Source organism: Cucurbita pepo, chromosome LG10 (assembly GCF_002806865.2).
Source record: "Cucurbita pepo subsp. pepo cultivar mu-cu-16 chromosome LG10, ASM280686v2, whole genome shotgun sequence".
Taxonomy (NCBI): Eukaryota; Viridiplantae; Streptophyta; class Magnoliopsida; order Cucurbitales; family Cucurbitaceae; genus Cucurbita; species Cucurbita pepo.
This window is the reverse complement of record NC_036647.1, coordinates 8,406,453-8,478,541: the sequence shown is the minus strand read 5'-3', so window position 1 is coordinate 8,478,541 and position 72,089 is coordinate 8,406,453. Positions and strand designations below refer to the sequence as shown.

At 35.7% G+C, this 72,089-nt stretch overlaps 3 protein-coding genes across 5 annotated transcripts; 1 reads left to right on the top strand and 2 right to left on the bottom strand.

Moving 5' to 3' along the window:
• The first annotated feature begins 13,987 nt into the window (after window positions 1–13,987).
• On the top strand, window positions 13,988–17,476 carry LOC111803407 (adenylosuccinate synthetase 2, chloroplastic-like). The gene is made up of 4 exons (XM_023687789.1): window positions 13,988–14,331; window positions 14,758–15,450; window positions 15,557–15,868; window positions 17,014–17,476. Exons 1-4 carry the CDS (start codon window positions 14,029–14,031, stop codon window positions 17,182–17,184), a joined length of 1,479 nt encoding a protein of 492 aa, XP_023543557.1. The 5' UTR covers window positions 13,988–14,028; the 3' UTR covers window positions 17,185–17,476.
• Window positions 17,477–28,971: 11,495 nt separating this feature from the next.
• LOC111803391 lies at window positions 28,972–61,677 on the bottom strand. 3 transcript variants are annotated; one of them, XM_023687765.1, is made up of 24 exons: window positions 61,435–61,677; window positions 61,247–61,347; window positions 60,947–61,163; window positions 60,755–60,836; window positions 59,962–60,247; window positions 59,500–59,602; window positions 59,269–59,414; window positions 58,301–58,471; window positions 52,860–53,062; window positions 52,612–52,758; window positions 52,433–52,521; window positions 45,754–45,901; window positions 40,157–40,206; window positions 39,409–39,464; window positions 37,269–37,432; window positions 35,358–35,542; window positions 32,097–32,160; window positions 31,924–31,996; window positions 31,440–31,541; window positions 31,213–31,309; window positions 31,006–31,125; window positions 30,682–30,926; window positions 30,453–30,596; window positions 28,972–29,288 (listed from the first exon to the last, which is right to left on the bottom strand). In XM_023687765.1, the coding sequence occupies exons 1-24, from the start codon at window positions 61,604–61,606 to the stop codon at window positions 29,106–29,108; spliced, it is 3,348 nt and encodes a 1,115-aa protein (XP_023543533.1). In that variant the 5' UTR covers window positions 61,607–61,677; the 3' UTR covers window positions 28,972–29,105. The 3 variants fall into 3 exon arrangements, with proteins under 3 accessions (XP_023543533.1, XP_023543535.1, XP_023543534.1); XM_023687767.1 differs by having other exon boundaries at window positions 32,097–32,145; XM_023687766.1 differs by having other exon boundaries at window positions 52,612–52,752.
• Window positions 61,678–65,779: 4,102 nt separating this feature from the next.
• Window positions 65,780–68,937, bottom strand: LOC111803397 (FT-interacting protein 1-like). The gene is made up of 3 exons (XM_023687775.1): window positions 68,767–68,937; window positions 68,512–68,593; window positions 65,780–68,347 (listed from the first exon to the last, which is right to left on the bottom strand). The coding sequence occupies exon 3, from the start codon at window positions 68,317–68,319 to the stop codon at window positions 65,986–65,988; it is 2,334 nt and encodes a 777-aa protein (XP_023543543.1). The 5' UTR covers window positions 68,320–68,347; window positions 68,512–68,593; window positions 68,767–68,937; the 3' UTR covers window positions 65,780–65,985.
• Window positions 68,938–72,089: the final 3,152 nt, after the last annotated feature.

Here is a 72,089-nt window from a genome sequence, read left to right as displayed (position 1 = left end):
CAAATAGAGTTTACTTTCCACTCTTCTTCATATATTTCGCCTCAAGCTTGTCCCATAGTTCTTTCGCCATGGTAATCTTCATAAATGGATATTTTTGATCCTTGCCAAGACAGGATCGAATAATTCTACAAGCTTGTCAATTTAATTTCGTCCATTCGGCGTCTGTCATGTCTTCAGGGAGGAGATGCATCAAGATCTTGCATGACCAGCAAATAGCTAACTTCGCCTCGCCAAACACCAAAATTATTGGTTCCATCAAATTTCTCTACTTCGTGATTGGAAGTCAACAATCTCGATCCTCGCCGTGATTTAATTTCAAATGATTCTGCCATTTGCAATAATTAATCTGGATGTAACTAAAAAAACACAATTCTTTGAAAATTTATTTTCAAGAAAATAGGCACGATTGTGAGCACGTCTAGTGGTCGATGAGGCCAAAACTTTCACAATACCCCAAATACCACAATCAGGCTCTGATACCACTTGTAGTGCGCCGAAAGCGAAACAAATGTACTCACAACAATAATGAGCGGAATTACACAAAGAGACACCAAGATATTTACGTGGTTCGGANTGCACCTCATTATTCATTAAGACATTTGAAACATCTTCAAAAACAAGATCAGTGAGTCCATGTAGTAGGGTGGTTACTAAAACCTCGTAGGATTCCGGCAAAGAATTCAACAACAACAACGCCTTGTCTTCGTGATTAATTGTAACATCTAGATTGAGCAAATCAGTGATGATTTTGTTAAAATCATCCAAATGCTCAGCGATTGAGATACCTTTCTTGTAGTCAAAACCGAAGAGTTTCTTCTTCAAATAGAGTTTACTTTCCACTCTTCTTCATATATTTCGCCTCAAGCTTGTCCCATAGTTCTTTCGCCATGGTAATCTTCATAAATGGATATTTTTGATCCTTGCCAAGACAGGATCGAATAATTCTACAAGCTTGTCAATTTAATTTCGTCCATTCGGCGTCTGTCATGTCTTCAGGGAGGAGATGCATCAAGATCTTGCATGACCAGCAAATAGCTAACTTCGCCTCGCCAAACACCAAAATTATTGGTTCCATCAAATTTCTCTACTTCGTGATTGGAAGTCAACAATCTCGATCCTCGCCGTGATTTAATTTCAAATGATTCTGCCATTTGCAATAATTAATCTGGATGTAACTAAAAAAACACAATTCTTTGAAAATTTATTTTCAAGAAAATAGGCACGATTGTGAGCACGTCTAGTGGTCGATGAGGCCAAAACTTTCACAATACCCCAAATACCACAATCAGGCTCTGATACCACTTGTAGTGCGCCGAAAGCGAAACAAATGTACTCACAACAATAATGAGCGGAATTACACAAAGAGACACCAAGATATTTACGTGGTTCGGAGAGAAGAAGTTCCTCACTATCACACTACAAAGACTCTCACCAATATGTCACTCGAGAAATACAATGTGACGTACAAAACTTGATAAGTTCAGCAGTAGATTGTTAGAGTAGAGAACATAAACAATTGGATCTCGATTGCTATTTTATTAATTCTAAGCATGACATTATATAGCCTTTACCATCATGGTTGAACCTAAAAATATCAGCATAAAGAAACTTAAANTTGATCCTTGCCAAGACAGGATCGAATAATTCTACAAGCTTGTCAATTTAATTTCGTCCATTCGGCGTCTGTCATGTCTTCAGGGAGGAGATGCATCAAGATCTTGCATGACCAGCAAATAGCTAACTTCGCCTCGCCAAACACCAAAATTATTGGTTCCATCAAATTTCTCTACTTCGTGATTGGAAGTCAACAATCTCGATCCTCGCCGTGATTTAATTTCAAATGATTCTGCCATTTGCAATAATTAATCTGGATGTAACTAAAAAAACACAATTCTTTGAAAATTTATTTTCAAGAAAATAGGCACGATTGTGAGCACGTCTAGTGGTCGATGAGGCCAAAACTTTCACAATACCCCAAATACCACAATCAGGCTCTGATACCACTTGTAGTGCGCCGAAAGCGAAACAAATGTACTCACAACAATAATGAGCGGAATTACACAAAGAGACACCAAGATATTTACGTGGTTCGGAGAGAAGAAGTTCCTCACTATCACACTACAAAGACTCTCACCAATATGTCACTCGAGAAATACAATGTGACGTACAAAACTTGATAAGTTCAGCAGTAGATTGTTAGAGTAGAGAACATAAACAATTGGATCTCGATTGCTATTTTATTAATTCTAAGCATGACATTATATAGCCTTTACCATCATGGTTGAACCTAAAAATATCAGCATAAAGAAACTTAAAGTCCCAAAGAATAGGACTAATCAGTCCTAAATAATAGGACCTTATGACAATTTACTTTTTTCTCATTAATCTAATTTCCTCAACTGCACAATATTTTTTAAACTCTCACTTATCGTACTCTTCTCCTTTGTTAGACATCAAGCATTTGATCTTCATGTTGGACTATTTTCAACTTTAGCTTTCTACTTCTTAAAGGTGGCAAACATATCTGACTTTTGTTTCAGGAAATAAACTCATACTTTCCTGCTAAAATCATCGATGAAGATGACGTAGAACTTTGATCCACCAAGTGATGAAACTAGAGATGGTCCCCAAACGTCTGTATGGTGCATTTTCAGTCGCAATTTCTTCGGTTCTTTAGCAGCCTTTATGAAGCTAACTCGTTTTTGTTTGCCCATAACGCAGCTCTCACAAAGACCCGTATCAATAGATTTTGGGCCTTCTAAAACTTCTATCGTAGCCAGTATCTTCATTCCTTTGACGCTCATGTGTCCAAGTCTATTGTGTCATAAACTTGAATTGGAAGCACTCTCAGCAACAACAACCATGTTTATACACCTTGCAGTGATGTATAAGGTTCCAGATTTTGTGCCACATTCAACAACAATGAAAAACAATTTTATGGTAATTATATGTTGTGTGTCGAGTAGTAAACAAACATGGACACTGAAAGGGTATGATCAAAGTTATTCTACAAGCTAAACCTCAATTTTATTGCTTGGTTTCTTAAGAAAAATCATAGCATTGTGTTAGGCCATTATAAATGGTCAAAGATTTTTGGGAACTGATCACTAGTTGTAACACACTAGTTGTAACACTGGGCCCTTACGAGAATTTTTTTTCTTGATTTTTCCTTGAAATTTTAAATTTTTAGTATTTTATTAAGGGTCTTAAAAGCCAAATTACAAGATGGTGCAGTGGACCTATTGACTCTGGCAATTGGGAGGAAAAACGTCGACGAAAAAACTGGCCGAAGGAAAATTTCTTCGAAGGAAAAACGTCGTCCAAAAAACTGGCCGAAGGAAAAACGTCGTCCAAATTCCAATACTGATCTTAATTTCACTTGAATTAGGACCTTCCAAGCATAATGTGAACAGTGTCAATTTAAGGAGTCACTATTTGTGTAGAATAGACCCACATTGAGAGGCGATAAAAGATTACATAAGTAGATAACATGAGACACTACTACTAGAATAAACCCAGCCTTAAAAGGTGACTAGGGACTACATAAGTAGATAGAATAAGAAACTATTGTTGTATAGAATAAACGTGCATTGAGAAGGGATAAATGTAACAATCGAACTCCAACGAAAAATAATTTTCTCAATTTTTCTTTTTATGTTTGAACTTCTGAAATTTTTTCAAGAACTTTAGAAATTAAGTTTGAGGGAGGCGTAGAAGAAAAAAATGCTAGATACATTATGATTTATGTTAAGTTATTTAATATCACGAATAATTTTGTATATAAATTAACAAAAATTTACCTCAATATTATATTTTATACTATTTTTTAATACATGGTTTATAATAAGAATAATCGAACCAATTTAAAAATATGATTTATGATAGGTTATTTAATATGATTTGGAAGGTATTTTTATTTTTTATAAATATGATTTTGAAGGTATTTTTATTTTTTATAGGTAATGTATTAACAAATATATTTTTTTTTTATATTATTTTTAAATACATTGTTTATAATAGGAATAAACAAACCAATCACACTTCATAAGTTTTATTTTAATTTAAAAATATGATTTATGATAGGCGGCTGTTAGGGAAAAACCTCTTACGAACTTTTACAGTCATATAGGATAGAATCAATTTCTTTATTTCTGGTCTTTACAGGTAAAGGTGAAGGCAATGGAATTGTGAGACCGAGTTTACGAGGTGAATAAGCGAAGCTGCGAGACCGACAGGGGAGGTTCAGAAGTGAAGACGCTCGAACATCCTTATGCACTTGGTACACTACACAACAATCCCTTAGAGCAAGGGCCAAGCAAGGCAGACAACTCATTTATTTACAGAAGGAGTGAAAGAAAGGCTAAGATAGAGAGGAGGTAGCCTTTTTTTAAGGAGTTAAATTAGAGAGACAGTAAATGAATTATTTAATATGATTTTGAAGGTATTTTTATTATATATATATATATACAGTTTCTTTAAATTAATCATTTATATTATTTTTTAATTTTATAATATATATTTACATTTTCTTTTTGTTAGGTATAGTTTATTTAAACTATTCCTTCTATCCTTTTTTTTTATTTCATAATCTATGTATTTTTGTTAAATAATAGTATCTATGTATTTTACTTACGATTAGATTAACTAATTTTTGTTAAATAATGGTGAGATATTATTTATTTTTTTGTCCATGAATTTGTTTTTTTTTAATAATTATAAATTGATTTGTGTTTATTTATGAACTTTTAATTTTTTATCTAAGATTATATGGAATAAGTATGAATTGTGAATAAAAAAATTAAAAATTAAAAAAACTTAAAAAAAGTTAACAACCGGAGAACCCAACCCGAACCCAACCCGAAAATAGAGGGTTGGGTTGGGTTGGGTTGTGAAAATTTTTGGGTCCGAACTTTTGGGTTGGGTCAAAAAAATCTCCCAACTCGGACCATGTACACCCCTAGTTTTATAGGAGAAGTTATGAAAATCTAAAGAAATTAGAAATAAAACAAGGAATTGATTAGAATATCGAAGTACTCTTGTGCAGGTGAATGGACAGACATGTGTAAGATACAGGGGTGAGCGTGTCAGGCGTCGATTGGGAAACATGTCGAGAGGAGAGTGGAAAAATGCATTTGATGTTCATTAGAGACACGTCGATCCAAAGAACCCAACCCAACCCAACTCTGTGTGCGTTATGTGTCAACATAGAAAAAATTGAAGGAAAACCAGTGTGCGCCTCTAGAATCGAATGCACGTCCTTGGACCCGAAACAACCAATTGATGTGCAACACGTGGCATGACAAAGACGCGACTAGCCACCTAGACACGCATTTGTACTTGTACGTGGTTACGTGCATGCGAGTCCTTCCAAGCGCACGTGGTGAGCCTCTTTTTATCCCGTTCTATTTTTCGTCCAAATTCCAATACTAATCTTAATTTCACTTGAATTAGGACCCTCCAAGCGCAACGTGAACTGTGTCAATTTAAGGAGTCACTATTTGTGTAGAATAGACTCACCTTGAGAAGCGACAAAATATTACATAAGTAGATAACATGAGGAACTACTACTAGAATAAACCCGCCTTGAAAGGTGACGAGGGACTACATAAGTAGATAGAATAAGAAACTATTGTTGTGTATAGAATAAACCCGCATTAAGAGGGGACAAATGTAACACTCGAACTCCAACGAAAAATAATTTTCTCAATTTTTCTTTTTATGTTTGGACTTCTAAAATTTTTTCAAAAACTTTAGAAATAAAATTTTAGGGAGGTGTAGAAGAAAAAAATGTTCAATACTTTATGGTACAAATATTGAAAAATTAAAAATTTTGGGTCAAAACAACAAGGAAAAATTGGTAATTTTGTCACCTTTTCCTAATTTTTAGATCTAAAAGACTTTTAATTAACTTTCTAGAAAAGAAAAGAATAATTTTGTCCCATTTTCCTAATTTTTGGGTCTAAATTGAATGATTTTCCAAAACAAGAAAAGAAAAACAAAAAAAAAAAACAAAAAAAAAAAGGAAAGGAAAAAGAGGAACTAGGGTTGGAGGATGGAACCGGAGAAAGAAGAGTCAGGTGTTGCAATCATCCTTTTCGGTCAAGAAAGGAAAGAGTTTTCGGAATGTAAAATCTATGGGTTTTCGTTCATGGTTTCTTCATAGATCTGTGGGCAATCCATTGTAATCAACTTTGAAATTTGAATATGGTAATCTAGGAGAAGATCCTCACAGATTTCGTGTTAGAAACTTGACCAAGAATTGAGACAAAAATTGATGATTTGGGACAGCTCAAGTTTGGATAAGAAAGAAATAAGTCCCAAAGTTTATATGTAATCATTAAGGGACGTAGTTGTTTAAAAATTGTAGTAAAATTATATTTGGATAGTTGGATAAGAGATTATAACTCTTATGAAGAAATCAAATTGTTTCGAATAACCGAAAGTTATAAAATTGAAAAGAAAATAGGTCGGAATCTGGAAAAATACGAAATGCTAGTGCAATCTAGAGTGGACACAAGGTGACCAAAGAAGGGAAGAATACGTTTGGCTTGATGATCGACGTGGGTTGGACATTGGGTAGAGAGGTGCATCTGGTTACAAGCGGCGACACACGTCACTAGTTATCCCAACCCGAACCAAATATGGTCCAAGATTCGCGTACGACCCGACTCAATACCCATGGACCAATCAAACTTGGAGTGCCTATCAATGGTTGTCATGTGTCACCTCCAAATAAATCAGGTTAAAACTTTGACTGAGCTGCTGGCGCGTGTGAGAGTCTTATTTTTTGCCCGTTCTATGTTACTTTGTTATGAATGAGAAACAAAACTGGGATTGAAAGTGCGATTTTCATGTTCACAAATAGGATACAAACTACCAATTAACTTCTAAAAATATGATAAAATATACTACAAACAAAATCCTAAAAAATGAGATAAAATATACTACCAACCCACTCCTAAAAATAAGATAAAATATATTAACAACGAACACCTAAAATTAGGTAAAAATGTTAAGGATATCAGATATATTTCATAACTAATTACAGCTATACCATAAAATATATTCTCCAAATATCTTTATATCTTAATACTCCCCAAGTTGGAGAGTGGATGTCAATTGCACTCACCTTGTCTGAAAATCAAATTATTGTTTTCCCAAACCTTTAGCGAAAACATCTGCCTATTCCATTTTAGTCGAAACATAACACAGTTTGATAATTCCAGCTTGTAACTTTTCTCGAGCTATATGGCAATCTATATCAATGTGCTTCATAAGCTCGTGAAAAACTGGATTGGCTACTATATGTAATGGTGCTTGATTATCACAATACAAAAATATTGGTTCGGATAGCAGAACTTTCTAATCTTGAAAAATGTATCTCAGCCAAGTTAACTCTAAACAAGTATTTGTCATAGCTCTATACTCAGCTTATGTTGATGATCTGGAACATTGGTTTGCTTTTTAGACTTCCAAGAAATAATTGAATTTTCCAGAAAAAATGCAGAACCCAGAAATAGACTAGAAGTTCGACACGCACCCTAGTCAGAATCGCAATATACTTGTAATCTCATGTTATTTTTAGATGGTAGTAGAAGTCCTTGACTAGGAGTACGTTTGATGTATCTCAAAACTCGAAGAGCTGCCTCCCAATGTGGTTTTCTTGGTTGATGCATAAATTGACCAAGCATACGAACTGAATACACTGTATCAGGCCTAGTAACAGTTAAATATACTAATTTGTCACTCAATCGTCTGTATTTACTTGGATCATTCAAATTCTCTCCTTCTGTTAAGGAAAGTTTCAGATTTTGCTCAATATGAAGTTTTTCTAGACCTGCTCTTGCACGACCTGTGTTTTGAAGAATACTTAGAGCATACTTCCTTTGAGACATAAAAATTCATTTCTAGATCGAGAAAATTCAATGTCTATGAAATATTTCCAATTACCTAAATATTTTGTTAGGATCGCACAACAACGGACACACTCGATCAAGATAAACACAAAAACAGGACAGAGAAAATTTAAGGAAGAATATCGGGTGAAGGTTTTATGGATGGCTCTAGAGAGAATAAAAATAAATAAATAAAATAAAAAATAAAAATAAAGAGTACATTTAGGAAGGATGGCCTAATAAGGTATATAGGATTTCGATTTACTAAATATAGATTTTTACCAAATTTATATAAAATATCTATACTATGCATTTGTAACGTATCTTTACCAAATATCTACCAAATATATCTCTAGATCTTTACGAAATATTTACCGTATATATTTCTACTAGATCTGTAAGAAATATCTACCGTATATATTTCTACTGGATCTTTACTGTAAATAGGCATCAAGTTTCGTATCCCAACATATTTGATAACGAATTTCTTGAGATCATTGTCTATCAACAAAATATCATAACATAGATAAGAACTGCAGTGAAAGAAACCTCTACTCTTATTAAATAAAGAGTAATCTGCTTTGGGGTGAGTGTATCCTGCATTTTTTTTTATAGTGGTAGAGAATATGGAGAACCAACTGCGAGAAGCCTGTTTTAACCCATAAAGAGATTTATGTAGCCGACATACTGTATTCTCCCTTTGTCAACGAAAACATGGAAGTAAAGATATGTAGAATTTCTCGTCTAGATTACCATGGAGAAAGACATTTTGAACATCCAACTGATGAGTGAACAATTTTCGAGTAACAACAATAGTGAGTAAGCAATGAAGTGTAGTAAGTTTCGGTGTAGGAGAAAATGTCTCATTGTATTCAATACCTTCAACTTGAGTGTATCCCTTTACTACCAATCGAGCTTTATAACGTTCAACAGAACCATCAGAGTTGTATTTAATCTTGTACACCCAACGACAGCCAATAGTTTTATGGCCAAGTAGTAAAGGAACGCGAGACCAAGTATGATTACGTTCTGAAGCTGCAATTTCAGTATTCATAGTCTACTGCCATAATGGGTCGCCAACTGCTTCATCATAGGTTTTAGGTTCTGTTTGGGCTGTAATAAAAGCTAGAAAAGCACGTTGAGTAGGAGAAAAATGAGAGAATGAAAGATAATGATGAAGGGGATACCTAATGCCAGTGTTGGGACTTGAGCTAGAGGTTAAATGATTGGTTGCAGAAGACATCTCATAATCATTATGCCAAGTTGGAGGTCGTTTGATATGAGTAGAACGTTGGAGTAGAACTGATGTATTAGGTGGAATAGGATTAGAATTAGTGGGTGAATCTGGAGAATGAATAGAAGGTGGAGGAGATGACGAAATAGAAGGTGAAGGAATCGAAGGTGGGATAAGATTAGAATAGATGTTTGAGTAGGATGAATCATGAAGTGGTAAAATGGGTGTCGAAGGAGCTAACATCAAAGTTTGTGAAGTTGATGAAAAACAAAAATCATCTTCACAAAATTTAACATCACGGCTGATAAAGAATTTATGAGATTGCATGTCATACAACTTGTAACCTTTGTGACCACAAGGCTATCCTACGAAAACACAAGAAATTGCCCGATGCTCAAATTTTTGCTTAGGATGTACTACGGTTACATAACATTTACAGCAAAAAACTTTAAATGATGAAATGTAGACGGTCGTTTGTAGAGTGCTTCAAAGGATGTCTTGTTACATAACAATAGTGATGATGTTCTATTTATAAGATAAACAATAGTTAAAATGCACTCTCCCAAAAATTAAGTGAAACTTGTAACTGAAGGAGAAGAGACCTAGCTACATTTAGGATATGACGATGCTTACGTTCTACGACTCAATTTTGTTGTGGAGTATAGACACAAGTGCGCTGAAATTCAATACCACAAGAAGTAAAAAATGGTTGCAAAGATAGGAACTTAGTCCCATTGTCTGATCGTACTATCTATGAAATTGAGTTTGAACGAACTTAACAAAGTTCATTATCAAATGATGTACTTCTGATTTATGTTGCATAAGAAAAACTCAAGTACATCGAGTAAAATCATCAACAATAGTAAGAAAAAACACAAACCAGAATGTGTGGGAATTTTATGAGGTTCTCAAATATCACAATGTAACATATCAAAAGCAGCATATGTTGTTATTGAGCTTCTTGGAAAAGACAACCTAGTTTGTTTTAAAACGAGAAAATGAAGAATGACCTAGCCGTAACTGCCACAGATCAGATGACTGAGATACTTGATGAGCTGAAGCTTTGATTGGAGATGAAGAAATATGATAGAGACCTTCGAATTGTTTACCCGGGCCAATCATCTTCCCCGTAGCCAAATTTTGCATAACACAAGAATCAGGATAGAAGGTGACACAACATTTCAAGTCATTGGAAAATTTGCTGATGGACATCAAGTTTAAATTGAATGAAGGCACACATAAAACCTTGTTTAATATAAGGTTAGGATTAAAGGAAACATTGCCAGTATGTGACACATGTGTTGTCCTTCCATTAGGCAAATTTATTGTAAAAATGATTGTCGTCTTTGGTTCATTCATAACAGAAGCTTTGGATAATATATGATCCGTAGCTCCACTATTGATAATCTATGAATTAGAACTAGCAGAATTAATGGGTAATGCAGATACTAGACACAAACCTAGAACATTGATGTAACTGTTAGAATTACCAGAAGGACGATGATTGAGTACAGATAAGGTTTGTGCTATATGTTGTAAGTTCTTAAAAGAAAAAAATTGAATGGAATTAGGTGACTGTTCTTCTGTTCTTCTGTACTCAATTGAGAAAAATATCAGCCATATTTTCATATGATCGATACCAACGATTGCTGCGTTGATTGACTTGTAGTGTCCTTCCATAATTATTTTTCTACCGACATCGATCTTCTATATGTCCCCTTTTATCACAAAATTTATAAAGAAACTTAGAATTCGACACTCATCAATTGTATGACAACTTCTATTACAGTGTTCACATGATTTGTCCTTGGTGAATTTTCAATATGTTGTCTTCTTCTCCACTGCTGCTACAATTGAGAAATTCTCAGTAGGTTCAAAAGTTACCTGCCGCTGCATCGCTTCTTGTACAAATAATAAATTGGCTTGCCTCACATTAGGTAATCGATCATCATCAATATGTTAGATCTCACCATTTTATAAGACTTATTGAGCTCCATGAGTAGTTGTATCAACTTGTCTTCTTCATGTTGATCAACATGTACTTGGCGTTGATTATAGGTAAATGGTGTGCGGTGCGGTTTCAATTCATCCCACCTATACACAAGACAAGACAAATAGAATAATTCATTCTTTTTAGGCTAGCTTATTCCCCGATCGAAGAAAGATGGTTTCAGTCTCATTCAACAAATGAGCAAATTTTTGTGCAGCTGCCTCTCACCAGTGTAAGAAAGAAGAAGAGATTTGTGAGTCGATCAAGAATGGAAGTCGAGTAAGGGGAATTCTCTCTAAAGAGTTTTTTATCGAAGAGAAGAACAAGAAGCGTAGAGGAAACAGTTTCGCGGGAATTGTTTTGAGGCCAGCCCGTGACGTGAGTGATCGTTGACCCTGCTCTTATTTCTACATCATGAGAATAAATAAATCCTACTAAAATCCCCATAAATCTGATGTCTTTCATANTGAGTCGATCAAGAATGGAAGTCGAGTAAGGGGAATTCTCTCCAAAGAGTTTTTTATCGAAGAGAAGAACAAGAAGCGTAGAGGAAACAGTTTCGCGGGAATTGTTTTGAGGCCAGCCCGTGACGTGAGTGATCGTTGACCCTGCTCTTATTTCTACATCATGAGAATAAATAAATCCTACTAAAATCCCCATAAATTTGATGTCTTTCATAGATTTCGGTGAAATATGATGAAAATGGCATGATTCCCTGTGACATCATTGCTATCGACTTTTGTATCTGAAAAATTGCTAGAGCATTCTTCATCCCATAGTGCTTTGAGCTCGGTGAAATATGATGAAAATGGCATGATTCCCTATGACATCATTGCTATCGACTTTTGTATCTGAAAAATTGCTAGAGCATTCTTTTGTGAGAATTGATCGTAAAAATCAACCTACACTTGACGAGTTAACCAAGATCAACAATGATATTGTCTTGGCGTGAATAATACCTTCGTCGATATCTGCTTCAATTGAATGAGTTGACCAAGATAATATCATATTGTTGCATGGATTCTAGAGTTCAAATTCCTTTGAATTTGCATCTTATGATGGTTCTTCAATTGTGCTATCAATGAAGCCAATACTGATTTACTCTAGAATTGATAATTTGACTCATTTAATTTGATTGCAACAAGTGAATATTGTGGTTGATCAGAGATCAGAGGGATGAATATAATAAGGATGTGTTAAATCAACATCGGAAGTTTCGAAGCTGGATTTGGCTTATTCCGCCAGAAAGAAAATTTTGATATTTAAGAACAAGATCGGTGTCGTGATACCATGTTAAGAATGAGGAACAAAAGTGGGATCGAAAATGTTATCTGCAGTTATACCACAAAATATATTCCCCAAATACAAAGGGAAAGAGGAAGTTACCATAGGCTTTTCTTTAGGCTTCAAAAAGTTCGGGCCTAGTCTAGGAATTCCTGTGACTGTTACCACATATGATAATGACACCTATCATGAGCTAAATAGAGAGTTTATTTTATACTCGGTAGTAGTAGTCTCTCGTCCCCTTTCAAGGTGAGTTTATTTTACATAGGGTAGTGGTTCCTCGGCTTATCTACTTATGTAGCCTCTCATCCCCTCTACAGGTGGTTCCCTTGTTGTCATGACTTGATTATCGTGGCTTTGAAAAATTGGACTGCGACGAAAAGACAAAATCGAAAACAAATAAAATAAAAGTAAATTAAAACAAACAATTAAAACTACGAAAAACACCATAAAATTTCGTGCAAATTAAAAACATACAACATTATTATCAAAGTCCAAAAACAGTGCAAATTAGTGTTGATCAAGAAATTTACGAATGGGGAATATGAGCGGGATACAAAAAGAATACAATTGACAACCCTAAAAAAATACAGATTAACTGACTTCTCGGGTCGACACACATTTGTGATAGTGCAGCTCCGTAGTACCTCCCCACCTTAACTAGTACCTGAAAAAGAAGGGAAAAGGATGAGTATAAAACTACTCAATAAGCAGCCTACCTACAGGCACTCATCGCATCCATTTCCTAGTAAGTTTTATAGATTTTTCTCCAGGGTTTAGGATGTTCGGGCCTATTTTGACAACAATTTGACCCTCTATGTAGGCCTCGAAGTCCCATACGATTCATCATGTGCCAACTATCCGTGTAGTCCTAAGTCTCTTCCAAAAACAGTTTACGGAATCATGACGTCAGCGTTGCCCCGCTTCTACACTCAATAGAGATATTCTCTTTAAGCCACCTACCCGTGTTGTCCCGAGTTGCAGCGTCAGTCTTGACTTGTTTCTACCCTCAATATGAGTTCTCATCTCATCTTGACAACTACCCGTGTAGTCCAAGTCTCTTCCAAGACTGGTTTATAGGGTTGCCTATTTCTACGTTCAATAGTCACTCAAGTAGTATCTGGGTCCTGTTAAGCTTCCTTAGTCTGAGATATCATGAAAGTTTATTAGGCTCTTAGGGTATCTAAGTGGTTTAGACTACATCTCATGTTTTTAGGATGCTCGAGGTTAGCTCTTCAGGCTAATCCAATCTCTGGGTGTACTCGTGTTTAGAACTTTGATCGCCGCTCATGATCCTAAGGTGCTAGAGATACTCGAAACATTCTAAACTACGTCAACATGTAAACCGCTCTATGAAAAAAATTTAAGTCCCTTTTCAAAACATATATTATTTTCTTTCCATAAAAAAAATAAAAAAAATGTGGGAGGAGAATTGGTAAATTAAGTGTTTAATAATGATGCAGGCAGTTACATGCAGGAGCAGAAGGATTGGGCGTAATAAAGGCAATAACAGGCCACGCGCCTTCTCTAACACAAAGGGCAATTACAGGCCACGCGCCTTCTCTGATACTAGATACTTCAATCCCCCTCTCCAAACCCTCACTCTCTCTCCTCACACCTTCACCATGAGCATCTCTTCTCTTGCTTTCCAGCCCACTCTTTTCTCCGCCGCCAAATTGCCGTCGCCGGCCTGCCGGAGACCCTTTTCCGGACGTCATCATACACTCGTCGTTTGCTCCTCTGCTAAACCCCCGGTGGCGGTTAGTTCGTCTGTCAATGTGCCGCAGTCAGCGGGGAAGGATGAACTGAAACGAATTGGGGAACTTAGTCAAGTATCGGGAGTGTTGGGCTGCCAGTGGGGTGATGAAGGTAAAGGTAAACTCGTTGATATCTTGGCCCAGCACTTTGAAATCGTCGCTCGTTGTCAGGTAGTCTTCAAGATTTGATTTCATTTTTCTTTTGGGATAATTTTTTCTGTTCAGGTTTTTGTTGTGTTTCTTATGCTTTTTCTATTGGATTTGGATTTGTTTATTGATTTGCTCTATTTCTACTTGCCTCCATGCGAACCTCGTTTTATTTTGTTTGCAATTTCAGAATCTCTTTGTTCTTTTTGTTCTTTCTTTCCTGAGACACTTTGACGTTATCGAAGCATATAAGAATCTTCTAACCTTGTGTTGTTATATTTGCAATGGTGAAGGCCAAAGGGCGGCTATGATTTATCTCTGTATTTGCACATCCGCTTTTAGAATAGTCGATGAGCCATTTTGATTCTATGTTGCGTTTTTATGTGGTATCCTGATGTGTATGACACCTTTGGTTTCTGGAACTATCTGAGAGTTCAAACTGATTTGCAGGGTGGGGCTAATGCTGGGCACACAATCTATAATGCAGAAGGGAAGAAGTTTGCTCTTCATCTCATCCCTTCAGGGATCCTTAATGAAGGTACTTTATGTGTTGTTGGAAACGGAGTTGTGGTGCATGTGCCCGGTTTCTTCGAAGAAATTGATCGTCTAGAAGCGAGTGGAGTGTCATGCAAGGGAAGGATCTTGGTGTCTGACCGAGCCCATCTGTTATTTGATTTTCATCAGGAGGTGGATGGCTTAAGAGAAGCTGAGTTAGCTAAATCTTTCATTGGAACAACCAGGAGAGGGATTGGACCTTGTTACTCTAGCAAAGTTATTAGAAATGGTATTAGAGTGGGTGATTTGAGGCACTTGGATACACTTCCTCAGAAGCTCGACCTTCTACTCTCCGATGCTGCATCGAGATTCAAGGATTTTGTCTATACCCCAGAAATTCTGAAGGAAGAAGTCGAGAAGTACAAACGATATGCCGAGAGATTGGAACCATTTATCACTGACACTGTGCATTTCATTAATGAAGCCATCTCTGATAATAAGAAGATTTTGGTTGAAGGTGGTCAAGCAACTATGCTTGATATCGACTTTGGTACTTATCCTTTCGTAACTTCTTCCAGCCCGTCCGCAGGTGGAATTTGCACCGGTCTTGGAATTGCTCCAAAAGTTGTGGGTGATCTTATAGGAGTGGTGAGTTTCTTTTGATTCACTGTTTCTTTATTTCCTTCTTGATGGAAAGCTGATTTATATATTGGATGTTGTGCATATCCATAAGGTTCTCTGTTGATCTTTGCAGGTGAAGGCATACACTACTAGAGTTGGTTCTGGCCCTTTTCCTACTGAGATCTTGGGAAAGGGGGGTGACCTCCTTAGGTTTGCTGGTCAAGAATTTGGTACCACAACTGGTCGCCCTCGTCGTTGTGGATGGCTCGATATAGTTGCTCTAAAATATTGCTGTAAAATTAATGGCTTCTCTTCTCTGAATCTTACGAAACTCGACGTTCTCTCAGAACTGTCTGAGATACAACTGGGGGTTTCTTATCGAACACCTGATGGAACGCCCGTCGAATCCTTTCCCGCAGATCTTAGTCTTCTTGAACAAATAAAGGCAAGCATTATGCATCCTTTTTCTTACTTATATCCTTTTTCCTTGCTTTTATTTTAACTTCGATGCTATGGGTTTAGTTAATGGTTTAAGAATTGTGACTTTTAGGGGTTCTTAAGAAGAAGAAATAAAAGAAAGTAGGAGAATAAAAGATAAATAAAAGGCTGGAGAAGACCTTTCACACGTGCTCTTTCATTAATACTTCAGTTGAAAGTTTGGGGAGTATTGTGCTGCAAGATTTTGAATGCTCTTTGGTAGTTGTTTATGCTTGGTGCATATGGCTTTAGAAGACAAGCCAAAAACTTTATAGGTTGACGTCATTTATTCTTGTGTTAACCTTTCAAAAATCAGCAAAAAGTTGTGTTTCAAAAAGGATGATGTGCATTTAGTTGTGTTTGAATATGCTCTCATGTGTTCTTTCGTTGTTACTTCATTAAAGTGTTGGGAATGGTCGTGTAACAGCCCAAGCTCACCATTACACCGGGCGGTGTTTCAGCGGGAATGCTGGGCTCCAAAGGGGGTGGTGTGAGATCGCACATCTGTTGGGAGGAGAACGAAACATTCTTTATAAGGGTGTGGAAACCTCTCCCTAGCAGACGTGTTTTAAAAACCTTGAGGGAAAGCCCAAAAGGATAAACCCAAAGAGGACAATATCTACTAGCAATGGACTTGGGTTGTTATAGGTTGGGATTATGTTCTACCAAGATTTTGGATGTTTTCGGGTTTTTGATTGTCTTGATAGGAATAAGATTGTATTATGTTGCATATCCTTGAACGTGTGGTCTTTTAGGTAAGTACATTAGAAAACCATAATATTTCTAAAAGGAAAATGAAATGCTTTAAACTTGAAGTAAAAAATTGTCAACTAGGTTGATATAACATTGATAAAGGTCAGAAGTTTGAATCTCACGCCACATGTTATTGAACTAAAAAAAAGGTTCTTAATATTGTCTAAAGTTCTTTGATGTTGTCCATGGTTCTTAGCATTTTCTTTGTTTGCAACTGTATCATGTTATATTGCTCTTTTGTTTCCAAGTCATAAACTAAGATTAGGTGTTCAAATTTTCTTAAATTTCAAGGTGTTCAACTCCTGAATCCAGAATCTTACAACAGTCTCTACTTTTTCCCGTTTGTTTTCCTGTGTATAGGTGGAATATGAAACAATGCCTGGATGGATGTGTGATATCTCTTCAATAAGAGATTATTCTGACCTTCCTAAGGCTGCAAAAGAATATGTATCAAGGATCGAAGAACTCGTGGGCATACCTGTGCATTACATCGGTGTCGGTCCAGGCCGTGATGCACTATTATACAAATGATTCGAGTTATCAGTTGATCAATCATTGGAGCTCCAGGTATGGTTCAAGATTACATTGGTAGAATATTTATCATCATCTTGAGCTGTTTTTTTTGGAGTAAATTCAACAATACAGCATAACCATTTGAATGTGATACCTGTTTCTGAGGCTGTTTTCACATTTCCCATATGACTAGTAGAGCTCAATGTAGGCGTTTTTGAGAGGCTCTATTGGCTCAGGAAATGGTATTAGCTGAATAATTATCATATCCAGGAAATAATAATGAGTTCAGATGGTCATTCTTGGCAATCAATCATCTTTCCAGTCTGTTTCATCTTCTGGGGATACTCGACTTTTTTTGCCAAAATTTACTTCAAATTGATCCATATCAAACTGGTCGATAAATGTTTTAAGTTGTGAAACTCATTGTGATTGTAAAGGCTCAAGCCCACTACTAGTCGATATTGTCCTCTTTGGACTTTCCCTTTCGGACTTCGCTTCAAGGTTTTTAAAACGCGTCTACTAGGGAGAGGTTTCCACACTCATATAAAGAATGTTTTGTTCTCCTCCCTTACCGAGATGGGATCTCATATTCCACCCCCTTTGAGGCCTAGTGCCTTTGTTGGCACTCGCTCCATTCTCCAATCGATATGGGACCTCCCAAATCCACCCCCTTTGGGGTCCAACGTCCTTATTGGTACATTGCCTCATGTCCACCTCCTTCGGGGCTCAGCTTCCTCGCTAGCACATCGTTCGGTATCTAGCTTTGATACCATTTGTAACGGTCTAAGTCCATCGCTAGCAAATGTTGTCTTTTTTGGGCTTTTCCTTCAGGCTTCCCCTCAAGGTTTTTAAAACGTGTCTACTAGGGAGAAGTTTCCACACCCTTATAAAGAATGCTTCGTTCTCCTCTCTAACCGAGGTGGGATCTTACAGTGATCCTTAAACTTTGAATATGTTTCATTTGAATGTCGAGTGTTCGTTTGAAAAGGGCGAGAGACGGTAAGAGGTATACATCCCCATCAAGGTTTCTAGCATACATCCCCGTCAAGGTTTCTAGCATACATCCCCGTCAAGGTTTCTAGCATGGGGCATTTTAATGGAATTTATACTCATAAATAAGCCTATTCTATAGCTTTCTAAAACAGTTCATGCTTTGACTGTGTTTATACTAAGATAAGATAAGAATCCAATTGGCATAAAGCAAGAAATTTTGAAAGTTTAAGCCACAAATTTAGCACCTACTTTAGTTATTCTTATCAACGATTCTGATTTTAATATTCTTAAAGTTCTGTCTTAGTGAGTTGTATAATCAAGGAGATTTTTAGAGAGAAGTGAGATAGAAAAGAGACATAATCCCGTCCTTTCGAAAATGGTAAGATCTTTGGCATAAGAAGGGGTTGATCTGTATCATCTTGATTGAGTTCTGATTTTTCTACTCTTTAATGATATTGAGTTAGATTTTTTTCCATTTGTATCGAATAGAGCATGAATTTTTTTCCATCTGTATCGAACAGAGCATGGATTTTTTTTCCATCTGTACCGAACACAGCATGCTGAGTCAAATCTGTCTTGTTTAAAGTCAAATCTTCTTTTGAGTCATATATTCTTCAGACATGGTTGAGTCAAATCTTCTTCGAGTAAAACCTACTTTTGTTTTTGTTTTTTGTTTTTTCATTATTGTATTAGTAGTTTAAAAATAGTGGGGTGAGTTTCTTTCTCTTTACCTTAGGTTAATCATTTCTATTCGAAACAAAAAATAAAAGGTAAAAAATGAAACATATGTTTTCCTCAAACTGGCATGAAATTAAAATTTTGAACTTTAATTACTATACATATCAAGAAAAAGAAAGAAAAATAATAATAAGCAACAATAACTTTCAATATATTAAAAGTAAAATTTTAAATTTTAAATTATAAATGAAATTTAAAATTACCTGATAGGCCATCATTACCATACGTGCTTAGTGTCACGGTCATGCTCGTCTAGAGCGTGTTACTCATGGCCGCATGTCATGACAAGCCAAACCCTTGTCATGTCTTTTCATTATAGTGTTTTCCTTTTTTACTTCTAGGGCGTATGACGTCTCAAAAATATAATGTCTAGGCCTGCCAAACATAATGACTCAGAATGTACTTACATATGCTAAGCTGTTATTATCTTTCTCTTGCTTGCTTATATAACGTCGCTTTCCAAAATCTCTCTCTCTCCTCGTTTTCTAAAACCTTCTTTTAAAACTCTCTCTCTCCTCATTTTCTAAAACCTTCTTTTAAAACCGAGGCTAGAGGCTCGATCATACGTCGCTTGGCCGTAGGCGACGCAAGAACAAATTGGCTTAGCTCACTTGTCGTTGGAAAGTGAGTGCCACACAATCGCTAGCCCGCTGCCTTCGAAAGTGCGATTGTGTCACTTAGCATGTACTCCATCAACATTTCTATTATTGCTAATTAAGTCACTCTATTTACTTAAAACGTTATAACACACGGTAAAAAATAATAATAATAATAATAAATAAAAAATTTCAAGAACTACAAGAGTAAAAAATTTCAAGTCCTAACCCATCCTCATTTTCATTTCCTATTTTATTTTCCGTTCCTACAAAAAAAAATTATTTGTTTTTGTGGGGAATTTCCTACAAGGACTTTGGAGGAATCGAGTTTTTTTTGGGTAATTTTTACCGTTTATTAATATTTTTTAAAGAAGTAGAGCGGTTTTAAAGTTTTTATTTTTCGATATAATCTTTATTAAAAAATTGTTAAAAAAAAATATATGTTTTATATGCAAACATATATATAATATTCTACGAACATCATTTCTAAAAATCAAATTTTAATATACCTCAAAATTAACATTTTTTTTTTTAATATAGCTAATTTATTTCCATAATATGTGTTGAAATATATTTATATTAAACGAGGTAAAAGGGATTGGGAATTGGGTAGGGATGGGGACATGAAATATAATCCCGTCCCTAGCCTCATTTATCTAACAGAGAAATATTCTTCATTCCCTCTCCCATTCCCATCTAAACATCCCGGTTCGGGAGCGAGTAAAATGAACATCTCTATCTACTCTAGACCCATATTCAAATTATAATTTGGAATCAGAATTAGGCAAATGCCGACCCTAGACAAACAACTGTACATCTTATAAGTATAAGTAATCACATCAATTATTTTAATTATAGGTTTAAATTTCATCTAATTTGAATATGGTATCGCTTATGTTATGACAAAACTGAGAGAAACAAAATAGTCTTACGAACATAAAGTTATATGATTAGAGAGAAATTAATTGTGGACACGAATCTTTTAGTCAAAAACGGTGTAGACAAAATTATATGTGGCCAAATAAATCTTTACTATCAAAATCATATAGAATCATCCTTAGAATATATTTCCCTAATTTCTATCCACCACCACATGTTAAATCTAATGATGGATTAAGGGACCAACTCTTTTATTGATTGAACCACGTAGGACCCATATCATATAGCATCGTCCCCGTAAACCTAAATATACTCGTCCCGTTTCGAAACTTGAACCGCAATGAAAAAGATAAAAGACAAAAATAAATTAATTAAAATACAAAAGAACGGAATCTAATTACAAACCGATGTTATTTAAATTTACTATAAAGTGAAAAATGAGTTTGGAAAACAAATACAAAAGACTCAAATATAAAAACGGACTGATGTTTCGAAACTATTTCCTCCGTAACTATGCAGCTCTTGAGCTCTCCCAATCTCGACTGGTAGCCCGTAAACACCTAGAAAAAAAGAAGGGGAATATGAAAATACTTAACAAGCGATCTACTTGTAGGCTCTCATTACATCCTTAATCCAGCATGTTGCCACGGATTTTATTTGAGCTCTAAGAAGTTCATGCCTGGTTTAGGAATCCTACTATTACCACACAAGTGGCACCGATCATGAGCTAAACTATTTATGTAGTCTCTCGTCTCCTCTGAAGGTTGGTTTCACTTCTACACACAATAGTAGCTTCTCGATTAACCACTTATGTAGTCCTTTGTCTCTCTTAAGGCGGGTGAATTCTACATACGACAGTAGCTTCTCAAGGTTGGTTTATTTTACACGTAGTAGTAGTTCTTCATGTCGTCTATTTGTAAGTCCCTCGTCTCTTCTCAAGGCTGGTTTATTCTACACAGTAATTACTCTACTATTTAACTAATTATTTAGTCTCTTGTCCCCTCTCAAGGCTGGTTTATGGCTTTTTGACCCGCTTCTACACATAGTAGTAGTTCCTTGTGTCACCTACTTATGTAGTCCCTTGTCCCCTCTCAAGACTGGTTTATTTTACATATAGTATTAACTCCTCAAATAGATTTCGTTCACGCTGCGGTTTTGTAAGTCCTCTTAAAATTTCTGGAATGTCGTAGAGATTTATTAGGTTTTTAGGGACGTCTAGAAGGTTTAAATCTCATCTCGCATTCCTGGTCGTTTGGCGTTCGCTCCTCGGGGCTAATCTAATTCTCTAGATGTACTTAGGTCTAGACCTTTGATTGCAACTCACGATCCTAAGGTGCTCGATCCATGGAAACATATTGACCTAGGTCAACATGAAACTGCTCTAGCTCTAACACCCTAATCTTAGCTTGGTTCAATCATATGGATACTTTAATATGGAAATATTTCGGTCGATCACCTAAGACATAGAAAACATAATATGAACATGCATGCAAAATCACCGAGCTTTGATAGAGAGATATTCTTGTTGATCACCTAAAGCATATAAAATATAATCAAAACATTCATGAAAAATCAACCGGGAGATAACATCCAGTAAAATAAGCATGAAACTTAAATTTTCATTTTAGGGGCATTTCGATAATTTTTCGTAACATTTATAATATTATCATCCAAATTGTCCATTATGAGTCATAATTATGCATATTCTAATAACATAAGACAAGAAATTCTCACATGCTAGTATGTCATAGCGGTCCTTTCGGAGCTAGCTTTTCTGTTTGTTAGAAGCCCCAAAATTTCTAAAATTTCTCTAATAGGTCCTAGTTCAATTGATTATAGGGTTAACACTAAAATTGAAGCGAAAATTGTCAAACGAGTCGAAAGAGACTACCTCATGCGCCCTCATGCACGCAGCCTACACATGAGTGTACACGTGCACAGGAGTACTCTATCCTCCATTTTGACATGTGGTGATCATTGCTTCGCTTTTTGGGCTTCTAGACGTGCTTTTAAATTTAGAGGTGCATGATTTTTATTCAACATTATTGGATGGGTCACGGGCCATGGGTCTATCCCAGATTGGGTCGCCCCGCGGGACAACGTGCGCCACCCAAATGCTAACACGCATCCCGTACTAGCCTAACCACGCTTCCTCCCTCGATAGCCAACACATGTCTTTGTCGATATTTGATACATGTCTATTTCTAAGTAACTCAAATCAACTTGGTTTCTTCACCAAAATCGTAGAGTTTTGTTCCAAAAAAATCATTTCTAACCTAAATGAATGGGTTCAAAATTAGTCCAAAATTTAAAAAAAAAAATTTAAAAATTTAAAACTAAAAACTAAAAATCTTACCTTTCTTTCTTCCTCTATTACTATGAATTTAAGCCATTCAAGCACCTAAAATAATTCTCCCAAAGCCACTTAGTGAAGGATCTTCAACAAAATTTCCATGGCACGCCACAGTTTGTAGCCGTAATAAGTAAATTATTGATTTCACAGATAATTATCTTTTTTTGTACTTTTATTATTGGAATTTGAGTTTTTGGGTAACATTTAATTAATGCATGAGTGTCACTGCTCTAGAAAAACAGGAAAATAATGAAAAAGCCAACAATAACGAGAAAGGTTCAACTAAAAAAGATTAAATAGATAAGTTGTTGAGTTTTGGGTAGATTTTAGTTCATTTTAATAGATTCTCAAGCACACTTACGAGGGTCATGCATAGTAATTATTTCCATAATCGTTTTAATTTCCATTAACAAGACTGTAGGAGAAAAACTATTTCTAACCCTTCTATTACCTTCAAGTATCCTTGTAATGGAGAGTATCAAAGAGGATTTCATTGGTCTCTCTACTTCCAAATAGGAGAACAACTATGTATGTAATGTAGCTAATTAAACAGACGTGTAAATCATTAACGAAAATCACACCGTCCACATACTTAAACTATATAAAGTTCTCTCGCCTCTCCTATAAAGAAAAGAGAGTAAGAAATTAGAGAGCTATCAAGTTTGGTTGCTATTTTTCAATGGAAGTTTCCTTCCTTTGAGCTCTCACGTCCACCTTTTTGCTCTAATCAATCCTTCTAGGTATTATTTTCCTTCTGCTGTCAAAACGGCTGGATTAGAGTTCTTCTTCTTCTTCTCTGGTTTCATAGCAGTTCACAGCAGCAGAGTCTGCTATTGTCTATTCCGAATTTCGCTTCCCAAATGTGGCTCTCTCTCTCTCTCTCGGTATCATTTTCCTTACCCTCTAGGGCTGAGAAAAGATAATCCACCGAGAATATTTCTAATTGAGTAGTCAATGACCCTACGAAATTTTACCAAATAACTCAATTAAATGTACAATTAGGTTCGATTCATGCAAATTGATATTCTTTTCATGTTGAACCATTCTTGCTTACTAATTAGAACAAAGGGAGCAAATAATGAGAAAATAGTTTGTATGAGTTCATAGTTAACTACAAAAAGACTCGATATAACTCTACATTTGGATAATTATCACTGTCTCGAAACCTTAACCCTCACCTTCGAAAGTTTGAGCTTTTAAGAAAAAAACTGGATAATTAATCTTCGTCCGCGCTCGAATCTTAAAAAAACCATGATTTTCAATCTAGATCCAAAAAGTAAATGCATAAACTCACCAACGAGAAAACGCTTACCTGATTTTATCTATATCGACAAGGCAAACTCTCATTTTACTCACAAATGTTTCAATTCAATCGTAACTCACAATCTTAAATCAATACTAACGCTTGGGACCCAAAAAGACGTAAATATACTCGAAAAGCTTGAGTCTAATTTTATACAATTTTGTAATCAACGGGTCACCTAACGAATAATATCAGTAAGAACGAATAAGGAAAACGTGTGCGGTCACAAATTTTTGCAGTCAAATCATATAGTATGTAGTGAATTTTGTGTGGCCATAAATCTTTCCACTCAAATTTTAGTTGTTTTTAGTGAATAGGAAGATGCGAATTACAAAGGTCTTTTACGACGGAAAAGTTCAAATCTCGCTGTTTAAGCGAGTCATTGGCTAAGATTCATTCTTGTGCACGAGGAGTAAGCAGAGTTAGTGAGTCGTGTAGTAGGAGACTATTTGGCACGGTTCGAGGGCATTTGAGTCAGCCATCAACGCCTATAATAGGTCAAGCCATCGCTAGTAGATGGTCCAGGGGCATTTGAGTTAGCCATCAACGCCCGTAATATGCTAAAGCCACCGCTAGTAGATATTATACGCTTCGACCCGTTATACATCGTCGTCAACCTCACGATTTTAAAACGTGTCTATTAGGGAGAGGTTTCCACGCTCTTATAAGAAATGCCAGAGAGGTTTTCACACACTTATAAGAATGTTTTGTTCCTTTCTCCAACTAACGTGGGATCTCACAATCCACCCCCCCTTTGGATTTGTAATAGACTAAGTCCATCGCTAGTAGATATTGTCTGCTTCGACCCGTTACATATCGTCATCAGCCTCACATTTTAAAACACGTCTATTAGAGAAAAGCTTTCACATCCTTCTTAGCTATATTTCGTTCTCCTCTCCAACCAGACTATGTCTTGATCCCTATATATCTTTCGAGCCAATTTCCTCTTTGTAGCACCAGAAAATAAGACTCTTGTAGAATCCAAATTTGCTACTCTTACCATTACCAAACTAATACACGCATGTTTAGTACTTCACGTGTTTCCGTGACACATAATGTAAATCCGTCTATTACAATTTTTACTTTCTATTCAAAGTTTAATTAATCCATGCAATAAACTTTCTAAAATTAGAATTATTGGAAAATTAAAAAAAAATAATAATAATAATTCAAAGGTTATGACATTACATTCCAAAGAGGAAGGTTGGTAGGCCATTAATTGCTTCAAAATGAAGGTGTTGGAAGATTATTAGCCACAAATTATACAATAGTGTTCTTATCTTTTTCTTTGAAATTTTGTAGGGGGAATAATTTATGTCAATATCAATATTAACAAACCCAATTATTTATTTATTTATTTATTTTGGAATATAATAATTTCATCATTGAATTCATAGGAATTTAAATAATTTATTTGTCACACCTTCTTAAATGCAAGCCATGTTAGGGTTTGGAGTAGGCAAAATGTTTCAATCTCGACATTAATGTGTAGTTAAGATGATAAGAACCCATAAGAACTTTTTGAGAGTGCACTTTTTTCAAAAAGTGCTTTTGAATTCATAAGGAATTAATAAAAAAAACTTTAATAACAACCCCATGTGAGCAAAATCGTTGTAATAAATTGTTTTCAACGCTACGCTAGTGTTCCTTATGGCCTCTCGTTGGTTTTTGGAGTTCGATATTGACTTATCTCAATCTTGAAGGAAGAGATCAACGGTCTGAATCACGTCTACAAAATGTTAGTAGCATGTAGCTGCTTCAAAGCCAATGTGATACTCCTTGGCCAGATGACCAAGATATTGATGAATACCACATATGATCAAGAAAAGAGAAAGGTAGAACCATAAATACTATACGAAATAGCGAAGGGTGTTTGATAATATTTCATTCCTTGAAAGTATTTGAATACTAGAGTCAGTGAAACAGTAGCTACTAAAGCGTAAACGACTTGTTTTTCCTTCCCCGTTGAGTATAGCATGATGAGCCCAAGTTAGGACAGCTCCAGATGAAAGGAGAATAAGAGTGTGTCAGCCTCACCGTTTTTAAACGGCTTCAAACTCTACCCTTATATGAATTGTTTCATTCTCGTCTGTAACTAATGTGAGATCTCCCCCTGGTGACTCAGCGTCCTCATCACCAAATCACTTGGTGTTCAACTCTAATACCATTTGTAACAACTCAAACCCACCGCTAGTAGATAGTCTTCTTTGGTCTGTTACATATTATTGTCAATCTCGCATTTTTTAAAACGTGTATGTTAGCGAGAGATATTCACACCCTTATAAGGAATGTTTCGTTTCTCTCTCTTACCGATGTGGGATCTCAGAGGTCAGGTGTACAACTTTTAAATTTTTAAGAAAAAAATCTTATAATAATATTTTAGCATCTTAATTTTATGTTTGGGGATGTTTAAAATGTTTTTACCTCAACTCGAGATTTGTATGTTTAATAATAATCAGACAGACAGTCGAGAGTGTATGTAACTACTCTATTTCTTTTCTTTTGTTTTTTGTTTAATCTAAATATAAAACCGGTACTATATGCATGTCATTACATTTTAATTTGATATCAACCAAAATATTTTTTTAAAATTTTTCAGAGTTTTAAAGAAAATATTTCAATAATTTAAAATATGTTGGAAGAGTTCATCTTCTTAAATAGTAAGAAATTTAAATTATTAATTTATTTCAAAAGTGTTTATATAGAAAAATTAATTTTATTTAAATAATTTTTTTTTTCAAAAGCTAGATAAATAATATTTTAATCTATATTTTGTCTCATCTTTAAATCCTATCTGGAAGTTTATAAAAGAAATAAATTTTTAATTCATAAGATTTAAAAATAATTAGCAACAGAATATTGGATTGATGAATATTATAACATTATCCAAAATAACTATTTTATTTTATTTTATTTTATTTTTGTTGAAATATTGAAGAAAAAAAAAGATATTTGAAAATTCAAACACTAAAATTTAAGAGCTCAAACTCAAATGAGATCCAAACCTTTTTTTTTTTTATCAATTTAATTTTAATTTTAAATAATCTTCCAAAAGTATATAAAAGTAATTACGATTTTAGTGGGAAAAAAAAAAGACAAGAGTTGGAAAGGAACGTGTTCTTGCCTCATGCGGTTTGGTAAGGATGAAAAGCGTGAGTTAACGAAGCAAAGATGCACAAATTTCAATCGATTTCATAAATCTGCGCAACAAATTGCATCCAGATGACCTAATTGCAAGAAAAGGAACGGAAAGACAAAACAGAGAGTCTATAAACAATCCAAAGCTCTTAAACGGATCGGAAACAGAATCAGAGTAAGAACGAAATGAAACGAAAATATCACTTCCATGTACAACAGCGAAGAGAGATTCAACATTCCAGATTCAAGATTCAAGATCCTAAACACAAATTTAACAACGCGAATCGATCGAATATCCAAAATCAAACAAAAGCAAAAAAGCAGTAGCAAAACAAAAGCCTCAAATAATCCGCTCGACTAGAAGAAGAATCAAACGGAATCTACCTGGAATACGAAACGCGGAATACAGAGCCGAAGACGCGTGAGAAGGCAAGGCGAAAGCGAGGATAAGCTCTGTGCGTATGAGTGGCTGTATGACGGAAAAGATCTTCCAGAGTTTCGACGAACAGATTTAGGCTCCGAATCGGCGGCACATAGAACGTCAATGGCGCTGCCGAGAAAGCGACGGCGAAGAACAGCTGAAGCATTGGAGCTTTCCTTGGATCAGAGATTAAAAACAGAAAAAAGAAAAAACGAGCGAAGGATTGCAAGTGGAGATCGAAGATGAAGGATGAACTATATTGTTTATCCGAATTGAAAACGGTGGGAAAATTGAAGGAACGAGAGCCCACTGGAAGGGATTTCCTGCTCTGGTTTTGTTTGAAAAGAGGTCAATGGAGAAGTTTTGTAATTAAGTAGCGTTTGGTGGAGTGAAGCTCATCATTTATAATATTTTAATTCTTATTAGAGGAAATATTTTGCTTTTTTCTCTTAAAAAATATTTTAATATTCAACCAAAGTCAAAAGTTCAAATTTTCGTTACCTATATTATTGACCTTTAAAAAAATCATGTTAAATTATCAATACGGAAGGAAAGAGAAAAAAAAATAGTCTCGAGATTAATTAATAGGATTAACTTTAAATTTAGCATTAATTCTCTCGAATATATCTATAAAACCTATCTTCGACTACTAATTCCTAAGGTATTCATATGACCTGAGAACTTAACCAATTCGGAGTATTCAATCTAAATAATAAAAGTTGAGTTGAATTAGAATTTTTTTTTTTTTTTTTTTTTTTTTTTCGGTTTGATTTGGGTTGGATTGACTTTTTAATATTTTTTGGTTGGATCAACCCAAAAACGAGGTTACAACCCAACTCAGCCCTACCTAATTTAAAAGGATATTACAAAGATTAAGAATATTCAAAAACGAGGTTACAACCCAACTCAGCCCTACCTGATTTAAAAGGATATTACAAAGATTAAGAATATTAGTTATTTGTAACTGATATTTGTGATATGTTGTAACTTGTGAATGTCTGATATTTAAATTTTATGAGATTTAATTATTAATGTAACACATATTATAGTAAAAGAAAAAAACTTAGACAACTCTACCCAACTCAAATGGAAAATAGAGTATTGGATTGGAAGTAATTTCTAAGTGCATGATGAATGAGTTTTGATATCCATGGTCCGAAGAACAATTTAGAGATAACTTCGAGCCAACAATTTAGAAAAAGGGAAATAATCTAAAACTAAACCTAAAATTACCTCGAGACAATTAGAGGAGACATTCTTAAGAATTACGAAAAGAACATTCTTTATCATATTTAATATTTAAACGTGCTAATGGTTTCTATTTAAAATAATGATCAACTCGAGTATAATTCAACTAATTAAGACATATCTTCGACTATTCAAATTTTCACACCAAAATCTATTCTTTTATATATATTAAAAACATCAAACACAATGCTAATTTCATAAGAATTTACAATAATCCCATTTAAACATATTCCTATCGCCACATGGGAAAGATGAACAACGCATACGAAGTCATGGAGAAAGCAAACATTGGAGCATTTTCTGGCAAATCTGTTGGACCTCAATTGAAGGATCTAAAGAAGATACACTCGACAGCACATCTCTTGCTTCTAGTAGTTCTCCGGAAATACAGTCTAAAATTGGATCTTCACTTGACATTAGGGATACCATCAGCTTAGCACCAGCTATCCTTTCCTGATGAACAGAGTAAAAAAGCAACCACATATTAGAATACAATCTTTATCCTTAGCGGAACAAATAATCAACAGCCGAGAATGTAACAGTTCAAGCCCACCGCTATCAGATATTGTCCGCCTTTGTCCATTACGTATCGTCATCAGCCCTCACGATTTTCAAAATGTGTATGCTCGGGAGAGGTTTCCACACCCTTATAAAGAATGTTTCGTTCTCCTCCCCAACCGATGTGGAATCTCACAATCCACCCCCCTTCAAGGTCCAGCAACCTTGCTGGCACTCGTTCCCTTTTCCAATCGATGTGGGATCTCACAATCCACCTCCCTTCGAGGCCCAACGTCCTTGGCACACCACCCGGTGTCTGGCACTGATACCAACTGTAACAGCCGAAGCCCACTGCTAGCAAATATTGTCTGCTTTGGCCCGTTACGTATCACCGTCCGCCTCACGGTTTTTAAAATACATTTGCTAGGGAGAGTTTTCCACATCTTATAAAGAATTTTTCGTTCTCCTCCCCAACCGATGTGGTATCTCACAATCCACCCTCTATAAGGGCTCAGCATCCTCGCTGGCACTCGTTTCCCTCTCCAATCAATGTGGGATCTCACAATCCACCCCTCCTTCGAAGCCCAATGTTCTCGCTAGCACACCGTCTGGTGTCCACCCCCCTTTGAGGCTCAGCGTCCTCACTGGCACACTGCTCGATATCTGACACTAATACCAACTATAACAACCCAAGCGGTAGCAGATATTTTCTGCTTTGACCCGTTACGTATCGCCCATAGGTTTTAAAACGCATCTACTAGGGAGAGGTTTCCACACCCTTATAAAGAATGTTTCATTCTCCTCCCCAACCGATATGGATCCCACGGAGAATCTTTTATAACTAAAGTCTTCTAATGATTATTAATCATTAGAAAGCTCTACTTCTATAGTATTCCTTTAGCCTTGCTTTGGTTGGGGGTTAGGTTATATCTACCCCAGACATCTATGTTGTTCTTTCAACATCTACTAAGGAATATTACGTTTCTTATAAAAAAAGGGGAAAAAATAAAAAAAATAAAAACAGCCGAAAGTCTGGTGATATGATTATGATGAATAGAATAAAAACAGCATTTACTGAAACTACTATGCATCATCTCTCATTTACGTTGAACTTTATACCTTTTCTTGCCCACTTTTCAGAGCGTTTACTGAGACTCTGAAAATATCATTAGCATAAGGTAGAATAGCTGACTTCAGATGATATACGGCTGAAAAGATGACTCCAATACATGCAGCTCTAATATCTACCTGTGTACTTGTTACCTACAACATTTGACACCCTCATGAGAATCCCAAAAAAATGAACATGGAAACACAAAAAATCAATCAAACCAGATAATAAAGTAACCTTGGCAAAAGAAACCAGACGTGGAAGAACTTCTCTAGCAAATCGTTTCTTCCTCGAATCTGAAAGCTTTTGGCAGGCACTGATGAGCACATTTGCCATGCAAAGGCGAAAGGATACAGGAGTAGAATTGTCGGCTGTGTTGTTGTACTTCTGGTCCAAATCATAGGTTGAAACTAGTTCTTTTCTACCACCTATTAATTGATGGATCACATAACCCAGAATCGAACCTTTTACGGAGGCATGCCCTGTACGTTCAGCTCGTAAGGTCAGAAATCCACAAGAACTAATATATAATATAATACCTTACATTGGAAAATCAGTCACCTTTCTTCTTATCAAGGTCAATTTTCTCCAAATTGGAGGTGCTGCATGAGTTTGGACCTTGTAATTCAGCACATATCATCAAAGCCATGCAATCAATGCACCCATGTTGTGATTTGGAAACTGATAAATAAAAATACATAACAAAATCAGAGACCAGGGTACTGTTGAGTAACGAAGAAGCAAAATCCAGATAATATGTCAACATACCTTCATCCCCATCCTGAGACGGCCATGATAGAACTACTTCCAAGGTTTTTACAATTTCAAATATGTCGAAATGTGAAGACATAATCTCGCCTCTTACCTATAAACCAACAGAAATTGTATTCAGTAGCTGTTGTCCAAATAGATAAGTATATGCAAAGATCGTAATGCAAAACAGAATGTCAAAGCAGGTTTCCATGGACCGATAATGGTGACAGGAAATTAATTACCGCAAGGGACGTGCACATCGAAAAAAGGCAGGCTTTTATTCCTGGTATATGGTGAGAACCCACTGCATCTTCTAGTACCAAGCTAACATAAGGATAAAGCACCTAGAGAAAACAAGGACGTCAGGAAAATTAGAACATAATTGACTATACATTAGATAGCAAAAACATCATGTTCGTATTATCTAAGGGCACGTAAATAAATGTACTCCATAATCGATCAGACCCACGCTTTTCAAACAAGGCTAGTAGCCTCATGTACATGTCATATTCAAAATGTGCCTCAAGAGTAGCTACAAATGTCATACTTTGGAGAATTCTTACTGTTTAACTAAAACCAACAGAATCAGGGATACATATCTTCAAAACTCCTTGTCTAATATCAAGCATCATGCAATATAAGATATTAAAGAAAACATCATCCGCATATTTAAGCAATTGTACATCTTCATAACAATCTAGATCAGGTAAAACTGTAGTGGTATACCTGGGGATGAATGCGCCCACAAAGCTCAGCAGCCAGCTTCCGTACATCATCAAATTCGAACTTGGAAAAGGCCCTGTAAAATCGGTTAGAAAACATCAGGCACGTAGCTACTCCAGTACCCCCCCTCACGCACATAAATAAATAAATAAACAAGATTTATCTTCTCCATTAACCTGTTTAATAAGAGCTCCACAACACACGTAGGATCAACAATGTCCATATCTGCAGACCATGAAACTAAGTAATTCAACTTTTAAGTACACACATGAGGTGATATAGGTGTTTCTAGAATATGAAACGTATAGTGTTACTTTTAAAATAAAAAATAAATAAATAAATAAAACAACTTTTCATCGATGGATGAAAAGATGCAAAAGGTTCAGAGAAACAACCTCAGATAAATAATAATAATAATAATAATAAATAATAAAGTTAATTTAAAATAAAAAACAATAACCACCACCAGAAAAACCACCAACAAACTAACGAGGCCAAGCAACTAAGAAGACAACTGAAGAACCTCTCCGAGAGCCATCCAAAAAGAAAAGCAAACCATCTGCAAAAAATCCAAAAAGGAATGAATCTTTCCACTTCTAAGAGCTTCTAACCCTTTTGAACAAACTTGTCTTTAGGGTTGACAGGAACTCGAAATGCCAACAGCTTGAGCAAAGTAATCTGGCAAGCTCAGTTCATCTGGGTAATAAGGAAAAATGACCTTTGGACTTCCATTAGACACCCATGCATAGTGTCACAACCTCACGGAGAGAAAGTAGGTTGTGACCCCCACACGTCAAGACAGACAAGGGGACCCTCAAGTGGGGTCCATCCAGCCATCTTTGGGCCTAAATTGAAAAGTGTCATGATATGACTGAGGAGGGCAATGCATCATCCAACACACCAAGACGGTGCACTGAAGCTAAGTTGAGGCAAACGCAAAGTACGGGAGAACTAAGGGACACGAGTGTCGAGGACAAGCTCGAAGAGGTTCGGGTAGGGCCACAAGCCATAACCTCAAAAGTCGGTGTTTCGATATGAGTTTTGGCATGCGACTCGGGAATTAAGTTTGCCGATATGAAAGATAAAAGCTCACCAAATTTGGTGTAAACGAATACTCGACGGACTATGCACGAGGTCATATGTCCACTTGCCAAAATGACGTCTACCCGAGAAAGATTGGAAATGCCTCGAAATGTACTATATGGGGAGGCATGGTGATGGCTCTCTACCACCCTGGGCTCTGTGGCCTAAGCGAGCTACCTTATGGCACATGTGTGTGTCACAGCGTGGGTGAGCATCACGAGACGAGCGTCTCAAGTGTCTTCCTTTGAAAAGGGTCTTTCAAGGACAGTACCGGACGACACAGGTGTGCCAGTATTGTGCCGCAACCCATGTGTCGGAGGTTGGATTATGCATCCGCTATTTGGAACGTATGTCGTAAATGGTTTAGCATGGATATGGGAGAGTCCGATGCTCGAGAGAACCGGGATGGATGGATGTTCGGGATGTCCCGATGAGATGATCAACACATTGGTCAATTCCCAACAGATGTGTCTGAGCAAGCCAAGATGGCCGATGTGTCCCAAGACATGGGACAGCATCACGATATATGGGTCGTGTTGTTGGAAACCAAGATGACAATGAGATTCGACATTGTTGTGTTGCAACAATTGAACATGCACGCACGAACGACGTGTATGGCCGAACAAGCTTGGATTCCGCATGAGTTGTGTTCGGTTGGCAAAGGCGAACCTCACTCGACGGTCCGACTAAGCTACAAAGCCGGGTGAAAAATGTGAATGGGTTTGGCTTTTCCTTAAGGCTTGTTGTGAGCGTGTCAAGATCACAACATTGCATAGTTGAAGATGTATGACCACCACACGCAGCACTAACTTCATTAGGAAAGGCTAACAATCCTCATTCTCCACAAAAAGAATCAAAGCCTTCATCAAGATAGTCACCCAACCTCTTTTTTGAACCAGCATGCAAGAGAATTTAACCCTTCTCAAGAAAAGCCAGATGAAAAACTTCCTCAATCACAAGACAACGGTCGCTATTACAAGACAAGCAAACGCCAAACGTCTCCAAGAAAGAGTTCCAGATTGAGATAGCAAACGTACATCTTCAAAAGATACAACACAAATCCCCATGCACCTGACAAAGAATACATCAATGTGGCTACATCACGAAGGAAGAATGACTCTGAATATGGTCCTAATCTTGACTCTCCCATGTAAGACTTTTCAAGCAAAAACTTAACTTTCTTGAGAATTTTGCCATCACAAGATGCGGAAAAAAAGGATTTCTAACGGTATGATGGATACCCAAAAGGAGACAGAAAATGTGGGAAGAAAACCCTTCAGTGGGATTAGGGAACCCAAAATTAATATCTCTACTATCCAAGTGAAGATGGAAGTTTCCGAAAAAAGAAGTGCAAATATGTCCAATGAACCCCTATTAAAAGGAGGACAATGAAAATTGAAATTAAGCACATATAAGAATTTTCCAAACACAAAATGATTGAAGCCATATGATACAATCTCAACGAAGAGAGGTGGTATAGATGAAGGAATAAGATAGTAAGGGGGTCATCCACCAACCTCCTATCTTCCCAACTCAACAAACCATTCTCAAGGGGAGACTAGAGCACCTAGAAAAAGATAGTTTTCAAGGGATCTCTGAATATGCCTTTAAATCCCAAATGACGCACACTCAAAAGAGTGACAGACGTGTTTGCTGACAATTAGCTTATGCCATCGAGTGTTGTTTGGTTCTAATAGAAAATGCCATACCCGTTCAGCAAATGGGACCTCGTTAAGAAGTCTCAAATTGCATTGCCTAGCTCTCCATGGCCAATTGATCTTACCTCACCTCCCAACAAATAAAACGAGGACATCTATCCTTCCTTACACCCTCCTGGAAAAACTATTTATAACATTCTCCAAACTCTTATAATGGATACAGGAATCCTAAACACAAACTGAACGAGACATTTTTCGACCTTATCCAAGATGGGATTCCAAAACGAAGCCAGCTTGGAAGTATGACAAGGTTTAAGGATGCCCAATTGTTATTCTTGGAGGACTCACAACTGATGCCTAAACTGAATTCTTAATTTTATCAAGACCTGAAATGATCCAAATAATATATATATATATATATATATATATATATATATATATATATATAGGTTAAGGTTAAACGGAATCCTCATTACTTGAGCTGAAAATTTTGTAGCATAGGTAGCCTAGAGATGTCAGATGAATTTAATTATGCAAGATCAGACTAATACTCGTCTAAATAATTATTTGGCTTTCTAGAAAATTGAATGAATAAATAATTAATTGGTAAATAATCTAAATTTGACGACGAACCATTAAACTCAATTAGTACACAAGGAAATAGAAAAAAGAACAAACATAAATACTACAACATACCATTAATAATTGCTCGGTTAGGAAGCTGCCCATACATGACAGACATACTCAGGTCATTAAAAACTTCAAGGGGAAGCATCCTGATAACAAGTAGTGGACAAAGACGCTCAAATAGAGATTGCTGCACACTTGGAGAGATATCTACATTTTGGCTCCCCCGTTTAGTGTAGAAGCTTTCATCAATCCTATCACAAAGAAAATATAGTGAAGTTACTTACTCCATGGGTTGATTTTTTTTTTTTTTTTTTTCATGCTATGTATTGGTGTAAAAATAGTCACCCACTGAAAAATTATAGCCTATCTTCTTTGATCTCTAATTGGAGTTCTTTACTGTAATTAACCTTTTGGTTGAGAGCCTATAAGCTCCTTTTTTCCATTCATCAATCAACATTGTTTCCCTTCTCTTATAAAAAACTATATTTCATGAGTTTAAAATTGAAAATAAATAAGGTGGATGTTTATAAAGCCATTCAAAATGGAACCGTTAAGCTACTTTGCATACAATTCAATTTAAAAATATTGAGGTATGCCTCTCTCTTCTTTAGTAAGAAATAAGGGAATATGTGTTTGGATCTTTGTGTATAAGATTGTATGAAAAGGAGTGGACAAGAGATCCTATTGAGAAAATAAATACAAAGTGAATTGAATTAAAAACAATGGAAAATCCAACATGTCCGTACATTTCCTCTAAACTGAAACCTTGCAAAATCTTCCTTCAAATTAACTCTAATAGTCTATAACGTAACCAAAAAGCACCAAAGATGCCAAATGTATGGTTTATTATTATTTTTGTCNAAAAAAAAAAAAAAAAAAAAAAAAAAAAAAAAAAAAAAAAAAAGAGAAAAAAGAAAAGGTTTAGCAAGATAGATCCTAAGCTCCTCTGTTTTTAAAGTCGAACAATCCAGGACCATGTGAAACACTTGAAAATCAAAATTAAAAATGTGAAAGAATGCATAATAGGAAATATAGCTTTTTAATAGAACACTCCCAATGGAACAAGCCCTGCCTGCGAAAGAAGTCCAAAGATTTGGCATACTACACTACTTGAAAAACAAATACTAGTTTTTATTTTATCACAAATCAACTCAATACCATTTTTAATCACTAATCAACTCAAAAGCTTAAAGTAATGAGTTCGGTGAATTTAGAGTTAAAATATTATTTTGGTATACTCGAGTTTCAATCTATTACCACCAATTTTAGTCTATGCACTTTCAATAAATCTCAAAATTAGTCCCTATGGTTAGTTTATTGTTGATCTTTTTTATAAAAATAATCTCAAATAAAATTCCCTTCATAAATCTTTAAAAAATAGTCCTAGTGTCTTTTCTAAAATTATTGTTCTTTTACTAATTTTGATAAAAAAAATAACTTTTGAATGGCTAAATTTAAGATTTATTGAAAGTGTAGGGACTAAATTTGGACAAATAAAGTACATAGACCAGAATGGATGGAACCCAAAGCGTAGGAACTAAAATGGTATTTTAACCTAAATTAAAATTATATCAAAACTAACAATTTTAAAAATGATTCTCTCTCCTATCCCCACACAAAAGGAAGAAAAACATAAAGATAAAAAGCTGAATGGCATGGGAATACTTTCATTTCTAATAATCATCAAGCTAGACGTGGAGAAAGCCCAAGACTTAACAGATCTTTTTCCTTTTTTTTTAGAAAAATTACAAAAGGAGGGGAAAACCCCAAAGGAAGAATTACAAAAAATATATACTTAAAATTCCAATGAGAGAAAATTTTGTAATTACAAAAATATAGGACGTGCAGAGTGGAATTTCTTCTCAGAGATATTTTAGAATAAAGGTTTCAACCAGACAAAATTATGATACTAAATTTTCTATTTTCGTTAAAGGAAGACTAAAGGGTGAAAAGTAAGGATTGTAGGAGGTTACGTACTCTTTCTGTCCTTTCACATACGACAAAATACGCTTTAGGATCACATCAGTAGCTTTCACCAAGTGCTCGTTTATAATACTCAGGAATCTAACGAGAACTGCGTTAGATGGTTCTGCAAACATCTTATCAATCAACGATCCGATTAAGAGCTTCCAATCTTGAACCTGGGAAATTACAAAACAATCAACCAACCCATTATTTCTCTTCCGACATTTGATGCAGACCTATTAACAACAAATGAGAAAACCAACTGGAAGATATTGCATATTTTTCATACAAACAAGAAAAAAATTGCAAAACAAGAAGGAAAAAAGAGAAGCATCATGATTGTTATCTCATTGCTAATACACATCACACAAACTTGGGAGGGAAAGTAAGAGCTGAGGATTTCTTTTTTGGTCATTTCTAGTTCGTTTTGATGCTGTTAATGAGCCATTGTCCAAAAGAAAATGTCTTTTTCAGATTATTTCCTTGTAAAATTAGTTTACAAACATCATGATCAGGGGAGTTAAGCCGAGGTTGAAGAGCTGTAATGGTTTATTTGACTTTCTACTCCCCTGTTTTGTCCAGTTTCCACTTGAAACATCACTGGAATTACCGATCTCATGGAATCTTAGACCTTGAACAAATTGGTCCACTCCAACTCCCAATCAAACAAATTTCTTAAGAAACCATGAATTTTCATATTCATTTCTTTCAATTTCAATCTTATAACATATAGACACCTCCTAAATTTGTTCGACTACATAAACATCTCCTGACTTGATCGAATATGAATCAAATGTGCAAGTACATCTTCCTGCCCCTAAATTAACATTCATTCCATCTTATAACACTTCTGGAAAGCTACGAAATACCATGCATGTCGTTTCTTTGAGACCCATCACGAAATTGAGTTTGCTTCTCCTTTCTTTGAACCCATGATGATATCGTGAAATTGAGTTTGCTTCTACTTTCTATGAACCCATAATGGTAAGTCGTCAATTATGCCTACTATGAAGTACGATCAACCAAGGTGAAAAGATAGAATGGGTGTGAGGTAATAATTCAAACCAACCCATATGCTCCCCTATTCAATAATATTCTGACTAGAAGCATACAAATCCTGTAATGTGCCTCTCTGTATGTATCTAGTAACCGTAAATATAAGAATATAATAAAATTCACTTGATTAAGCTAAGTTCTTTTTTAAATCTCGATACATGCAATTCGCTCAACACCAAAGAATATTCTTATGTTTTTTTTTTATTTACATGATTTAAAGTACAAACTGGTAGTTTTTTTATCTTCTTGTCCACAAGGGTTTCCTATACTTGTAATAGCAATGTTTAATTTTTAGTTCACTTTTTTTTCTTTTTTCTTCAAATATAATTCTTTAGTTATTCAAGGCAATTATTTCCAGCATGGAATTAGTAAAGCAATTATTTCTATTAAATCATTCACTTTGATATTTTACTGAAAAAAAAAATGGTGATATTGTACCTTCATTGGTCAATAATTTCAATTTTTGGGAGTATCTTAACAATCAAATAAGAAGGGTTTCAATTTAGATTAATTCTGAGCAAAAAGTTTGAAACATTTATTCCCTCAAGACCCATTTTCAAGACAATATAGGATGTAAACTTCTTCCTAATAACCACGAGAATTATCTTTTAAAAAATAATCCAAACAAATTCCTCCAATTTTTGTTGTGCTTGGTTTTACAGGATCTTATGTTTGCAAGTCTCTCTTTGTTTTGAGCATTTTCTTTGCTCAGTGTTTTTTTGTTGTACGAATTTTTTTTTTTTTTTTTTTTTTTCCTTTATAGAGTTTCTATAGTTATTCTTGTTGTGTTCCATATTGCTCTCTATCTCTCCCTTGTGCTTTAATCTTTTTTCATTTATTCAATAAAAAGTTTTGTTTTTTGTTAAAAACATGCCACCAATATCAACATGCATTTCCTTCCAACTTTAAAAGTACTAACCCAAGGAAGTCAAAAAAAAAATAATAATAAATGGAACAGAGACCAGCATGCATTGGCACAAGCAGGGGTCATAGAAAAGAGTAACAAAATCAGCACTTTCTGTTATGATTTCCAGTAAACAAGGGTTTAGCAGACAATCCACACACAGGCACAGAGTTCTTTTCCCATAAAACTTACACTGTGAGACCATTTAGGAATTAAGCTGAGCACTCGATCACTTTGCAACCTTGATCCTGACAAAAGCTCTATGTAAGATACAAGTGTCATACATGGAACTTACAAGCCAAAAGGCATGAATCAATTCCATAACTTAGTACCCACGTGATCATTCAAACTCAAACTTTGTTGACTCGTGGAGTAGTAGAAGAGATATATATTTGTCAATTCATAAACTATGGTAATTGCCAGACCAGCACGATCAACAAAATAAAGTTCTGCTCAAACAATTTGAATGAAATAGATGACTGCACGTAAACTAGGATACGCAAAAGTTTATTCTGGGAGGAATTAGAGTTCCATCCTTTGAAATTTAAAATAACGTAGAAGTAAAAAAATAGATAAATGGGGCAATGAGTTTCAAAAATCAATTGCATGGTTTCTGCTCAAACGACTGTCCAATTTTCCCTCCCCAAATTTTTTTTATGTAGGAAATAGTTGTTCAAACAAATGAAGATTACGAGTGATCAGAGGATTAGAATAAATGACTTGAAAGCTAACCAAATAATCAGCCCAAACAATTGCAGAAAAAGATATCCAAGTAGCTAAAAAAATGTAGATATATAAAAACTGATGATTTGTTATGAAAGATATATAAATTACATAAATCAAAACCTTACATGTAGGCCATGTACGTATATGGAGAACATAACACAATACCAAGAAAAAGAGAAATGCCATGTATCTGCTGCAAATGTTAAAATCATACCTTGACCTTTACCCCCAGTATTTGAAAGAGCTGTGTTTAGGCCAAAATCACTGCACAGGGAAACGAGAAATTATTCTCTTTTTTTTATAATGAGAAACTGGACTTTCATGGAAAAATGAAAGAAAAGAAGATGAGAGAAAGAGAGCCAGAAGACAAAGGGGAAGTAAGGTGTTTACTTCTCCAAACGAAAAGAAGAACCTGGGTTATTTTTGTTAACGATTGGATCCCCTTTTGTTTCCTTATTTACACCATCCTTCGTTTTTAGTTACCATTTTCTTATTTGTTTTTGATCCCATGTTGCATCATGTATATTTGTAGGGTTGTATATTCTTTTCAGTTACGTAGTATACAAAAAAATACATTCTGCAACAAAGATCACAGTATCATAGCTAGAAATGGGAAAACAACACTTTTCCTTGTGGTTTGGATTTAGTATCATTTTGGTCCCTGAATTTTCAAACTCAATCATTTTTGTCCCTGCCATCAGTTTTCCATTACTGTAACAAACTTACACTGATGTGGGCACTTCATTTTTATTAAAAAAAATAATATTATTTTTTTAAAATTCTCTCTTCTTTTTCCTTCTTTCTCCCTCCTCCCATCCTTCTAACTATTCCATCCATGGATGCTACCGCCTCCACCTCAAACTTTTTTTCCTTCGCTTTCTTCTTTTTTATTTCTAAGTGAGGGAGGCTCCCTCGCCTCAGATTTGAAGCGAGGGAGAGGGAGAATTATATTTTCTTTTAAAACATATATGAAGAGAAGGGGAAAAAAAAAGAAAAAAGAAAGGAAGAGGAGGGCCATGGATGGGAGGGAGAGGAATAAGAGAATAGAGAAAAAAGGAGAATAAAAAAATATTGAGCATATTACTAATTTAAAAATTAAGAGGTTATTTTTTACAAAAAAAAAAAATGTGACAAGTCAACTTCTATCAGCTATAAAGGGAAAACTGACGACTCTGAAGCATGGACAAAGACATGGGATATGGACAGGGCAAAACACCGACACGACGACCTACCAATTTCTAGAAAATGTAGGATTCGAATACGTTGGGGACACACTACTTTTTTATATTGTTTTTAGAAAAATATTAAAAAAAACCAACAATACTTCAGTTTTTTTTTAATACAAACTATTTAAAATAATTTTAAAAAAACATTGAATGAAAATTTAATTGGCCATTGAACTTACACAATCGTTTAAAATTTAGATGTTCCTAAAATCTAATAAGTTATTGAGCCCACTTCCCCCCACATCAGGTGTAATTACCCTCCCCCCTTGATTCTCCTTTTCCTCCATCTCTCCCCACCATCTTTTGATCTTCCTCCCACATCAATAGGCTTCACCGTTGATCGTCTTTGGGTCGACATCTACCACCAACCAAGTTTGGCGCATGTCTATGGCATGTCCAGAGTTAAAAAATAAAAAATAATTAAAAAAAGGGACACAATTTCGTATGTCGGACACTTGTCTGAAGCGTGTCCAAACCAATCTGTGTTCGACACTCATTCCTCTCCTATATTAGCATATATGTGCTTCGGAATGACGAATGGGACCAAAATACAACAAAATTCAGACCTCATGGACCAAAAATGTAATTTTTCTACTATAAATTTTCCCTCAAGTATTATTGCTTGTGATAAGATCACATAGCAACTGAATCAAGATGGTTGCTGAGGGTCAAAATCAACGAGAGGAAGTATCCTCTAATTCTGGAAGTTCACCAATCCTCGCAGTAATTTTATGTAGTGTTTCTAATCATAAGTCACAAAGTTAGAGGAAAGAATTCTATGCGACAGTCACAGGTTGTCATTTTACATAAGTACAGTCGAAGCAAAGACAACTACATGAGAGAAGCTCTAAGACAACCAAAAACTACATGCCCAACCATATTGTATACACGAGAAAGTCGAGAACAACTTTGTGAAGACATAGTTAATCAATTATCAATTTCATGACCAATGAAATATGAAAAAACTATTTTCCCTACCAGAGACAGTTTCAAGTCTTGAAAACACTTGGTAACTTTCAAAGCGAAAGGAAAATTTAGTGATCTTCCACAGGAAGACATGCCTATAACTCAGTACTACATTAGTTTTTTCATTCATTGCTGGCAGCAGCTTGACCTTTATAAAACAAATGATGGTCATCAGCTAATAATGCAAGAAAATACTGGAAAATCATTCAGAGTGAATCTTCGAGTTTCTCCTGCGGATGAAACAAATACTTGGATGCTATACCAAGAGACTCAGTCACATTAATAAGAAGGGTTTAATGATTCTAGCTAAAAAAAAAAAAATTATCTTCCTGCCACAAAAAATGAACCTCTTAAAAGATATGTGCATTGTTTGGTACAAAAGAAAATAAAAGTTTCCTTTAAGGCATCTTGACATTCAAGAAAACAAACGATGTGTGTGGTACAATGATAACAAAAGCACTTCATCATATTGGGCTTGTATCTTGAAGACTAATGATCGATTGTGTTGGAAGTGTTTAAGCAATTTCATGCCCCTGTTGAAAGAGAATCCAAAGTTAAAGTGTAATAGGACTCGAAATGGGGGTGAGTATTGTTGACCTTTAGATGAGTATTGCAGGGATGGTGATATTGACATCATAAGACACCTCCAAAAACTCTTAAGTTAAAAAGGATAGCTGAGGGAATGAACAGAACACTAGTTGAGACTTGAGAGAGATGGTTGCTTTCACAGTCACAGTTACCAGATCATTTTGAGATGAAGCATTAGGCCCAATTGTACATGTTTAAAACCTCACACCGTATGCTCCTTTGGGATTCGAAGTTTGAAATAGAATTTGGTCAAACAAGGATATGTCTTGCAATCACCTGTATGTCTTTAGCAGAAAAACTTTTGTTCATCTTCCTAAAGATTAGAGATCAAAGCTCGATACAAAGACAAAATCATGCGTGTTCCTTGGCTATAGGATATGGGAAAGGTGAGCTTGGTAATAGACTGTATGATCAAGTGCAGAAATAGCTCATTAGAAATCGAAATGTTTTGTCAGAAGACAAATAAAATAGAGTTTGAACTCATTGATGGTAACACCTGGAATTTTAAGAAAATAAATAAAAGATTTTTTTTCAAAATAAAAAAATAAAAAAAGGAAAAAAGAAAAGAATGAAAGAAAGCAGAATGACATGCACGCAAACTGGAGAAGATGACCGTACAGTCAACGGTTAGTTTCTCAACCTTCTCTTTTAACGAATTTGAAGCTAGTCAACCATTTTCACTAGTTTTATTCTTTAAACTTAATTTAGGTCATACTGAAGAATTTTGAAGAAATTTGGAATATCCTCAAAAACTCGAAACAAGCTCGGGAAGTCTACAATTAAGTAACCATATGGAACAAGTTTCAAAGAAATACTTGTAGGAGTCCATTAAGATTGAGGGCAATGATTGAGTATTGTGTTAGGAGTCTAGTTTGACTTAGTCTTATGATAATTGTGCTTAGATAATATGAACCGTTTACAACTTAGTCCCATTTACAGTTATATAGCTTCTGCACGCATGATTTGTGAACTCTGATAGACCATTAGACTTTTATGTTTTCCAGTATGTAGAGGTTGGATTATTATCACTTAATGAGCATAATGAGAATGTTGTATGCCTTTATACATTTTTTATGCATGATTTAGGGTTTAGAAAGTTTGTTATTGCCCAATTATGAGTTGGACTATCGTATGTGTCATAGAGTGCTAGTTATGGTTTCCATGGACTATGAGTTACTGTTTCACGTATTTTTGTCCTAACACCTAGTCATGAGTTCCATAGCCTCCTCTAGTTGACCAAGTACCTTGTAGGGACGGATAGGGCGCAACCCCTATTTGTGAACTAACCAACAAAGGTTAGGGTCTACTTGTTACACATGGATAAGTTGTCACCCTCAAAAGATTCAAGAGTCATAGAGGGTATACTATTGAAATATTATCGGTGGTGCCTAGTGGGGAGAGTCATGGTTTTTTTTACTGTTCCAACCTGAGTGGCGTAGTGACAAATAGTTTTATTGTTCTAGCCTGAAAAGGCAAAGCAACAGGTAGTTACTATTCCAGCCTGAAAAGGCATAGTGACAGGTAGTTTACTGATCTTAGGAACAGGTAGATGTTGTCCCACACCACTAGAGAGAATCCATTGATTAGAGCTTAGTAGGTAGATATGTTTGTAGTACGGTCATCGTTTAGAGAAAAAAGTGCTCCTCCAAACTTATGAGTATTACCCTAGGGCCTTTCCATGGGGCCACAGTGACTCAAGACGCACTTTGTGCAAGACGGACCTAGACTTCAGCAATGAATGGAGACAAAATCTAGAGGGATGAGAGAAGGAAAGGAGAGAAGGAAAGGAGAGGGTACTTATCTAACTTCTTATTGAATTGGGATTTGATATCTTAACACCAACCAAATTGTGGTGTGATAATCAAGGAGCTCTTCATATCGATCTAATCAAATATTTCATGTGCAGACTAATTACATTAAGGTCGACTATCAATTTGTATATGATAAAATGCAATAAGGTTAGGTGTCCAAAGGATATGTCAAGCATTAAGCGGAGCACGTATAGATTATCCCTCTAACATGTTTGACATAACTCACGTATTCTCCTAACTCGAGGGGGAGATATCATTGTTGTATTATTGTAAAAGTACCTTGGACATATTTTCCTTTATTGTTTTTTTTTACTTTACCCTTGTACACTTGCCTAGATACAGTGAATGGAAAATCATTGATTCCTCTCAAACCTTTAGTGTAAAAGAGAGATTCTAATGTGAGGCCCTCTAGAAAATGGTACTAGGTAACATATTGGGATATCCATGGAAAACATGCAAATTGGAAGGCCTCTCAGAATAAATCGAAAAAGAAGGGAAGAAAAAGAAAAGGTAATCGCAACACCTACTCGAAGAAAATAATTCTCTAAATCTGAAATCTTCAAATCAAGCAAATAGATATTCAATAAAAATTTATTTGGAAAGCACCAGAGTCCATCTCTACACTTCCAACAGCATATTTCAATGCCCCCGCGGTTTAGCTGGATACGCTGTCCCACAATTATACAATTGTATACCAAGGAATGTGCACCTTAGGTACCCAAGGGAAAATGGAATGACAGGACTTAAGCCGTCTTCTACACACGTGGAATCTCAAGGAAAGCCTCCGGATAAAAGCAAACCTATAGACAAGGGAATGTAACAATAGTTGGCTAGGCAACTTATTATTATTATTAGTATTAGTATTATTATTATTATTATTATTATAAATAGGCAATAGGGGCAACTTATTTACAAATTTCATACTGAACCTGATACTTGCTTTGCTTTTAGTTGTGTGTGCCAAATACAAAGAGAGACCCACTAACGTCAATTTTAGTCTCATTCTCGAACAAAGAAAAATGACAAGAAAGTTAGACCAGAACAATATGGAACCAGGATTTCTTTCCCACTGTACGCAAAATTCTCGATAAAGAAAATTATTCTCCCATTTAAATCCCAGTTTGATCTTAACAACCAACAAGTTGATAAAAAAATGAACAAAAGTTTATGCATCTTCTCATTTATTGGGGAGAGGGAACAGAGGTAGTTAAGCAAAATACCTGACACAGTCAAGTAGCAATAAAATCGCTCCAATGTTCTGATTATGACACTTGAGCACCCCAACGAGAGCCTCCTCGGCTGAAGCTAGAACTTTATCATTTGACGAGTAGACAAGACGTACTAAGGAAGGCAAAACTAAAGAAGGGTCTGCATGACAGAAAATGTCGATCCTCATTAATGACAAAGGCAGCAGAGGGTATTAACATTCAGACACAACCCAAGCAGTTGAACATTATTTTATACGACAAAAATTACAGTAATAGTGGTTCATCGTAGTTCTATATGTTTTGATTCAGGGTTTTCCTAAAATAATATCTTGATTTTATTAATCAGCTATATAGAGTGTTATATTCCTAAACAAATTTTTTTTTATATAAAAATAGAGCACATTAAAAAAAAAAAAAGTAAAGTATACATGCTAAATTAAAGTGTACATAAATAACACCATGCAAATTCAATGGCCTACGTCCCAACAAATGGAAATTCAACATCCATTACACATGCCTTATTTTAAGTAATAATTGTAGGGATCGATTAGGATAATGGGCAAAATTCATTAGGAAGCATTGTGATAAACAAGTTGGATATTCATTTGGAACCATGATGACAAACCTAGTTAGATATTTATTTGGCCGCATGGCAGTAAGTCTATTTATTTGGAACCTAGTTATAAGTAAATAACTTGGAACCTAGTTATCATGGTAGCATGGTAATAAATATCCATTTGGAACCTAGTTATACACACGAACCATGATGATAAACTATTTTGAATTGACTCCGTGTATACTATTTTGTACTTTGAATTAATCTTATGTCATCTTCCATGCATATTTAAATTTTAAATCTTCTTGTGTCTCCCATTTTACAAAAGAAAATTTTTGTAAAATTTTTTGCCACTATTTTTACCATGGAGTCTACATGGCGATCTGTGATTCAAGACATTGAAAAACAGGTTGTTACACTTCATGGCTACCAATAATCCACCTAGACCAAATTTATTCATAGTCTTCATAGCTACCGCTGAAGTCGTGCCTTAACATTGAAGTTGTGTCGTCGAAGTTGTGTGATCAATATTGTACATAAATCTATCCCGTCCAAGCTAGTAATAGATATATTAATTCTTAGCTTAAGGGGGGGAGTGTCAAAGGATTAGTCTTAAGTTCGAAGATATTTGTGGCATTCATGAAGGATTGTTGGGAGTCTCATTTGGCTAATTAAGGAAAAATCATGAGTTTATGAGTAAGGAATACATCTCCATTGATATCTAGTCTTTTGAGGAAACAAAAAACAAAGTCATGAGAGATTATGCTCAAAGTGGACAATATCATACCATTATTGAAGTTTGTAGTTCCTAACATGGTATCAAAGTCATGCCCTTATCTTAGTCATGTCAATAGAATCATCATGTGTCGAGAAAAGCAGTTGTGAGCCTCGAAAATATAGTCAAAAGTGACTCAATGTGGAACAAAAGGTGTACTTTATTCAAGGGCTCCAAAGAAGGAGTCAAAGTCTCGATTAAGGGGAGGTTGTTTGAGGGCTCTATAGGCCTCAGAGGAGGCTCTATGGTGTACTTTGTTTGAGAGGAGGATTGTCGAGAATTGTTGGGATGAGTCCCACATTGGCTAATTGGCTAATTAGGGGGAAAATCATGAATTTACAAGTAAGGTGATATGAACCACGACCAAGGAATTTCCATACCTCAAGGTCCAATTACAAGGACGAGAGCCAAGAAGCTACAACAAACCTTGTACACATATATTCAAGCTATGGTGAGCTCATCAAAGGAAATTCTAGAAGACGTTGGAGACCTCCCTTATATTTTGTGCAAAGTTGAGCTTCAAGAAAGAGATGCATTAAATGTATGGAACTAGTTCAAGGATGACTAATAAGCACATTTCATTCCTTGTACTATTTAATTATAATTTAAATATTTGTTTGTCATATTTAAGCTAGTTTTTAATATAGGAGTTAAGGTTATAGTGTAACCCACCTAGGTTACCATATTCCACCATTAACTAGCCATTTTAATATGGAGGTTATGGGTATTTCTCATTTACTAGCAAATTTAATTTGGGAATTATGTGTCACATAGGTTAAGGTTGTCAAGGCTATATAAAGTCTTCGTTTCTTTGATTAGAGACATCACATTTTGGAATTAAAAAGAATAGAATTTCTAATTTCTAACTTTGGTGAGAGCTAAGGAATTTCTAATCAAAGAAAAGAAGGCTTTATAGCCTTTACAACCTTAACCTATGTGACACATAACTCCCAAATTAAATTTGCTAGTAAATGAGAAATACCCATAACCTCCATATTAAAATGGCTAGTTAATGGTGGAATATGGTAACCTAGGTGGGTTACACTATAACCTTAACTCCTATATTAAAAACTAGCTTAAATATGACAAACAAATATTTAAATTATAATTAAATAATACAAGGAATGAAATGTGCTTATTAGTCATCCTTGAACTAGTTGCATACATTTAGTTGAGTTCATTAAATGCAACTTAAAGTGCATTTAATGCATCTCTTTCTTGAAGCTCAACTTTGCACAAAATATAAGGGAGATCTCCAACGTCTTCTAGAATTTCCTTTGATGAGCTCACCATAGCTTGAATATATGTGTACAAGGTTTGTTGTAGCTTCTTGGCTCTCGTTCTTGTAATTGGACCTTGAGGTATGGAAATTCCTTGGTTATGGTTCATATCATAAGGAATACATTTTTATTGGTGTAAGGCCTTCTAGGGAAACCAAAAATAAAGTCATGAGAACTTATGCTCAAAGTGGATAATATCATACCATTGTCAAAGTGGATAATATCATACCATTGTTGTCTAGGATTCCTAATAGAATGTCCAATAATAAAATGGTTCACTTCGCAAAGCACATATTCATAAGGGTAAAGCAAAAATTAATATTAAGAATAGTGCAAATGTAACGATACGAGTTTCAAAAAAAAAAAAGTAATATTCAATGACGCAGGAAATCTCGTCAAAAATTGCGTGATTTCCGTCGAGGCATTTCTTCTATTAATAGAAACATATTATTTTCCTTGAGTTCCCCATTCTTAAACCCTAGGATATCTAAATAGTCATTCTTTTCCATTGATTGTCACTATTGCGCCGATGAGAGAAAGACATAAGGGTTTGAAGTGAGAAATTGGAAAACGAAATGAGGCTTCGAGTTTTCAGTGAGTTTTCTTGGATAAGAGCGAACTAACATCATGGTGTTGCATAGCAAGGAGGGACAAACAAAACGGCAGCAAGAACGAACGTGAGGGCGTCAGTCTCGTCAGAATCGAAAGGGGAAATCGTAGTTAGGGTTTTTGAATTGTTCTCGAGTAAGGAAGGAAAAGTGACAATTCGGGTTGGGTTTCTTCATATACCCGCGAACACGATCCAGCCCAGACGACTCTATTTCCGCCCGATTGTAGGCATCGGCCCAAGACAAGCAGCTGCGTCTTTTGGCTCACACATGCGCGCAGACGCGGCTCGGCCCGCACACGTACATAACGTCAACTCGGCTCCGTTTTTCCTCGCGGCTCGACTACGTATATTTGGTAAACATAAACCATATATATACCCCATTAGGCAGTGCTTTCAAAATGTACTTTCTTCATTCTATGTATTCTCTGTTGTTCGTACATACCTGATGTCATCAATAAAACCTTTAACCAAGATTCCTCCTTGAATTTTCTCTCTCCTTTTCTTTGTGTTCATCTTGATCGAGTGTGTGCGTTGTTGTGATCCTAACAACTTGTATCAGAGCGAGGTGAGATTCACCATGATCTGTGAAGATGGAAAGTTCAAAGATTGGAATTGGAAAGTTTGATGGATCCGATTTCAGTTTCTGAAAGATGCAGATTGAAGATTGACTGTATCAGAAAGATCTTCACAAACCCCTGTTGGGGATGAAGCGGATACCATGGCCACGAAGCAGTGGAAGCTCAAGGATCATCGGGCCTTAAGGTCGATCCGGTTGATACTGTCCAGAAACGTGGCGTTCAATATCATCAAGGAGAAGACGACGTCGAACCTATTGAAGGTGTTGTCGAATATGTACGAAGAACTATCGGCTATGAATACGGTGTATTTGATGCAGAGATTGTTCAATCTACAAATGTCTGAAAATGGATCTATTGTTGATCATATAAACGAATCCAATATGATTGTAAATCAACAAAGTTCGGTGGAAATTAATTTCGAAAATGAAATTAAGGCATTGATTTTGATGTCATCTTGACTCAAGTCGTGGGATACTGTTGTTGCCGCGATCAGCAGCTCCCGAGGATCTGAGAAGTTGAAGTTCGATGAAATCTGAGAAGTAATTCTCAGCAAAAGTATTCGCAAACGAAAAATTAAAGACTCATCTAGTGGTGCTCTCAATGTTGACCAAAGGGGAAAAAGCAAATCGAAGGGCCCAAACAATGCGCGATCAAAATTAAAGAACCGGAAGATCTTCAAACAAACCAAACGCAAAGTGTTGGAGTTGTGGAAAAAGGTCACTTTCGGGCAGATTATACAAAGAGGAAGCAGAATCACAAATTAGAGGATGACGATGATTCGGTAAATTAAACAGAAGACATTAGGGATGCTCTAATCCTCAGCGTGGACAGTCCGATTGAATCCTGAATTTTGTATTCAGGTGCATCTTTTCATTTGTCTCCAAATAAAGAGTTGTTTCAGAATTCAAGTCTGAAAATTTTGAGAAGGTGTATTGGCAGGAAATCAATGGACATTAAAGAATGTCAGATACATTCCTGGTCTTAAGAAGAACCTGATATCTATTGGTCAGTTGGATAACACAGGTTATGCAACAGAGTTTGGGAAGAGTTCGTGGAAGATTGTGAAGGGTGTTATGGTGGTAGCTCGTGGCACAAAATCTAGAACCCTATACACCACTGCAGGGTGTATAAACATAGTTGTTGCTGAGAGTGCTTCCAATTCAAGTCTATGGCACAATAGACTTGGACATACGAGCGTCAAAGGAATGAAGATGCTGGCTGCGAAAGGAGTTTTGGAAAGTCTGAAATCTATTGATGAGTCCTCGTGAGAACTGTGTTATGAGCAAACAGAAACAAGTTAGCTTCACAAAGACTGTCAGAGAATTGAAGAAAGGTTCCGAGACAACTAAGCAAGTGGGAGTTGAGGTTGAGTTGCAGAACAATTCACAAGGTAATGTTGTTGCAGATACTTAAGAAACTTCTAAGACTGTTACTGAGGAACCAGAAGCGGAGCAAGGAATACCTGAGCAGGTGTTGAGAAGATCATCCAGGACTATCAGAGTACTAAATAGGTATTCACCTTCATCACACAATCTGTTGCTGACTGATGAAGGGGAACCATAGCCCTTTGATGAGATCCCACATTGGAGGATACAACCAAGTGGGAGCAAGCCATGGATGATGGGATGTCTAAGCTTCAGAAATGCGTTGCTCTTTCATCTACTGAGGCTAAGTACGTGACAATAGCTGAAGCTGGAAAGAAGATGATATGGATGACAGACTACCTAGAAGAATTAGGCAAGAAGCAGCGCGAGAAGATTCTTTAGGAGGATAATTAGAGTGTCATGCAGTTGGTGAGGAACCCAGTCCTATCATTCAAAGGCAAAACACACAAGGTGATACCATTTCACTCGAAGGTTAGTGGAAGATGGTGATGTGTTTGGAGAAGATAGAGGGTGTAAAGAATCCAGCAAACATGTTAACGAAATGTGTTGATGTTGTGCAAAACCTCAATTGGTATGGTGCAGATTAAGAAGAAATTCTTGATTGACTGGATCAGTCTCCAAATGGGAGATTGTTGGGATATGAAGCTTGATGCCTATTTATAGTAAAGATCTGATAAAGATGTATATGGTAGATATTTTGTAAAAATCTGGTAGAGATATATATGGTAGATATTTTGTAAAGATTTGGTAGAGATATATGGTTAAATCTGTTAAACCTATATTTGGTAAATGGAAACCATATATATATACCCAATTAGATAGTGCTTTCAAAATGTACTTTCTTCATTCTCTGCTCTATTGTTGTAGATACCTGAAATCATCAATAAAACCTTTAGCCAATATTTCTCCTTGAATTTTCTCTCTCCTGTTCTTTGTGTTCATCTTGATCGAGTGTATGTGTTGTTGTGCGGTCCTAATAGTAGGCCCATGAACGCGTACGTGGGCCGTGTGTGGAGAAGTACTACACATCCACCCTGCCCGGATAAGAAAGGAGCCTAAGGCCATGTAAGGTAAATGAAAGACAGGTCCCACTCCTGTTGTGCACGTGTTTTACAAGTACTTTGCATGTGTTTTGTATGTGTTTTGTATGTGTATTGTATACCTAACCCCACTTATTGAGTATTTCATAAAATACTCAAGCCACATGCTACCCTATTTTTCAGGTAAAGGCAAGGCTCCCATGCACGGTTGACGGTGGATGTTGTGAAGACCATGGAAGTTGGAATGGGAGCTTTAGAGGACAGTAGATGTTCTGTTTGAATTTTATCTTGAATAGTAAACGTTTGCATTTAATTTTTCTATTTATGTAAGACCATGCCGTTATTTTTAAAGTTATTTTATATGAGCTTCCATTATATCTTATGAATGCAAGGTAACATCACTAATTAGGTTATTAATAATTAGGTTAAGAAAAATTAATGGCGTTACAGCAAACATCAAAACTAACCAATGCAAGGAAGCAAATCAGCAGCCTGTTTACGAATTAGAATTTCTTCATCTTCCAGGCACTTGATTAATTGCTTAGCTATATCTTGCCTGCGGTAATTAACGACAGAAAAAGTTATTACAGCACTAAATATCTAATCTAGGAAAAATGAAAATTAAGGCAAAGCTTGTGCATGTTACCATGCTGACTGAGTAAGTAAATTTCTTTTATTTGATGACATCTGAACAATTTCAGATATCACATCAATAGCATTCCTTCTCTGAATGATACTATCAGAATCAAATCGCTTGAAGACTTCCAAAAGGAACTGATCATTATCTCTGCTCCTGACAAACCCCAACAAGTCAAAGTGAAACCAAAAGAGATAATGAACTCCTTAATCATAGAGAGAGAGAGAGAGAGAGAGAGAGAGAGAGAGAGAGATTACATTAAACAAGATTCAGCAATGAGAATGATGACAGCTCTAGCTGTAACATCCCGCTCATCTAGAAGGTTAAGTAATGATGGCATCACAACATCCAGTTGCCTAATGTCAGTGATGCTGTCTCCAGAAGAAAGTTTTGGATTGAGAAAAACCGCCTTAAATATGCTAACAACCTCGGTAATAACATCTTCATCTGTACTATGGAACTTAAAAACACAACACATAAAGAAAAACGTAAGCAAGAAAGCATAAACACAANTTTTTTTTTTTTTTTTTTTTTTTTTTTTTTTTTTGCTTTGTGGAGTTTTGTCTTTTAAGCAATAGTATCTTTTCAGTTCTTCAATAAAAAGTTTTGTTTCTTACTCTAGAAAAACTGAAGCAAAGTAATCAGTATACGATCTATGCATCATATAACGAAGCGATTGGTAACTTCTAGTCTAGAAACTCAAGAAACCAAAGAATATACTTTTTCATTTGCTCCATGTGCTATGGAAGACTAACACTTCCAATATCATACAAAAATGAAATCCTAACATCACAAGATCTCCTAATTGGTGTCTGTTATGCAATTCCCAGAGTGGAAACCAGTAAAATAATTTCTTGAGCCATCCTTTAGGCCTATCTTAGATGGGAGCTCTTATTTGTATGGTTGTTTTGTATATCTCCTTGTTTGGCCTCGTTTTCTTGTATGCCCCTTGGTTGAGGGGACTGTTTTTTCTATGTCCCTCTGTACTCTTTCACATTTGCCAATGAAAACTCTTTTAACTATTCATTTTTCAAAAAAAAAAAAATAGTTGAGTAACTAGAAAGACAGGATGGTCCCTATTTAAAAAATTTAACTACCAAGTGTGCACCCTGTTATAGTTACGACTTTCTGACACAATCCTTGCTGACTACACTGTAAATAAGAAGTTAAGATCCAATAGATTAATATTAATGGTGTAGCCTAAGTAGCCTCAAGGGGAGAATTCTCCAAGAACCACTTCCTCCATTTCAGTTTCTTCTTCATAGATTATTCCTTTTAAGTTCTGGATTCTAACTTTTGGAAATGTTTTTGGATTTTATTTCCGTCAGAAGTTCAGTTTCGCTTACTTTTCAGCCTGAATATGAGAGGCCAAGTTGTTGTTAGGTGGGTAAGAAGTTTTAAGTTGTTGTTAGGTGGGTAAGAAGTTTTTCTTCAAAAATCTTCTAGGAACGGAGTTTTTCAAGATTGAACAAAAAGATGGTTCTCGCCTTTACTCTCTTTCTGTTTATCGTATGCAACTTTTTTGGTTTGAAGAAACTTTTGTTGACATTATGTAATATCCATTGAAAACTCACATTTTAAGACATGCAAACGGAGAGTTGGGTCTGCCTATCAGTAAATAGGATGAGTCAATTTGGGTGATTTCTTGAAGGTATAGCTATAAAGCCCTTTAGTAAAAGATCAGTTGTCTTGGTTCCAGCTGGTAATAATATAGAGGTTGATTGGTTTTTTGGGAAATGATGCGAGAAGCTTCGCTTAGCTGCTCAAATGGAAGGAAATTCAGAAAATATCAGGATGATATTCCTTATGCTGAAATGGTTCAAGGAAAAACTCTCCCTGATTCTGCCGCTCCAGATTTCAAGATTTCATCATTTCTACAATCACACTCATCCTAAGGTTATTGGCTCAAAAAGGAAAAGGAAGTTGTGGAAATAGATCGGAGTTCAACAATGGTCATTACAAGAATGAACGCTCATGATAATTGGAGAAGTATCACACTGGAATTAGAAAAATCATTTGAAGTAATGTTTTCTGTCTATCATTTGATGGATGATAAAGCTTTACTTCCGATGGAAGATGGAAGATTTTTTGGAGACATTGGAAAATGGAAGAAAATTGGTGCTTTTCATGTTAAAATTGAACAACGGGGCGATTGAAAAGCACAGTATACAAAGTTTATTACAGGTAATGGAGGATGGATTACAATCTTGAACTTACCTCTACATTTCTGGACGCGTGGTTGCTTTGAAGCACTTGGTTGTCACTTCGCTGGTCTTATTAGTAGTATTTCTACTCTAACTTTGAATAGATTCGATTGAAGATCAGTTAAAATTGAAGTTAAAAGGAATGTTTGTTGTTTTATTCCAGCCATCATTACAATTGAGGACAGACTTTTAGGAGGAAAGTCATTTTAGAACCGATACAAGTCCAAACATTCAACTTGACTCAAAATAAAGATGCAATACAAGTACAAGATGGAACTCCAAATGAACCAATAGATGACGGACACAACAATTTCATTCTGACTCTAAATTCAATGGTTACACTTAGCACAGTTATTGAAAGTTTATTTAAAAGAGAGTGGCAAGTGCTATGAGAGAAGAAATGCATGCTTTAGAAAAGAATAGCATGTGGAACGTTGAGGATAGGCCAAAGGAAAAATATATAGTTGGGTGCAGGTAGCTTTTCACGGTAAACTACAAGCTAATGGAATGTTGAAAAGGTACAAGGTAAGATTAGTAGCTAAGGGATACAATCAAACTTACGGCATAGATTACCAAGAGACATTCGCCTCAATTGCAAAGATGAACACCGTAAGAATATTGTTATCCTTGGCTACCAACTTAAATTGGCAGCTCTATAGTATGATGTTAAAAATGCATTCCTTCATGGTAATCTAGACAAGGAAATCTACAAGAGCATTCCTATAGAATTTGAAAGTTCAAGAGGGGAAGTATGCAAATTGAGAAAGGTCCAATATGGATTAAAACAATCACCAAGGGCGTGGTTTGCAAGATTCACAGAGATAATGAAATACTGGACATAAGTGAGGTCAAGGAGATCACACTCTTTATCCAGCACTCAAAATCAAGGGGAGTAACAATGCTTCTAGTGTATGTAGATAACATTAGCCATCGGAGATAAGATGAAGAAAAAAATGAACATATAGGAAATTGATGAAAGAATTTGAGATCAAAAAACTTGGAAGGCTAAAGTACTTGGTATTGAAGTCGCACTCAAACAGAAATATGTGATGGATTTATTGATGGAAACAGAGAAAAACATATGTAAACCTGCACCCACGTCAATGGATCCACATTAGAAATTGGGAGAGTCAAAAGCATAACTAGTGGTGAACAGAGAAATGTACTAGAGGTTAGTGGAGAAGCTTATGTATCTGGCTCAAACTCGATCAAACATAACGTATTCAGTGAGTGTAATTAGCCAATTTATGCATGATCTGCAAGAAACTCATCTTGAGGCAGCATATAGAGTGTTACGTTACCTGAAAGGAACGTCCGAAAAAGGAATTTTGTCCAAACAGAATAATTCCCTTGCATTGGAAGCTTACATCAACGCTTAATATGCTCGATCAATAGGGGACAAAAAATCTACTACGTGATATTGTACTTTTGTAGGAGGTAATTTGGTAACATGGGGGACTAAAAAGTAAAATGCATTGGTTAGGTAATCAACTGAATCAGAATTTTGAGCTACTGCACAAGGGCTACGTCAACTCTTATGGTTGAAAATAATCCTTGATGACTTACAGATTAAGAGAGAAGGTTCAGTAAAGTTGTACCGTGACAACAAATCAGCTATCAATATAGCACATAATCTTATCCACTATGATAGGACAAAGCATAATATCAAGGAGAAATTAAAAAAGGGTGGTATGTATTAGTTATGTGTCCTCACAACTCCAACTAGTCGATATTCTAACAAAAGGACTTTATAGCTTAATGTCTCGTGAGTTAGTATCCAGGATGTTTATTAAAGGAATGACCTCGATCTAAGAAATATTTGTAATTTCTAACCATTAAGTTAAGAGATATTTGTGTAATCTCATTGAATAAGGGAAGTAGTTGACTTCCCTAATTTAACTGTATTGTTACCTAGGATCTAGAGATTTATTTAAATTTATTGTTGCCTAGTATCTAGGGATTTAGTTAGCCGATATTATAAAAGATATATACCTCTCTAAAATTAATATGAACAATAGCAAGATAATTCAGACTTGCAATAAGTACTTCAGATCTTGACTCCTCATTGAAGGTTTCAACTAAAAGCAAGGAATTTTTTGTCTACATCTTCCAACCAGCTAAAAATTATCTTCAGCAAATCCAAAGTTTTTCTTCACTAAAGGAGACATTCATTCGACAAAAAGACATCTCACCTTCTTAATCTCCTTTACATTCTAACAAAGATTCTGATTTCAGAAGTATGGAATCAATCTCACAGCCTATGGAAAATAACATTGATGATATTGATTTTGAAGTCTTATATTTCAAGAATGTGACAAACAAATTCCTCATCCTCCTCCCTCCTCAAAGCTTACATATTAGCTTCTCTCATTGAAGCTTTTGACCTTAAGATGCATGAAATTTCTCTAATGATTCTAAAAGAAAAAAGTTTTCAAAAGCTTCAGTTGAAGGTCTCCATGTTTTTGGATAAATGATGTAACCATTCGGGTTGATTCTGTGGTAAATGTCTTGAATGCAGATGAAAGGACAGCAATAAAAAATGATCCTACCAATCTTATGTATTCTGCTTGGTTGATTAGTTATTATTATTTGTTGACTAACTATTGTATTTGATCACTCAACACAACACGAGAATATTTGAATGATGAGCCGTTTGAGAAAGTAAGACAAATTGACGTTTGGCAGAGGCAAGCAAGAAAAGTTGATGGCACGATGGATTATATGTACATATATCACAAATCAATTTGGAAATTTTTGGTTGTCTTCTACACCATGGCATAGTCAGCATGTGAATCTATGATAATTTGGTAATTTTATGTTGGGGTTCCAGGACAATCATCAGTATAAAATTTACAAACCAATGAGAGGATATTGGTTTTGCAAGAAGTCAGCCCTTTGTCGATGTCTTTAATTATTAGTGGTTTGTGATGTCTTCCTTCTTTGTTTCAACATTGGTTTGCAAGCTCTCATTGTGTTCTTTTGATTTTCGGACGACAAGGCTCTTGGAACTGTCTATTGTTCTTTAAATGTTTTCATGGTTGATCTCTATTTGATTGTAATGTCTCTAATTTCTTATAGCTGATATGGAAATAAAAGCTCTAACAATTAACTCCTTTAACTGTTTAATGGTGCGGTCAAGAAGCTGAACATGCCTATGGGGCATTAAGTAGATATCAAGATTATAAGCAAGATGTGGCCAATGTTTGATATATCATCGATATTTTTAAAATATCGGTGATACTATCGCAATATGAAGGGAGAATCTTCATGTCATTGTCAATAGGTGAGTTTTGGCGATCGCCAATATTTTAATCCATGCTAGTTACAAACTAAACGTACAATTACAGCAGCTTATACAAGGCGTTAGAATACAATAGAACTTTCTTTGAAAGAGTTGACAGTTGAGCATGCATTTAATTGAAAGTTGAAAGTCTCTATGTCAGTCTTCTTCAGATATTATAATTGCAGCTTAAAATGTTTAAATGCATAACTACCTGCGATAGCAGAACCTGAGAAATCTGAGATCCATATTCTGATACTGTGCTTTCAAATTTTTTGCTGTCAAGCCGCCCCAATAGAAGGCATAAACAATTCAGGAAAAAAATAATGGTCTCTCTACCATCCTTATTTCCGATACTTTCCCCAGTGTGGTGCCCTGAATAATACTGAGAAAGAAAATTACGTATAAAATTCAGAAGGCCAGAATTCAAATTCAATAAATGCTATAATCTTTGATGCTCTTAGAATAGCCTCATGCCACAAGTAAGCAGTAATAGTCAAATTAACATCTCAAGAGGGTAGGACAGATGCATCACTGCCCCATTATTTAGTATGCTATAATGTCTGAAGGCTTGCCTACAACTGCTCATAATCTCCAAGAACAACGAATCAGACATTTCAACAGAAGTAGCTAAGGATAGAATCCCGAACAAAGGTACCAACCCTGAACCCCATAATAGTTAGATCATAACTATAACTAAGTATGCTTTATTTGGGTAATTGATGCCTGGTTCTGTGCTTTTAATTTCAAATTTATCTAATACCTTGGACTTGATTGGCTCAATTGTTATAGGATTCACCTTCACCATGTTCTATCTAACATGGTGAAGAAAATTACAGAAGGGGATATACACCATAGTGTCAGCTACTACCAATAACAGTGGTCGAAATGAGGAACCATCAACCATCAGGGCAAGACTAAGAAATATCAGATGAACTCTGATCCATGAAGAAATAAACTTTTACATTTCTTCTCCAAATAAAAGAAAAAAATCACAGATTTACATGATATTTACATACAAAACCAAGCAGACAAGAGAGGAAAAGCACTTGAGGCAAACATACAAAATAAAGTAACCCCCGGATAGGAAATCCAACTTTTGAGCTACAAACAAACTGCCTACCTAAAATTAAAATCTTATAAGTATCTTAAATCATCAAAACTAGATTTAGAATACTCAACCTGAATGCCTGACAAGTACTGGTTCAACCATTCTTCGTAATGCTGAGAAAATCGGCAATCATCCAAAAATAATAAGATGCTGTAGTGCCTCCAACAAGAAGAAAGTAGCAATGCTCCAGTTTGGGAAATCTTTGCTTTTTCCTTCCCTATGGCAAACCAAACAAATAATTTAACATAGAGCATTAAGTGATCAAATAAGATATGCTTTGAATAATTTACTGGGTGTAGGACCTGCCTCATTTCGGAAGCTACCATAATGCACATTTATCTCTTGCAACCATTTAAGCACTTGCTCTAAACCTTTTGCATGCAATGGCCGACTTTTCATGCTCCACTAGAGTGCAAAGGAAGTATATCAGTACAATTAAATCAACTCACCTCTGGAGTCAACGTCCACTGTTAATGTTAGATACCAAATTATTCATGCTAGATTTCCCAACCACATAAAATTAGACACTAAAGAAATTGAAATATACTACATTTTGGCCAAAAAAAGTATAAAAAAACACATGAGAAGTGTAAATGCACTTGTCAGGACATGCATAATTTTTGCATATGTTTTTTAGTTTTTTTCTGCAGAAGAGCCATCGCTAACAGGAACTAAAACAGCAAGCATGTGTTCCAACTAACATGTCATAAATTAAAATCGTACCATGCAAAACAGAAGAAGAGAACATGCAAACAGAAACATACTGCAAGAAGCCTCTGTACTAAAATCACGAGATCCTTCAATTGATCCCAGAGTAAATATTCCATGTCCAAGTTTGAGTCTTTTGAAGAACTACTAATTGGTTTCTCTCGCTGGTCATCCACAGCATTTGAAAAGAAAGTAACTTGCTGATATGATGAACTTGTATTTAATCTTTTCTGCCTAGTTTGAGCCTCAGGCTTTCTTGTCAGTGCATTAGTAAGGGATACTACACAATCGGCAGCACAAACCGAAAGGCGAGAAGGTAACTCAAACCCTTCCTGTAGAATACTGCAAAATCAAATCATATGTGAGATGTAAAAACAAATATGGGATGATTTGTGAGAACGCAAACAAAAGTAGATAACCCATTTCCAAATTGTTAAGAATGAGAAATAGAATTGGGATCGAAGGTATATCTTCTCGTTGATATTCATAACCTTCACATAGGATACAAGCTATAACTAACACCTAAAATATAAACTAATTAAATATTGAGAATAAAATAAAATATACTACAAATCAAATCATAAAGGAAAAAATATTAAGATATAATATCTAAGATATATTCCATAACTAATATATTCTCCAAATATTATATCTCAACACACATCGAGCGAGAAGTAAAGGGATGATTTGTCTTGAAAAATAGTATGACAACATATTAATGACAAAATATGGTATGCATTGCAGCATCAACCTGTTTATACGACACCCAAAAACATAAAACCAAAATGGACAAATAAACATGAAAATCAGGGGCTGACAGCCTTGATAAGAATATGAGAAGGAATTTACCTTCCTTTACTTAAAATACATGTCAGGCGTGGAATGCACGAAGAGAATACCTTCAACATATCCTTGAATCTCTCCCTTAAACCTATCCAAAAAGAAAATTAATAACAACAAAAATGAAGACGATACCAGAAACAGTGGACATTATTAACAGCGTGTTAGTTTATGAATACAAATACAAATTTTAATGCGCACCGTTCAATGAAAGTTCAGTAGGGACAGACTCGAACTCCACAAGACTGCGAACAAGGATACACCAGCCAAGGGCGACATAGCGATCATCCTTTCTCACAATAATATCAGCAAGATTTTTTATAAGCGATTGAAAAGTAAGCTCGTCAAGGAACAGCCAGTTAAGAAGCACCATAACTTGGCCCCCTCGCTTCCAGTTCTTATCCTTGAATCTCAACGTCTGCACGATTATGCTTGACAATTTTACAGACTGACTCGCATATTTTATTTAAAAACATAGAAAAAGAAGATGAATGAGATTACATGTTCAATCATTGGAACGAGGATTTCATCTAACGAAGCATGGTTTTGAACAGCGTCCCTGACATACTTATGCAGAAACCAGAGAGATTGGTCCAGAGAATCTGTAGAACCGGTGCAATGCATTACAGTATACTGAAAATGAAACAAATGAAGAGGAATACAATTCGCGAGTGAAATGAGAGAAGAACCTAGTGAAGCTCCGTGGCGGTGGTCGGGTGAGAGACCGGAAACGGCGTCGTGGAGCTTCTTTGGGCGAGCCGCGAGTAAGGTGGCCATAACTCTGCCGACGGTGATTGAGACCATGGATTGAGGTGCTGAATCCGACTTCCATAGGAGCAGTTCCCCTTCGTCGTCTTCCATTGGAATACCAAGCAGAACAGAACAGACTGCGGAAATGGAAAATGAAGACAGGACAATTGAAGGGACTTTTGGGAAATTAACGTAATTTTAAAGGGCTCTTCAGAAAAGTGGCTAAAAATATATAAGGTGAAATGAAGGGTTAATTAGAAAAATAATAAACCATTTTTTTCCATTTTTTTAAATAAATATAATTTCATTATCTTTTACCGAATTGAAAATTATTTTTAAAAATTATTTAGAAATTATTAAATAAATATTAGTATATATAATTTGTGTTAGGTTCCGCTCAACCTAAGGCAATAATGTGAGCCTTATCCAATCCCTTTTTCAACCAAGGATACTGAGTCTGACCGGAGAAGGACATCGAGATTGGAATTCTTGACCTATTAGGTAGGATAGCAGTTTTCGGGCTTTGCCTGCCCTTTCTCGTAAAGAATTCCGGCTTGGCTCGAGAAAGCGCTGGCAACAACAGAAAGAAAGGGGTCCATGTAGCTGCTGCGTTCAACTCAATCTAGTGGAACCATGAACCAAAGAAATGCATCAACTTTTTATTTATTGAATCTAACTCAATTCAAGTAAGTTCATAACTCAACCTAAACCATAGGGACTACGCTTAGTTGATCAAAATTTTCAAGTCCTCGAGTTTTTTAACAACTCAAATCCTGCGAATCTCACATCGAAAGCAACTTTTTCTTGTTCAGGGTCATTATATGACTCGGGAGAAGGGAATGTGGCAACCTAGTGGTACATTTTGATTCCTGCGCCCCGTAGCATCTATGATTTGAGATAAGGGATTACTCTATTAAGTCTTTTCTTTTTGAAGCCTTTGAGAACTCGGTAAAGCAACTTTGCTCGTTTCTTTCACTCTATCTTCGTCTTTTCTCCTTTCGAACTCCCGGTATCAATGACGATCTTTGCACTGGCCAACTCTGACATAGATTAATATTACACGTAGGCTCTTCACATTCTTAAAAAATTTGGCTTTTACTTTTTAATATTCTTAATTTAAAAAAAAAAAAAAATCAAAAACATATTTTAACATGTTTAAAAAATACTCAATAATTTTTAAAAATAATTAAAAAAGTTTTAAGATAATCTATGAGATGTTGATGGATGGTAAAAAAAAAAAATTAAGGTTTTTTTTATGTAAAGTTTAAAAGTGTTTTTTAAATTTCATGAGTATTTTTTAAACATAGTAATAATAGTAAGGGTAATTTTGAACTTTTTTAAAAAAGCTTAAAGATATTAATAATTTTTTTTTTTAAATTGAATGATATATTTTTTTTCTTTTAAGATTATTAATATTGAGAGTATCTTTCAAAGAAATATATATATATATATAAAAAGTATTATTGGAACTTTTAAAATTTTAAAAGTATTTTTTTTTTTTTTTTTATAGAGAAAGTAATAATTTTATTAATTTATCATTTATAGGAATTCAATTATTTGAATTATAGTTGCAATTTTCTGTTTTGTTAATGTAGTGTTTTTTTTAGCCATTAATTGAAGATTCTCCCTAAGAAATGTTTGTCCTTTTAATATTTCAATTATGGAGGCACCTCCAATTTCTTCTTTTCAAATTAATCGATCATTATATGAATTAATTAAATCATTTTTTTTGTATTTTATTAATTTAACCCTTTTCCATGCAAATTTAAATCTCTCCTTTTTTTTTATTAGACTTTATTTATCAGATTATTTTAAAATTTATTAAAATTATTGAGACTAAATTTAAAAAATTGCAATTACCAAGTTAAAATTAAAAAAAAAAACAAAATAGTATTTTAATATAAAATTTTATTAACAAAAATAATAAATAAGATTCTTTTTATTTTTATTTTTATTTTTCTTTTTCTTTTCCAAGAACTTCACGTGTTCAGTTTTATTTGCCATGTATGACTTTTGCATGGAAAGTAAGAAAAAAAAAAAAAAACTTTTAATTTTGTAACTTAAAACAACAAATTTGGTAGTTTGTACCAAATGTAATTTTTTTTTTTTTAATTTGGTCAATTTTAATTTTGATTAAGCTTATCATCCAAATATAAATATAAATATATATATATATATATATATGTATATATATGTGCGTATATATATGTATGTATGTATATATATACGTGTGTGTATATTTATACACTTAATTAAGATTTTTGTTTCAATACCACTAATAAAGTTATTTCACACATGTTAAAAGGCGTATGTATTTGTTTATTTATTTAAAAAATTACTAACGAATAACTAGATTGTTTGATTAAAATGCGAGAATTTCAGCGAATGTCGAAATTCACGTGTCCCAACTAAATCATGCTCCTCCCAACTCCCAGAGTCTTTGCAGAGATACATTGTTGGTGAAAAGGGAAGAAATGGATCTAACACATGACGAGAAAAACACGAGGCATTAGTGACTCTGAGTGTACTCAAGGTAAGATGTTTACACTTGTAGTATTTATAGAATTTTCTTAGTTGTCCACAAAGCGTGATGTTATGAGATAAAAAGAAACGTAACGTCGGAATTGGTTTTACAAGTCTTACGAACGCCGTGGAAACAAGAGGACAAAAGTCGTAGGGAAGGGGAAAAAGATAGATCTATACATAGGGACCATAGAGAATGTAAATAAATGTCGTTTCGAAGGGAGAGAAAGACGTCAAATTTTCGTGAGCAAATTCGGGTAAAGAAGACGAAGTTCGTGGATCTTGGATTAGATCTGAATCGAATAACTAGACCTACAACCCAAATATCCATTCGACCCAAGCCTACACTTCGAGACCCAAATCTGTAAATGGAATACCCAATACCCGCGTCTGCAGCCCAACACCCACTACTCGAGACCACCGCATCAACCACCAGTAACGCCCCACCGCCGCATCCATTAGTATAGGTTAGTTTGCATTTCCATTTAACAACATATAGGCCTTATAAAAAAACATGTAAGACCAAGATTATCTTTTTATGATAAAGTTTTGAATGAAGTATTTACCCATAAAATTCCTATAATATGTATACACAGTAACAACTTTAACTAAGTAGAAATCTAGAGTTATTAAAGTTGGTATTAAAATTCTACGTTACAGAACTTGTAGACTAGTTTACGATGTATGCTTGACATGTTCCATAGTCCAACTGTCGCTGCCCTATCACCGTTCATGCATAAGATAAGAAAAAAAATATTTTAAATGACATTTATTGTGATTGACTTTTAACCCTTCAATGTTTTGTAGCATTGAAATCGATGAGCTATAGTTATGTCGTTGATTGTAACATGACGGTTAATTTAATGTCGCAACTATGCTGTGTGATATAATATTTTTACCATTAGAGGCGTAGAATGATAAAATATTATATATATATATATATATAAACATTAAAGATATTAATGCGATTTTTAAAAATTAATAGATATTTTTTAATAAAGATATTATTTTAATATTTAAAAAAATTAAAGGTATTTTAAAAAGTTAATTGTAATTTTCTAATATAATAATAATAATAATAATAATAATAATAATAATAATAATAATAATTTATTTATTTTGGTAATAAATAATAAATTAGGGTAGGTAACGTGGAAGCGTCCAAATGCATAGGCTGAGAATGCATTGGGAAGGTTTGTCCTTTTCACTAAAATAATGAGGAACCTAGCTTTGCTTTTTACCAATTGACAGCGCACATTTTGGCTGCTGCTTTCATAAATTAAATAAATAAATAATATATATATATCTTAAATCTCACTTATTATTATTATTTATTATTATTATTTAATGCATGTTGATTTAGGAAGATTTTTTTTAGTAGAGTAGTCAAGAAGTAGTCATGTCGATTAACGATTAAGAGCTTGTGCTCAAAGTGAACAATATTATACTAGTATTGTGATATACCACCTTGGTTGGAGAGAAGAACGAAATACACTTTTATAAAGGAAAGCCCGAAAGGAAAAATTCAAAGAGGACAATATCTGCTAGCGGTGAGCTTGAAGTTGGATTGTTACAAATGATATCAGAACTAGATATCGGACTATGTGCCAGCGAGGAGGCTGTTCTCCCGAGGGAATGATTATTGAGAATTGTTGGGAGATGAGTCCCACGTTGATCAATTAAGAATATAGTAAGAAATACATCTCCGTTGAGGACAATATCATACGCTTAAGCTTATCCATTAGGTACAAAATGGAAGAGTTGAAGAAGAAGAGTTGAGAAACACTTGAAATTGTATTGAAAAGATACTTAACATAATACAAATCCATAAATAGAAACTGCCAAGCCCATCACCATCATCATACACATTTTAACTCTTGAATGCCCAAAAAATGCCCCCATCATTCATATTACACAAAACAAAACCTTCATCTTCTTCTTCTTCTTCTTCTTCTTCTTCTTACCAATCATAGCATACAGTCCGTTCTGGCTGGCAGCCTCCGGAAGAAGTTGAGCGGCACCGACGGCAGCTTGTACCGAAACCTCGGATGTCTCAGCACGTAAATCCCCGAAAGAAGCGCCACGACTTGGAATGGTGTAACATACAGAACTATGGCAGCAACCAGGCAGAAGATCACAAACAATGCCGACGCTCTCGGGTCGCGCCAACTGAGTAGAGATTGAAACCGTTCCCCCTGCGTTGCTAGGTCCCCGACTACGGTCTGGATCCTCCCCGCGATGCTCCTCAGCCGATCGTACCTCATTCTCACGACATCGGCAGGGCGAGACGTAGGGAATGTGTCGAACTCCTCGTCGAGTTCGTCGGGGTAACAGGAGTCGGCGTGGGAGAGGCGGGTGTCCATGTGAGGAGGGTGCCTTGGCCTCCATCTATAGTGCCAAACTCCTATTAGGAACAGGTAGAGGAAAATTGTGGGGAGAATGAGTTCAGGGTACATGACAAGGATGATGAACAAGATGTGTATAAGAACGGTGGTAATTGGGTTTCTCCAATTGCAAATCTGATCAAACCACTTCCCAACAGCAATCAGTCCACTGAAAACTCCCATGATTCTGAAGAAATTCGCCTTGCTTCTTCTCATGCTCCACATGTGGGAGCCGACATCGAGCATATACTCGACAACCTCTTTTCGCAACGGTGGCTCAGCACGGCTCAGCCTCATCGAGACGATCTGAGTCGCCTGGTGTCGAAGACTATCGAGCTGGCTCACTGTTAACGGATGAATGTAGTGCATTTTGGGGAGGAGGGGATGTGAATACATATGCAGCATGTTTAACAAGGACGAGCATGTAAACCTCACGGCCAAATGAATCTCGCCCATCTTCTTCACCCCGCTCGAGTGCAGAACCAGCAGAGGGTATGAATGAGTATATACTCGGTCGGTTTCAAGCGTGGAGAGGCGAATTCTTACCTTCCCTATTCGTGCATCTTTCGATCCTACAGCCTTCTCCCCACCCTGCAAATGGCAGTTGTCGAAAACGCCAATTGTAATGACGGTACAGGGATCAAAAACCTCCCAAGTGTACTGCTCGTTCCACCGGGGTATGAAACTGTCAATGATCGTCCTCGTTCGAACCCACTTCTGCCCATACTTAGCCACACAGTATGCATCGGTTGTTCCACGCCCGTCTTTCATCTTCATCGGCATTAACCCTTGAGCATTCAGAATCCCCAATTCTAAAACCCCTATGCTGTTCTTCCAGAGCTGTTTCGCCGTCGGTCGAAGATCGCTACTATAATGTGTTGACTCATCCAGAACATGGTAGCCACCTTCCAAACATATCCTCAAGTGAATCCTACTCGAAAACTTGATTTCCTTCTTCTTGTCCCCTTCAACGATAACGACATGTTTCTCAAGATTGAACCATCTTGTGTTCACAGCTCTATGGTCCAATCTCCTATCGATATACTGCAGCGGAATTGCGCACCGTCCCAAGACCTCATCCTTGTTAGGTGCAACCCGGTCTTCCACACTCAAAATCAAAGGCTCTTCAAATGGTTCAGCTGCCACAAACATCAAATCCTCATTCCACATTGGATTGATAGTTCTAGACTGGGATATTCTAGTCCTCAACGCCTGGTTTCCAAGTATAGCCTTAGCGAAAACCTCCGGATACCGACCCTTATCGCTCGGCTGCAGATCCTGAGCTTCAATGATATTCACCCTCAAATACCAAAGCTTAGGAGAAAGATAAACCTTAGACCGAATATTCGCAATCCCTTCGGCTCCGCTCACAGTTGCAGCATCTGAATTCCAAGCCTCGGAAAATGCTTCATCTGCTTGTGTTCCCATCCAAACAGCCAACATCAGCTCCCCTTTCACCTTGTCCCCTTTCCTATCATCCATCCGATACCATTGTGGTGCCAAAGGACTGTCGGGCGGTACCCTTCTCGGAACCTCATTCAAGTCAAAAAGAACTCTCCCCATGAAATCATCCTTCACAGGATCCCTATCCTTCACAGTCACCTCAAGCACCGAAGCCTGAATCCGATCCTTCGAAAACGCAAACACTTGATTCCATTCGGGATTCGACTTCTTCTCGAAATGCCGAGTCGTCCCTTTGTAATTCCCAAGCTTAACCTCCACATACGGATCGCAGCTACCCGTGATATCTTTCCCGGGCAAGTCTTTCGCCTTCACGACCCGAACATAGAGGTAATACATTTGCTCAACAAGGTCATAGGTACTTGCTAGTTTGTCACCAGTGACCTTCCCCCCACCAAGATGGGGATTGGTCTCTTTCAGTAAGAAATCCTCTGGTGGAGGCTTTTGCATCATCATCGCAGTTCAATTGATTTTTCAAACACACCTAAAAAACCCCAAAAACATACTCAAAATCCGAACTAAAAAAAGCCGTAGGACTTTTAACAAACACATCATGTGCAAGAACACTAATCGATCTCTAGATACCATAAAACATGAAAAAACCCCCCAAATTCTTCAGAAAAACCTTAGAGGGGTCTGAAATTTCACCTGATAAACCCAAATCCTCAAACAAAAGGAGGGAATCTTCGTCAAGTCTTCAAAAGCTTCAGATCTGAAAAGCCCTCAACCCCTGAAGCGAAAATGAAAATGCAAGCAAGTGAGTTCATAAACACCACAGATCCAAGAACACAAAACAAAAACAAACCCAAAAAAGAGTGTAATCCACATAAAAACGGGCGAAAACCCAACAAATTTTCGCTCATTTTACACAGAAACAAGCAGAGTAAGAACAGAGGAGAGTACCAAACGATGATTTTCAAAACCCCTTCAATGGCATTCTTGAAAAGAGGGCGAAAACAGAAACCCCATTAGAGAAGAAAGAGAAATGCAGGTGGGTTTGAGAAGAGAGAGAGAGAAAGAGAAAGAAGAGCAGATTTTAGGGAGTGGGTTTTTTGGGGCTGTGGGATAGGATCTGAAGAGTGAAGAGGAGTATATACAAAGTCAAGAGAACTGTACTTTTTCCTTTTTTATTTTCTTCACATATTTATTTTAATATTTCTTTTATTTAGTTTTAAAATTGTTCTATTTTGTTATAATTATTAAACTTTTTAAAAAATAATTATTTTAATTTCTTATATAATTTTTACCAGAGTGTCAAAAAAAAACTCGACAACCCGTAAAATTTTATCACAAGTTGAGAATATGTTATGAATTTATTCGAGTTATATTGAGTTTATATGGAAACGGAACCGACTCAAATTTGAAGTTAATTTAAAAAAATATATTTTTTCTTACCATATTTATATATAAATTTTTAACTTAATTAAATATTTTAGAAATAAATAAATACACATTTTATAAATTAAAATTTTATTTTTATTAAAAAAATAAAATAAAATATACGAGTCGAGTTTATTATTTAATAAATACTAAATAGATATTATTTATTCTCGAACCACTCTTAAAAATATTTTTTTATTATTTAGAAGATAATTTTTAAATAATATTAAGTTTTATCTCATTAATTTATTATTTAATAAAAATTAAATATATTTTTATCGGTGTGAGTGGAGTTGATTTTTTAATTTTATAAAATACATGAAATATAAAAATTTTGAGGTGGAAAATAAATAATTTAAAAAATTAAGCCTTCCAAGTGAAGGAAGGGGCATGTGGAGGGAGCGCTAGAAGTGGGTTTTTGACGTGGGACGTGGACTGGTCGGCACGTGTGTATATAACGTTTTCTGTGGTCGCACGTACTACTACGGCTGTTTTTATTTCCCCATTTAAATTTAAATTATTTGTTTTTCTTTATGGATTAAATTTTAATTTATTTAATTTATTTAATTTATTTGTTTTTCTCTATGGATTAAATAAAATTACACAACTATATAAATATAATGTTCTTCTCGCTCCTTGGTTGCCTCTTCTCAAGTGCTCGTCTCAGTCATGATGGCGTTGAACAAGAGAGACATTGGAAACGACCGGTAACTGTTCAACTGGATTATCACATTAACCATTTGAATCACCTCAACCCCACGCATCCCAATTCCCATTGAAGGCTTTGAGTTCTTGGATTTTCAGTTTGTTAAGCCCGACATGAACTTGGCTTGTGGTGTTGGTTCTTTACGACCCTCATTGTCAAACTCACTCGGGTGCTCATCTCAGCTTTGATGGCGTTCAACAAGAGAGACCTTGGAAACGACCGATAACTGTTCAACTGGATTATCACATTAACCATTTGAATCACCTCAACCGCACTTGTTGAGCTTGAACCAAATATCTATAACATAACATGAACAAAAGTACAAAGTTCATAAAATTCTTTTCAATCTAAGATACTATTGAACTAGTCCATTATAGTGCCTCTGGAACTATAGAACAAAAAAAATAAGAAAATAAAATTCCATTGTCGAGAATCAAACCCAGGTCTCTTGGGTGAAAGCCAGATATCCTAATCGTTGGACGACAATGGATTTTTGGTGTAGTTGTCTTGGAGTCTTTACTCCAATCGCTGAAGAGTTTCAGCATGGTCTTTTGTGTAATGTCTATCTCTTCGGCACGTCCTTCCATGTGTGTGATAGAGCTCTCAGAGCTACCTCCACGTTCCGAGCTGTTTGATCGTGTGACTCTTTCTTCTAAGGAGTCAACCCCAAACTTCAGTTCTTTGATTGGCAACCCATCCCCAGGAGGGTCACTTGCATCGATTCCATGAACGGTCTTCCCATGAGTTAATGGTGCATGATCCATTTTGGATATCATTCACCTTCTAGCGCCACCATAGTTTTGCATAATCCATGAGATGCATTTTGGCCAACGTAACTCTCAGGTCCTCTTATCAAGTTCCTATATGTTAGGATCGCATAACAACATACACACTCGATCTAGATGAACACAAAGAAATAGGAGAGAGAGAATGTGAGGAGAACTCTGGCTAAATGATTTGTATTGATGAGTATGTATGGGAGAGAATACAAAGAATAGAGAGTACATTTTCAAAGTTCTACCTAGGGGATATATATATGGTTCCGTTTATTATATATAGCTTTACCAGATTTAATCATCTACTATATATAACTATTTATATATATAGCTTTACCGGATATAGTTTTATCGGATATAGCTTTACTATGTATAACCGTTGACCAAGCTATAAATAAGTAGCAGGCTCTATAACCTAACAATTCTCCCAATTGGAGACTGATCCAATCAACCAAGAATTTCATTCTCAAACGATCACTGCACCATACCAATTAAGGCTTTGCATAACCTTAATTTTCCAACATCAACACATTTTGTCAACATGTCTGCCGAATTCTTTGCAGCCTCTATCTTCTCTAAACACATATCACCTTCTTCCACTAACCTGCGAGTGAAATGGTATCGCCTTCTAATGTGTTTTGTCCTTGAATGATAGACTGAGTTTTTCACCAACTGTATAGCACTCTGACTATCTGTATAAAGAATCTTCTTGCACTATTTCATGCTTAATTCTTCTAGATAGTCTATCATCCTTATCATCTCCTTTCTAGCTTCAGCTATTGCCCCGTACTCAGCTTCAGTAGATGAAAGAGCAACGCATTTCTGAAGCTTGGACATTCAACTCACTGATGTTCCATCTATAGTGTAGATATATTCAGATATGCTCTTGCTAGAGTCTACATCTCTACTCAGATCAGCATCCACCAAACCTTGCAGAACTACTTTGTCATTGCCATAACAGAGTGAAGTATTGGATGTACCTCTCAAATATCCAAAAGCCACCTCACAACTTCTCAATGTTCTTTCCCTGGATTTGCCATGTACTTACTAACAACTCCCACTGCATGTGATATATCAGGTCTAGTGCACACCATAGCATACATCAAACTCTCAATTGCAGAAGCGTACGAAACTGATGTCATGTGCTCACGTTCCTCAATTGTCTTGGGAGATTGTCTCTTTGACAATTTAATACGATTTGCCAAGGGGATAATTCTAGGTTTAGCATCATTCATCTTGAATTGGGACAACACCTTCTCAATNAGCAGATCTATCTCGAGAAATCCTCATCCCAAGGATCTGCTTCGCTGCACCTAAATCTTTCATCTCAAATACTGAAGACAAGCTTGCCTTTAGGTGGTTTA

Coding starts and splice junctions, on each gene's coding strand:
- LOC111803391 (XM_023687765.1), bottom strand. CDS start 61,606: ATGGAAGACGACGAAGGGGAACTGCTCCTATGGAAGTCGGATTCAGCA. Junction 35,543..37,268: donor TATGTGAAAGGACAGAAAGA/GTACGTAACCTC, acceptor TCTTTGTGATAG/GATTGATGAAAGCTTCTACA. Junction 31,310..31,439: donor CGATGTGCACGTCCCTTGCG/GTAATTAATTTC, acceptor GTTGGTTTATAG/GTAAGAGGCGAGATTATGTC.
- LOC111803407 (XM_023687789.1), top strand. CDS start 14,029: ATGAGCATCTCTTCTCTTGCTTTCCAGCCCACTCTTTTCTCCGCCGCC. Junction 15,451..15,556: donor TGGGTGATCTTATAGGAGTG/GTGAGTTTCTTT, acceptor TGATCTTTGCAG/GTGAAGGCATACACTACTAG. Junction 15,869..17,013: donor GTCTTCTTGAACAAATAAAG/GCAAGCATTATG, acceptor TCCTGTGTATAG/GTGGAATATGAAACAATGCC.
- LOC111803397 (XM_023687775.1), bottom strand. CDS start 68,319: ATGATGATGCAAAAGCCTCCACCAGAGGATTTCTTACTGAAAGAGACC.